Below are 58,425 nucleotides of genomic sequence, written 5' to 3' on the forward strand. Positions count from 1 at the left end.
GCCCATGGGGAGGGAAGGGAGGGGTGGCCGGCCATGCCAAGTGGGCCGGCCCACCCATGCCGGTCGGGGGTATGGGGTAGGGGGCTCGTGGCGCGTGGCCTGGCCAAGGGCCAGCCGACCGGATGCAGCCCCCCTCCCCCCACCTCCTCCTTTTTTGTCCCACCTTGGCCCCTCATGAAGTATCCCCCTTTTCCCCCTATATAAAGAGACCCATATGGGGCAAATTATATACAAAATTATATAGAGAAATATCTATACCTAGTTTTCTTCTCCGTGCGGTTCCCCGAAGAACTGCACAAAGAGGGACACAAACTCCACCCAGTACACGGGAGCACTGCTGGGATCCGGATCCAGAAGATCTACTTCTGTAACTTCACTGGATCGGAGCCGGGAGAGTCGTTGAGCACTGTACATGTGTGAAACTACGAGGTGCTACACCTGCGGCACTCGACATCGTGGGAGGGGACTTCTACATGACCTTGAGGTCGGCGATGATAGTAGGTCTACACCAACCACGTTCTAGTGGAATTCTAACCGTTACCGGTTTACGAGGGTACGTCACTGATATCATCTCCGTTTATGGATAGATCTTGGCCCTAATAGAGTGTGCGATAAGTTATATATTTTTTGTTTTCTGATGTGAACCCCTACAAGGTCACCCCACTAGAAGCACAGAGGTTTTTTTAGGTTAATAAGCAACCGGTCCATGAACTAATCGACTCTGCCTCCTTCCAGACGCCACACCTGTTTTATGTTAATCCAAGTAAGCTTGCTAAAGACAAGATTGTTTTTATTAATCCACATCCCCCACAAGACAGTAGAAGTAACTACGCTAAAATGCATAAATCTCTTGTTATAGAGCCATTTGGAAGCAACTAATTCGAAATTCAAACAAGAATATCAAAAACTTCAACCACATCATTTCAAAAGACTCTGGAAACTATGCATTCGAACATAAGATGTCTAACATATTCAAACTCTTTACACATCTCACATTCCATGGGTTTAGCCATACACCTAGCCATAAGATTATCTCTAGCCATAATGTTATTTTGAGAGAAAAGCCAGAGAAAGATTTGTACCCTAGGAGGATTTTTTTAAGTCCAAACAGAAGGTAAATAGACAGGCTTAATCCATCTGAAGTTAATAAGAACATAAAGTGAAGTAGAAGACTAAATTCCTTTTGAATTATATTGCCAGATAAGCTGATCCTCGTCTTGAAAGAAAGAAATGGTCTACCTATTTCCAAGATCTCTTGCCATTGGATCACCATTTTACTAGTAAAAGTTCTCCCAAAATTACCTCTAATCTCATTTCCATCCCAGAGATCAGCAATGGTGCGTGTTTCTTGATTAGAGACAAAATAGATCTCCCAGTATTGTGTAGCTATAAAGGAGAATTGTTAAATCGAATGTCCTCCCAAAACTTTACATAACTACCATTTCCCACTTGCCATTCACACCCTTCCAAAAATTGGATGGTTGAATAGCATGACATGACAAAATGTTTCGGTTTTTTTTTGTGTGTGTGTGTTATTATATTTAGAATCATTCACTTTTTTTCCAGAGAGCTCCCTCCCTATCAATATTTACAGAATCTTCTAGAATATTCTCAAGTATTTATTGCATATTCTCAACTACTTTTTCTGGACTCCACAAACTGCACGTCCTATTATGTGGAAGGCTGGAGGAAGAGAGAGAGATGGTCGCTGCAGAGTGGAAGTACTGAGCCCTTGCGTTAATGAAAACAAAGTGGAGTACTGTTTGTTGTACTACCGCAAGTTCACTTCACTACTACTCCCAGAAGAGGACGAGCACTTTACAACCATTCAGCATGTCGATCCAACGCCACACACTACCAGCACCCATTAGTACCCAGCAAAGGGTACTTGTGAGTGCTAGCATATGCATGTGCCTCGCGCGAGACACGGTGTGTATGTGGTACCTACATACATACAGACGCGCGTACGCGGCCACCGGGTCGATCAGCACCAACCGCGCAATATTATCGACGTACGTCGCCGGAGTGGCAACTTGTACCGATCCATTCGAATGCACGCGGTGCAGTGGGCAGGCGCACGGTATTAAGTTTGCATCCGAAAATTCGGCGCGCCAAACGCCTCTCGTTGTCACGCTTCAGTGCGCCGGCCAACCCTGCCTCTTGCATGCATAGCCAGGTCGATCGAGCTGTGTCGATCATTGCGGATTATGCCTATTTAAACGATGCGTCTCCTGCCTGTTCCATTCATCCATCCATCCAGCTCCTACTTCACTAGTCCACACAGGCAAGTGGAGAAGAGGTTCTTCAGGCATGGCAGCTCCGAGAGCACTTGTGCTCGGCTTTTGCGCCCTCCTGCTGGCGATCGCCGTCGCCAATGCCGAGGCGGGGTCCGTCGTCGTTGGTCTGGCCAAGTGCGCCGACTGCACTAGGAAGAACATGAAGGCCGAGGAAGCTTTCAAGGGTAAGCTACCTCGTTTTCAGATCGTAACGTACGTGTAATTAAAATGCACATCTACACCGGCATTACATATTGTGCTCACTATTGTCTCTCCTGCCATGAATCCACCACAGGCCTCCAGGTGGCGATCAAGTGCAAGAACATCCACGGCGAGTACGAGAGCAAGGCGGTGGGCGGCCTAGACGGTTCCGGCGCCTTCAGCGTGCCTCTCGCCGCCGACCTCCACGGCGCCGACTGCCTCGCGCAGCTCCACAATGCTGCCTCCAACGCTCCGTGCCCTGGCCAGGAGCCGTCCAAGGTCGTCCCTGTCTCCGAGGGCACCACCTACGGTGTCGTCGCCGGCGTCAAGACTACCACAGCGTCGCCAGAGTGTGCGTCCGTGACTTTGTGCGGGCCAATCAAGAAGCATTTCCTGGAGCACTTCCACCACAAGAAGCCCGTGCCGCCCAAGCCAGAGCCCAAGCCGCAGCCCCATCCAGACTATCACCCCATACCGCCCAAGCCAGAGCCCAAGCCACAGCCCCACCCAGACTATCACCCTGTCCCTCCCACTCCCACTTATGGCGGTGGAGGTGGACACCCCTCCGCTCCGATCTACCACGCGGAGTCTAAGACCATGTTGGGTCCGATCAAGAAGCACATCATTGATCACTTCCACCACAAGAAGCCCGTGCCGCCAAAGCCGGAGCCCAAGCCCCAGCCCCAGCCCCACCCCGACTACCACCCCGTTCCTCCCACCCCCACCTACGGCGGAGGAGGTGGACACCCTTCGGCTCCGATCTACCATGCGGAGCCATCGCAGACCATGTTGGGGCCGATCAAGAAGCACATCCTTGACCACTTCCACCACAAGAAGCCTGTGCCGCCAAAGCCAGAGCCCAAGCCACAACCTCACCCGGACTACCACCCCGTCCCTCCCACCCCAACCTACGGCGGAGGAGGTGGACACCCCTCCGCTCCGATCTACCACGCAGAGCCGTCAAACACCATGCTAGGACCGATCAAGAAGCACATCCTTGACCACTTCCACCACAAGAAGCCTGTGCCGCCAAAGCCGGAGCCCAAGCCACAGCCTCATCCGGACTACCACCCCGTCCCTCCCACCCCCACCTACGGAGGAGGAGGTGGACATCCCTCCACTCCGATCTACCACGCAGAATCAAAGACCATGTTGGGCCCAATCAAAAAGCACATCCTTGATCACTTCCACCACAAGAAGCCCGTGCCACCAAAGCCAGAGCCCAAGCCACAGCCTCATCCGGACTACCACCCCGTCCCTCCCACCCCCACCTACGGAGGAGGAGGTGGACATCCCTCCACTCCGATCTACCACGCAGAATCAAAGACCATGTTGGGCCCAATCAAAAAGCACATCCTTGACCACTTCCACCACAAGAAGCCCGTGCCACCAAAGCCAGAGCCCAAGCCACAGCCTCATCCGGACTACCACCCCGTGCCTCCCACCCCCACCTACGGAGGAGGAGGTGGACACCCTTCCACTCCGATCTACCACGCAGAATCAAAGACCATGTTAGGACCGATCAAGAAGCACATCCTAGAACACTTCCACCACAAAAAGCCCGTGCCGCCCAAGCCAGAGCCCAAGCCGCAACCCCACCCCGACTATCACCCCGTTCCTCCCACCCCGACCTATGGCAGCGGAGGTGGACACCCCTCGACCCCGATCTACCACCCTCCTTCCCAGCACTGAAATCTATATGGTTTCATGTTCAGATCAGTGAGTGATCGACGCCGTTGCTATTTATGATCTGTTGGATGCACGGTGGGTTTTGGTATTTCTACAGTTCTCTGCCCCCTTTTCTTAAGTATCCCCAGAACCCAGAGTTCAAAATAACAGTTATGAAGGATAGATGGGTTTCAAGCAATTGTACGGGTAATGTGTGTTTCTTTGCCAAGGCTTGTAATATCGGTGTGTTTTTTTTTGGAAATATGAATGAATTTATTTAATTGGGTCTAAGTTATACACGTTTTTATACACATGTCCTTTAGGAGCTGGTTCTGTTACGAAACAATTTTCAAATCTACTAATGTTTCAATTGAGTAGATGAGAATTGCCTAATAATCAAGTAATATCGACATTTTATATTCAACAATAAAGAAAAAGTTCCCGCAGGCCAGAATTGTTGAATGCAAATGAGATTGTATTAAAGTGTGATTCACTGATCAAATGATTAGGGGTATATATATCCATCAAATCTATGTCTTTATGGCAGTTCTTACATCGGGACGCTTCGGTCTGAGACATGTTGTCCATACAGATGCAGAGAAGCACTTTTGCGTGCGATCATGTCCGTACGAAGTTGGACACCTAATTAAATAACGAATGATGATGGTCCTAGTTACATTCCAAGACCCCCTTCTACAACACCACTTCTGTGTATCATCTTGACAATTTGTTCTGTAATCTTCAGAATCATATGTATGGTACAAGATTCTTGTTTCACCTTGAGAATCATCCCCCAAAAACCAAGAGGTAAAAATATTATTTTGTTCGATTTTTGAACTCCTTCAAACTTAGTGGAAAAATAAAAAATAAATGGTACTCCCTCCATCCCAAAATGTAAGGCGTCTAAGGTTGTCAAAAGTCAAACATTACTAACTTTGACCAAATATTTACGAATAACTATTTACATCTACACTATTGCATGGATATATTAAAAAAATATACTTTATGGTGAATCTATTGATGCTGATTCAGTATTGCAAATATTCATATTTTTGTGTATGGATCTGGTCAAACTTAAAAAAACATTGACTTTTAACTAATCCTTAGACGCCTTATATTTTGGGACAGAGGGAATATAACACACGATGGTTATTGTCTCATGCATAGTTGCTCATATGAGAAAAACTTCAGAGATTTTAGAGAACAATAAATGTGTTGAATCACCCCTTTATAAAATTCTGGTGGAGAAAATCGGAAGTATATACTGTATGACATAGGTTTTTCTGATAACTAGGTAATTCCCCGCGTGTTGCTGTGAAACATAAAGATATATTTCATTGAAGATAGCTTTGTGAATTCATGAAATTTTTATGTGAATCATAGAAGTGGAAATATATTATGACTTACCCGACGACAGAAAATCTTTTATTATTAGAGGAAACATCAAAAATATGATAATGTTTTTATAATTTTAATTTTGCATGTAAAAGGGCATCATATTATAGCATCTTATAAATAAACTTTGAATTTAGTAATAACCAAACAAAATGAACTTTCATGATAAAAACTTATGGTAGCTATATTGATATTGATCCCTGATTTTCTTAACTTGATAACACCATATTATATAGAAGTAAAAGTAACTAATGAAAGTCAAAAATATGATGAGAGGAAACATTATATCGAAGCACGGAATGGCCTGTAACGAACAAACAAAAAGAGCTGCATGCACATGTTCTTTATGTAAGTACCACGTCGCAAATCAATAATTTACCTGCAAAAGATGAACACACGCAACAATTAATCAATAGATTCAACCTACCGCATAATTTCTATTGACTTGTGTGTAGAGTAGACATGGAAATACTCTTACATGACCAATATCATGTGTGACCGAGAGAAGCCCCGGAGGTGACGATAACGAACACGCTCAGTGGCGATGGTGCATCGTTTGTCCTTTCGCGACCGCCTCACCCCTGCTGCGGTTGCGGAGATTTCCTTAATCCGCACTTTCACGGCTTCCGCTATCCGTGTGTGAGGACGAACGCTCACTCGAGTGGTGCTGGAGAGAGTGCTTCCGCCTTCCACGCCGGCTCGTCCAACAACATGCTCAAGAGCTCCCCTGCACGACCTAAACTGGGCATGCTTTTCTCCCCTCAACCACTCGACGTCAAGGTGATCGTTTGGGTGCTCCTCTCTCGTATCAGCTACCGCCTGGACAAAGCGGTTTACCCCTGCAGCCGAGAAACGCTCTGTTACATTCTCTTCACGCGCCCCTGCAGTCGGAAGGATTGCACAGCCGGAAAGCAGAAACACTATCAACGCCTGGGATGCCTTGGCTGCTAGCCATCCCTCCTGGTGCACCTTGCTTCAAAGCATTGTTCTCGACCACCGAAAATGCCGCCCGCTCCTCCGACCTGAACGTAAGCTTCCACCATTAAAATGTCAGGCACTCAATTTGCTCACCCCTCGTTTGCTTACAAAAACGTGTGAGAATCTGAGAGAGGGAGGACACAAGAGGCATTAGTGTGGAATGGAATGATCCCATCTGTGTTGCAGTAGGATAGTATGTAGTAGAGTGCCCCGTATTGGTATGTGGAGACGCCATCTTTATTAGTGCAGGATTGATTGGCATGGCGGTAAACTGGTAGTGGAAGGGCAATCGATCCCTTAATGAAGTGGACATGAAGGGATGAGTAACCGTTGTGACTATTGAGTTCTTGCATACATGTATCGATGTGGGCTGAGCTAGGAAGAAATTGAATGGCTTAGACACATGACTTGGAGGAGTTTGGATGATGGTTAGATGATGATCTGATGGCTACAAATAATATAGATGATGTGACTTATTGTGGAAAGAGCTTGAAAACATTAAATGAAGATAGTGGGGATCAACTTTATAGATATTATAGATATAGATGTGAATCACTACAAACCGTAATGAAAACCTTTAGATAAACTGATCAAGAAAAAAATGCAATATAATATTAAAATATTATATATAACTAGACCCCCTTCCCACCAACCCCTGGGTGGGGCGGTATGGTCGCGATCCATGGGGAACGTGGAATGAGCAAGGCCTATGAGTTAGTCTTACACGAAGGTGCTCTTTGCCTTTGCTCGACATAGGATCACGATAAAAAGGCGATGCGGGTTGTGAGATCTTTTTTGACGTCAATACCACATATAATTATAGTAACAAATAGTACATGATAGAGATACAAGAGTCATCTCCAATGATTACAAATAATAAAGTCTAAAAAACAAATAAATATTAGAAGTCTTCAAACTCTTTTTTTGATGACATAATCTTACTTTTTCGAAGGCTGCCAAAGATAGATATCAAGCCATAAACATGTAAGTAGCAACGAAGGTTCTCCCATAATTTTAATTTAAGCTGCAATGTCAAGGCCAAACACATGCGCACAACCATTAAAGTAGTCAATAAACATTGGCAAGAGCACCAACACCAGTATGACTGGAAAACACAACCGAACATCCTGTTCGATGTCGCTGGGCAGCCTAGAATACAAATCACCATTGTCTAGGACGTAGCAGACGAGACAAAAATCGCAACGATAATCCTTCTCGCGGAAACGATGATAAAATATCCAAAATCGATTTATTGAATCAAGATCTGAATATCCATACCTAGACATTTGTAATCTTCCAATGCCACTATTGACACCGGGAAGGAGATATCGTGATTGAACGATGTTTGGAGATCATTTATTTTAGACGGGGTCATCTCCACTGAGGCAGGGAGGCCAAAAAGTAGACTTATGGCCTATGGCAATGAGTGTACTCCCTCCTCGTCATAATGTAGTGCATATAAGATTTTGAAAAGTTAAATGATGTAAAGTTTGATTAAATTTATTGATAAAAATATTCATATCTAATTACATGACCAAATGTACACCTTATGAAATTATACATCATGATAAATCTAATGGTGTTAGTTTGATATTTTAGATGTTGATGTATTTTCTATGAGTTTGGTCAAAGCTTACATCGTTTGATTCTAAAAAAGTTATATACACTATATTTTTAGCAAGGAGTAGTATTTGTAGATGTTTTGAGATTTAATTCAGCTTTCCACTAGCAAAAGCAAGGCTCTATGAAAGCGTTATAGCATTATACACGCTGCTGGTTGTTACATAAATGCTTGGTAGGCGCACCGCACACGCAGGAACAAAAATAAAAATCAGGAGCGAACTAGTGTAGGCACCAGTGCGCGGAGGCGTGTCGCATCTCCTCCCTACTCGGAGCACCAAGGTATACCGGCTTATCCTGACATGCATATATGTCCATGTCCAGCGACCGATTAATGACGTGGATCAAATCAACGATCCATGCAGATGCCGCAGTGGACACAATAATAACTGATTCGCCATCTGAAATTTCGGCGCGCCAAACGCGAATTAGCCCCGTCTCTCGTTGTCACGCATCACTGCACCGACCACCCCTTTGCGCTGCCAAATCATCGAACGAGCTGGTGCAGATCGATGCGCTCTTGCGCCTTTATAAACCATGCATCGCCATGTTCCATTCATCCATCCATCGAGCTGCTCTGAGAGCAAGTAGTTTTATTCTGAGGTTCAGGCATGGCAGCTCCGGGAGCATTTCTGCTCGGCGTTTGCGCCCTTATGCTAGCGATCTCCGTCGCCAATGCAGAGGCGGCGTCCGTCGTGGTCGGCCTCGCCAAGTGCGCCGACTGCACCAGGAAGAACATGAAGGCCGAGGAAGCTTTCAAAGGTAAATAAGCTAATTAAGCTCTCGCTCCGTGTCAATGGGACGCGCTCGCGCTTTTAGGTGTGGAGCTCACCGTTATCTCTGCTGCCATCGACGCACCTCAGGTCTTAAAGTGGCTATCAAGTGCAAGAACATCCACGGCGACTACGAGAGCAAGGCGGTGGGCGGCCTCGACGGCACCGGTGCATTCAGCGTTCCCCTCGCGGCTAACCTCCATGGCGCCGACTGCGTTGCTCAGCTTCACAGCGCAGCCTCCAACACGCCGTGTACCGGGCAGGAGCCGTCCAAGGTCGTCCCCGTCTCCGGAGGAACCACCTACGGGGTCGTCGCTGGGGCCAAGACTACCACCGCATCACCAGAGTGCGCGTCGGTGACTATGTGCGGGCCCATCAAGAAACATATTCTGGAGCATTTCCATCACAAGAAGCCCGTGCCACCAAAGCCGGAGCCCAAGCCCCAACCTCACCCAGACTACCACCCCGTCCCTCCCACCCCCACATATGGTGGCGGAGGCGGACACCCGGCCACTCCGATCTATCATGCCGAGCCATCGGAGACCATGTTGGGTCCAATCAAGAAGCACATCCTAGAGCACTTCCACCACAAGAAGCCAGTACCACCGAAGCCAGAGCCCAAGCCACAGCCCCACCCAGACTATCACCCAGTCCCACCCACCCCTACCTATGGTGGCGGAGGTGGACACCCCTCAGCCCCGATCTACCACGCGACACCGTCAGTGCACGTGTTGGGCCCGATCAAGAAGCACATCCTAGATCACTTCCACCACAAGAAGCCCGTGCCACCCAAGCCAGAGCCCAAACCCCAGCCCCACCCAGACTACCACCCCGTCCCACCGACCCCCACCTACGGAAGTGGAGGTGGACATCCGTCCACCCCGATCTACCATGCGACACCATCCGCGATAATGTTGGGGCCGATCAAGAAGCACATCCTCGAGCACTTCCACCACAAGAAGCCCGTGCCACCCAAGCCAGAGCCCAAGCCACAACCCCACCCAGACTACCACCCCGTCCCACCATCCCCCAAATACGGTGGCGGAGGTGGACACCCCTCCACCCCGATATATCATGCGACGCCATCCGCGACAATGTTGGGCCCGATCAAGAAGCACATCCTTGAGCACTTCCACCACAAGAAGCCCGTGCCACCCAAGCCAGAGCCCAAGCCACAACCCCACCCAGACTACCACCCCGTCCCACCCACCCCCAAATACGGTGGCGGAGGTGGACACCCCTCCACCCCGATATACCATGCGACGCCATCCGCGACAATGTTGGGGCCAATCAAGAAGCACATCCTTGAGCACTTCCACCACAAGAAGCCCGTGCCACCCAAGCCAGAGCCCAAGCCACAACCCCACCCAGACTACCACCCCGTCCCACCCACCCCCAAATACGGCGGCGGAGGTGGACATCCCTCCACCCCGATATACCACGCGACGCCATCCGCGACAATGTTGGGCCCGATCAAAAAGCACATCTTGGAGCACTTCCACCACAAGAAGCCTGTGCCACCCAAGCCGGAGCCCAAGCCACAGCCTCACCCAGACTACCACCCAGTCCCTCCCACTCCTACCTACGGCGTAGGACACCCTTCGTCTTCAACTCCGATCTACCACTGAAATCGATAGGATTTGTTCATGCTAAGATCAGCGAGTGACTGATCGACGTTGTTGTTGTTTATGTTCGATGAGCTTGCATGTGTGGGTTGTGCCATTGGCTTCCTTTTACTATGTGAGACTTCAGAATAACAATTTGTGAGGGACGGTAGTAAGGGATTAGTGTGTGCGTGTTGTGTATGTCCCCGGCAAGTGGCAAATTTGTGGGAGGTTGGTGTGTTTATTTATTAAGGTATGTTGTATCGGTGTGTTTTTTTGTGCAGCAAGTGATTATGAATGAAATTATTCGAGTCAAGCCAAAAGTTCAAAACGAGAGCTGCCCTATGCACTAGTAGTTGAATACTAGCCGAGAATGAGGATGTGCCAATAATAGAGCAATGGCCTTGCGACTTGCGAGTGCATGGTTGTCTAAAATCGTCTTTACTTCTCTTGTCAAATTAATTTGTGGTGATTGGATCATGTATCATCGTGATGTGTTCTGGCAATCAGTCTTGAATTTGTGTATTGGTGGACGGTGGTCCGTACAAATGACTCGAACTTAGCAGGCAAGTGTGCATGCATGCAATGGACCGTCATGCACAGCTCATGACATTCACGTCAAAACTATGGCAGCTGCCAGGGAGGCAGGGATCATACATTCATGCTACCGAGTACCGATCATAGCTTGAGGTCGGAACAAACTGAAGCAGAGGTGGGCCCGTCTACGACCGTGGCCAGAAGGGATATTCCACTCCAGCTAGCTTACCTTCCATATTTGGTCCAAATTACTAAACCCCAAATAAGACAGTATGACTTTACTCCATCTCGGGACCTTCTTTTGTCTACCTTTGGGCCTACCTATGCTTTGGAGTATATACTATACTCCCTCGCTCGGTTCTGATTTAATATATATTTTAGGAAAAATGTGGCAAACTAGTACTACATTTATTATTATTATACTTCAACCAATCCAAGCTATATATACTAACAGTACTAATACCCAATGAAAAAATAGGACTGCTTCGTCGTGTTGTTGTTAATTACAAAGCTAGAATGTAGAGTATTCCAGCATAAAGTTTAGACCTAAAATATAGAGTATTTCATAACAGAGGGAGTATATTGTAAGCTTAAAGGAAATAACGCAAAAAAAATGGAAAAAATTCTTCGGCTCGTATCAGTGTATGTAGTCGTCGCTAGGTGGTTTAAAGGCTGGTGGACACACTGTTGTTGCTCTAGCTTATTGCAGTTACATGTGTGCTCTATTTTATTCTGAACAAGATCCATCTATTTGTCCATGCACAGGCTTAGTACGCATATTTTGTTTCTTTGACTGAGAGTATCATAATACACCTCGAAAAAATAAAGGAATACCACTGTAATATAAGTACAGTACCAAAAGCCTTTTGTAAAAAAATCGAAAATCTCTACTACTTAAAGAGAACAAATTTCCTCTTTTTCATCTGGTAAAAGGTTTTGTCCAACATATTTTTTTTGGACTGTTTTGCCCTCACATTGAATCTCTCCTACCTAAATCTCTACTAGGTCGTTTACTTCGTCCCACATCTTCGCTCACGTCCCGTCTCGCGTATACCGTAGTGATTTCAGGAAAATTACCAAAAAAAGTTTGAAATGAGGAAAATTACAATTATGCCACCGTGGTGAGTCGATGATCGTCCCGATCTCACAGACTCTCTCCCACTTTCCCGATCAACTTCTCCCGTGTCTCGTGTTTCCGAAAAAGTTGTGTGTACCAGTGCCCTTGATGATCCTAGCAAGTCAAGTTGTGTACGTGTACGAGAAATTTACATAATTCATCACTTATAATAGTTTGTTATTAGTGCTTTCCAATATTTAATATATACATAATGTATGAATTGTCAGATTATTATTAGACATGTTGTAACTTGTAATAGATATCTGACCATAAAAATGCGGTACACAATTAAGCATACAATCAAATTTATACTCTTAAAGTTTCTTACAAAAATCTAACGGAATGATACACTAGAAATCTACCTATTAAGATATTTGTTAGAACATATCTAAATGGATATATCTACCAAACTATCGAATATATTTAAACAGTAATGCAGCCGCAAAAAAAACGATGCGGACAATTTTTTCTATGTTTGTATAGTAGGAAATGACATAATTTTCTTAAAATACATTTGTTTAGCACCAGATAAGTCTAATAATTAATACACATTGGAACAAAAAGGATGATAATATTACTAATTCATTGTGTTTGTTTATTACTAAATTCAAAGTTTATTTATAAGATGCTATAATATGATGCCCTTTTACATGCAAAATTAAAATTATAAGAACATTATCATATTTTTGATGTTTCCTCTAATAATAAAAGATTTTCATATATGAGTATAAAAGTTTAGCATAAATTATATTTATTTAACTCGCACTGGGTCCAAACATTATTTGGACCAGCGGTGCGTGTCCCCTGCATGCGGCCTAGCAAGCTGAGGCCAATGGGCTCCTAGCGGACTTATTCTTGGTCTCGTGGCCGGAGCCGCCACGAAACTTGTGATGAACTAGTCACTGCTGCTATCGTCTTCGGTCTTGCCTGAGCTAGAATTGAGCAATGGCTGGTACATGTCCTATGGCTGGTTCCTCCACATATAGAGAAGTATAAGAAACCATGTAGAGCAAAAGGTCCCGGCGCCATTCTATAGTTGAAGGATTAAGACAGATCGAATACGAAGGATATTACTATTGTTGTCGGATCACAAAGCAAATCTAGGTAGTCTTACCGTCATTGATATGTTACATGTGTAGATCCCGCTTACAACCCATACCACACCATTGACGGTGGAGAGCAATTAACGAAAAACTAGATTTTAAAATTTTCATCTCCAGATTATGAAAAAATGTTCAGATTTTTAAAATATTCGGATTTGAGAAAAAATCTAATTTGAAAAAATGTTCAATTTTTTTTAAAATAGAAAAAAACCGAAGGAAATAAGAAAATAGAAAAGGAAAAAACTAGATAGATTTAGAATCACTATCTTTTTGTTCTTGTTGACAATCACATGAAATTCGTAGTTTAAGCCAAACTTATATGATGCAAGTTTGGAACCCATGTACTCAACAAATATACATGAGAATAGACTGACGGTGCCTGCGATTCTACAGCCCCAAAGTTTCACGACTTACATGTTACCAGATAGATCGATCATCTCCTCCTAAACCAATCTTTAATCCTAGCCTAGTGCTTCCTCCTCAATCACCAACAATCTTGACGCCTTCGCCGCTCGCGGAGAAATAACTCCAAGCTAGTGAGGCTGGCCTCAAGGTTCCTAAAAACTAGCTCGGCCACGAGAAACTCGAAGCTCATGAGGTTGACCTCAAGGCTCCTGAAGCCGAACTCACTCCTAAGGGCATCTCCAACGGGGTGGCGTAAAATGCGCTCAAGCAGCTAGACGCAAAACGTCCGCAACGTCTGTGTGGACGCGTCCACGCGTCCGTTTGGCCTGCATGGCCTCTTATCTCTCCTCATTTAATGCAGGGAAGACCCATGTGTTGGTCATTCCTAGCCACATAAATGGAATCTTTTCCTCCCTCTCCCCGTAATCATGCATGGCAGGCCCTTGCGGTCTGAAAAATGCGTCCTCACCGCTGGAGAAGGGGCAGACGCATGCGGACATGTGGATATTTTTCGTGTCCGTGCCCAACGCAAACGGACATAAATTGTGTCCAAAATGCGTCGCCCCGTTGGAGATACCCTAAAGCTACATCGAAGGCCAAATTATCCATGGAGCCCTCCTGTCGTGGTGTTTTCACGACGGTATCCATTAGTGTTGGCAAACGAAGATGAGAAAGAGGGTGCATGTGATGAATGTGTTGGGAACACGATTGGGTCTTATGTGGTGGAAGATCCCTACTCCTGTTATAAGTCACTATAGATGGGTATGTATACATGTTCCAAATAGGATGTGGCATACCCTAAGGCAGGGCGGAGCCTAGTGTGCTCACCATGATGCACAGGGTGCATCAAGGTCTTAAAAAAAATTCCTTGTATTTTATACTGAAAAAGGCCAGGTGGATTACCTTAGCCCACTAAATGTGCATCAGGAGGGCTCATTTTTCTTAGCACAAGGAAGGTTGCTTGAAGAGGCACGAGGACGAAAAATAGTCCAGCTCCATCCTACCCTAAGGGTATACCTGGCCATGGGCAGCCCGGCCCGACCGACCCGGCCCGAAATTTCCGGGCTTGGGCCAGCCAGAGCATACGTGTGGGCCGGGCCTGGGCTGAAAATTTAGGCCCGGTGACTATGATGGGCCGGGCCTGGGCTTGAGAAATGCATGAAATACGAAAGAGGCCCGACTCGAGGCCTGAGGCCCGATGGGCTTTTGCAGTGATGGGCCGGACTTGGGCCTAAAAGTTAGGCCCGATGGTCGGGCCGGGCCGGGCCGGGCCTGGGGTTTTTGCGTCAGGCTTTGTTATGCCTGGCCCGAAGCCCGGCCCGGCCCGAAGAATGACCAGGTATACCTAACGGCGACTTATATAAAGAGTTGGTTCTACGGTTTACGCAGAAAGCCGTTTGTAAAGAGTCCTAAACTAATCCAGCTAACATGGTGTGTCTTGTACTCTAGGGTGCATAGCACTTGCGCTTTCGGCGGACTTGTCTTCGGCCTTCCTTAAAGTTATATGGGCCTTAGTATTCCTTCCAGCAGGCTAGGCCGCCCGGCATGCCAGGCTGCCAGCCGGCACAACCAACATGTGGGCCACCCTAGCCTGCAGGAATATACTCATGCTTAGGACCTACCATTCGGTACACCATCCTTCTCAATTCTAGGATGCATATTACTTTTGATCAAAGTTAAACTTCATATAGTTTTATTAACTATATATACAAATTTATTAACTTTTATAATACCAAATGCATAAAATATTAAAATATATTTCATGATGGTTCTAAGAACATTGAGTTGATGTTGAAGATGTTGATAAAATTTTCTGTACATTTGATTGAGGTTTACAAAGTTTGATTTTAACCAAAACTAATATGCATCTTAAATTGGGAAGGAGAGAGTATATCCCCGACCCATCCTCAACCACCCGGCATCCTATGTTGCCTCCATTCAAACCAACTTACCAATCACCTTGGACCTCCAGGATTCCAACTACGCCAAGTAGTGCGAACTGTTCCTCGATGTAGTCTGCATTTGCAGCCTCACCGTCCAGGTCCTCGACAACAACAACAGCGCCACCCCTTCAGACACCTCGTCCAGATTGAGAAGGTACGGGACGACTTCATGGTCATGTCGTGGATTTGCGGCTCAATCTGTCTCGAGTTCTTCAACATCATCATGGCGCCCAGCTCCACCATCAAGCAAATTTTGGAGGCCATTGAGAACCTATTCGGCACGTGCGACAGCAAGAAGAGCAGGGTCATCGCTAAAGAAATACTACTACCTCTTGCCATAAATAGATGCCAAAAGTTTATTTAAATTTAAATGTATCTAGCCACGATTTAGCGTATAGATACATCCAAATTTAAATAAATTTTTGTATCTATTTATAGATGGAGGGAGTACTTTTTTGCCGAAAGAGAACGCAAATATACCAGCCCTCGAAAAAAAAAAGCTAACCGTAACAACCCCGGCCCGTAGTATCTGGCCATGCGCTTGCATGTTTGGTCACTTGATGAGACGAGAAGAAGGGGCCGGGGATATATGGCTTCAGCCGGCCGTCAATCCTAACAAACATCCAACACCTAGTAGTCGATCGGATCTCAAAGCGATCAAACCCTACCAAAAGTAGCCGACTCCTTAAGTCGACGATGGCCGACGACGGGCAGGAGCGGGACATCGTGGCGGTGGCGGCTGAGCCCGCGGAGTGCAGCAGGCGTTTCGTGGTGTATCTAGTGGGCTTCGTCAACATCAGTTCTTACGCCGTGCTCTGCGGTATGGTGTGCTACACTATAGAAGTGCTTGAGCATCGTCATCAACCACACCCCAGGTTGCCGATTCACGTCGCGCAACTCCTATTGATTTTGTCTGTTCCCATATTATTTGGTTCTGGCTGCCTTTTCTATTGGCTGCTTGATGAGCGGAATCTCGGCAATCCGGAGGGAGAAAGGCTCGTGGACACACTCTTGTTGCTCTAGCTAATTTTTTTTTCTACATGTGTTGCTGTAGCCAACTTTTTTCGATAAAGGTGTTAAGCCTTGTAATATCTACCGTACATTACTGGTATAGAGAGTCTCTACCCAGGTATTGTACCATCATGTATTGGCTACGTATGGGGCTTTTCCATACAGTATATAACACGTAACCCGAGCCCAGAACACGGCATCGGTTCCCGTCCAACAAACCTAGCGAATTCGACATGGTATCAGAGCTCCTCTTCCTCGACGACGTCTAGATCCTCCCACAACCAAAAACCTGCCGTCGGTGTTCACCGTGGCCCAGACAACAACCAAGGTCAGCCGGCTGTGCTCCTCGCCGCCATGATCTGATCCCAAAACCAATCAAACCCAAGACCCACGAATCAAAGCCCAAAGAAGCAAGATCAAAACTCGCCGCCGGTAATCACCGCGGTATCCGGAAACAACCAAGGACAGCCGGCTGTGCTCCTCACCGCCGTGATCTGATCTCCTCTCCCTCCACCCGATACAATCAAAATCCCTCCCAAAATCAATCCGATCTGATGGCTTCCTCCTCCTCCAACGCGATGGCAAGTTTGGCTGCAGCTCTCGGCTCTCCTCCGACGGAGAAGCTCTCCCGTGACAATCACCTGTTCTGGAAAACACAGGTCCTCCCGACCCTCCGAGGCGCTCAAGTAATGGGACTTCTCGATGGATCTGATCTTGCCCCGGCCAAGACGGTTGAAGTTGAGGACTCAGACCACAAGAAACAGACCATCGTGAATCCTCTCTACACCGTCTGGCTTGCTCGTGACCAGACTGTGATGGGTTGGCTCGTTCGGTCCATGAACCATGATCTTCTCGCTCAAGTTGCTGGCCTTGAAACCACTCATGCTGTTTGGAAGGTGATTGAAGACTTGTTTTCATCTCAGTCTCGGGCCAAGATCAACACACTTCGTGGCGCCCTGAGTAACACTAAGAAACTTGTTATGACGGCCACTCAATTCATTGCAAAGATGAAGGGCTTTGTTTTCGAGCTAGCTGCTGGGAAGACGGTGGATGACGATGAACTCAAGGACTACATCCTTGCTGGCCTTGACGGTGACTACAATCCGCTGGTGGCGTCCATCAACGCCGTGCCCTCTACTACTCTCAATGACATGTGTGCTCAGCTGGAAGCTTACGACTACCGTCAGTCTATGCTGTCAGAGACGGGTCAGAATGCTGGCCCTTTCCAATCATCAGCAAATGTAGCCGCTTGCCCGCAGCACTATGAGCGCCGTGAGTCACCTCCTCGCGCTCGCCCGCAACACTATGAGCGCCGTGATTCACCTCAGCGTCGTGACACTAGGCAGTACCAGCGTGATTCCTACCGTGATCAAGGCAGGGACTACTACCGTGACCAGGGCAACTACCGTGACCAGGGCAACTATCGCCGTGATAGCCGTGATGGTGGTCGTGACACTCAGCGTCGTGATGGACGTGATGGTGGTGGTGCATACCGCCGTGATGGCTGTGATGGCGGCCGAGATGGACGTGATGGTGGGCGCTATCGGCGTGATAATGACCGTGGTGCTCCAAAGGGTGGTCACGGTCGCGGTCGCACTCCTACTCGCTTCGTTGACACCACATGCCAAATCTGCACAAAATATGGCCACCCCGCAAATGAATGTTGGTGGCGTTACGCGGACCGCGACGATGATGAAGATGACTCCCGTGCTGAGAAGGGTGCCTACGGTGTTGACACCAACTGGTACATAGATACTGGTGCTACTGATCATATCACTGGCGAACTGAACAAATTGCACACTCGGGATACCTACAAGGGGCGTGATCAAGTCCACAATGCCAGTGGTACAGGTATGACAATTTCACACATTGGTCATTCCACATTACATACCCCTCATAGCTCTTTACATCTACATAACATCTTGCATGTTCCTAGTGCTTCTAAAAACCTCTTATCAGCTCATAAAATTGCTCTATACAATAATGCCTTTGTTGAATTTCACCCTTTCTTCTTTTTCATAAAGGATCAGGCCACCAAGCAAATCCTGTTTAGGGGTCCATGTCATGGCGGCCTATATCCTCTTGTGCCCCTCGCCGCCGGGTCTCACAAGCACGCGTTCATCACTATCAAGTCGTCTTCATCCACTTGGCATCGTCGTCTAGGGCATCCATCATCGTTTATTGTTCAACAAGTCATTAGGAAGAATAATCTCTCGCATTCGCCTGAAATAAGTCCATATGTGTGTGATCCATGTCAACAAGCAAAGAGTCATCAATTACCATATCCTACCTCTACTAGTGTATCTAGTGTTCCTTTGGAGCAAGTATTCTCTGATGTATGGGGTCCAGCTCCAGTTTCTGTTGGCAAACACCAGTATTATGTAAGCTTTATTGATGACTATAGCAAGTTTACTTGGATTTATTTGCTTAAAAAGAGATGTGATGTGTATCAAGTTTTTCTTAACTTCCAACAACTGGTTGAACGCAAATTTGGCCGCAAAATAATCACTATGCAAACTGATTGGGGTGGTGAATATGAAAAACTCCATGGTTTCTTTCAAAAGGTGGGAATTACTCATCATGTATCTTGCCCGCATGCTCACCAACAAAATGGTTCGGCTGAGCGCAAACATCGGCATATTGTAGAGGTTGGTCTTGCTCTCCTTGCGAATGCCTCCATGCCTCTCAAATTTTGGGATGAAGCTTTCCTCACTGCAACTTTTCTCATAAATTTGCTTCCCACACAAATTCTCAAACTTGATTCTCCAGTCGAAAAGCTTCTCAATTTAAAGCCAAACTATGATTCACTTCGCATTTTTGGTTGTGCGTGTTGGCCCAACCTTCGCCCATACAACAAACGCAAACTCGCTTTTCGGTCTAAACGGTGCGTCTTTTTGGGCTACAGTCCTCTTCATAAAGGTGTCAAGTGTCTTGATGTGGCCACTGGACGTATCTATATATCCCGTGATGTTGTTTTCGATGAAAATATTTTCCCGTTTCAGTATCTTCATCCTAATACTGGTGCCCAGCTCTGTGCTGAAATTCTTCTTTTACCTACTCCATTAGCACCTACATCATCAAGTAATGAGGGTATGCATGTTGATGATCATATGTATGTTGTCCCTGTGACTGACATTTTGCAGCCAGATGAGAATGGACACACTACTCCCAGCAATTGTACCGCAGAATCCAATGAAAATCCTAGCTCAAATGATGAAGCAGACAATGAAATACAGCAAAACATGCTTGACCCAGATGCCGAGGCAGATATGCGTGCAAATTCTGCTTCCGAACCTTCCTCCGCTGATGAATCTGCGTCGGACCCGTCAGGCCTTGTTTGGTACTAGTGTTTCAGTGGGGATTAGTGAGGATAATACTCTAGAGTATTGGGTGAATCACTGCTGTCACCCAATCCCCACAAAACCCCATCCCCAATCCACTAGGTAGGGGTAGAGTACTGGGGATTGAAAAAATTACACTAAAAATTTGGGGAAAAGTGGGGAAAAGTGGGGATAAGTGGGGATTAAACTCTCTCATACTCCAGCACCAAACATGCATTGGGGATTTAAAATTTGGAGCGGATTATCCCCGCTAATCCCCACTAAAACTCTAGTACCAAACAAGGCCTCATTGGGCGATGTGAGCGCGGCCGGCTACTCTCGGGCTGCCACGTCCCGTCTGGACCGCACCATGGCCGACAACTCCGGGGGCCGCCTGTCCTCTCCTGCATGCCGCGATGAACCGGAGCGCGGGAATCCGTCGTCCTCCACTGCTTCTGCACGCGAGCTAGTGCACGCCAACAACAGCAACGCGGATGTGCATCCAGGCCAAAACAGTGCCAGTCTTGATGAACCCCATGTGGAGCAGCCTCACGTTCAGGACAACAGCGATATTTCTTTTGGTACTGCTGATTCTAATGGTGACAGTGCTGCTTCTAATCATGCAACAGCTGGATCTCCTGCGGAGGATATTCCAGAATCCTCACCTGTGCCAGAACCACAAGAACCTCGCACACGTCTTCAGAAAGGTATCCGACGCCCGAAAAAATATACTGATGGCACTGTACGCTATGGTATGTTTACTTCTACAGGAGAACCCAGTGGATTAGCTGAGGCGCTCGGAGATGAACAATGGAGAAAGGCAATGGATGCAGAATATGATGCATTAATGCAAAATAAAACCTGGCACCTAGTACCTCCCAGTCCTCATAAAAATCTAATTGATTGCAAATGGGTGTATCGTATCAAGAAGCATGCAGATGGTACGATTGAAAGATATAAAGCTCGACTTGTTGCTAAGGGTTTCAAACAACGATATGGCATTGATTATGAAGACACATTTAGTCCTGTTGTTAAAGCAGCTACTGTGAGACTTGTCCTTGCTATATCTGTTTCTCGAGGGTGGAGTCTAAGACAGTTAGACGTCAAGAACGCGTTTCTACATGGTGTTCTAGAGGAAGAGGTATATATGAAGCAACCTCCTGGATTTGAAGATCCTCGCTTTCCGCATCATATTTGTAGACTCGACAAATCTCTCTATGGCTTGAAACAAGCACCTCGCGCATGGTATTCTAGATTGAGTTCAAAGTTACAGAAACTTGGTTTTGCACCTTCCAAGGCTGATACATCCTTGTTTCTCTTCAACAAGTCAGGTATCACTATGTTCATTCTGATCTATGTTGATGACATTATTGTGGCTAGCTCATCTGATGAAGCAACTTCGAGGTTACTCCAGAACTTAAGTACTGACTTTGCTTTAAAGGATCTTGGTGACTTGCACTTCTTTCTCGGCATTGAGGTAAAAAGGTGTCCTAGTGGACTGGTGTTGACACAAGAAAAATATGCTGCCGATCTGCTTGCCAAGGTTGGGATGATACATTGTACCTCGTGTCCCACTCCTTTGTCCACTACAGAAAAATTGTCATTGAATGATGGAGCTCCCCTTGGTCCTGAAGACAGTACACATTACAGGAGCATTGTTGGTGCATTGCAGTATTTGACACTAACACGACCCGACTTATCCTTCTCGGTGAACAAAGTCTGCCAGTATCTTCATGCACCCACCACTACTCATTGGACAGCAGTCAAGCGTATCCTACGGTATATCAAAGGCACACTCAAGGTTGGGCTCACTTTTCAGAAGTCAACTTCTACTCTCCTTAGTGCATTCTCTGATGCGGACTGGGCAGGATGTCTTGATGATAGACGCTCTACTGGTGGATTTGCTATATTCTTTGGTCCAAACTTGATATCATGGAGTGCTCGCAAACAAGCTGATGTATCTCGTTCTAGTACCGAAGCAGAATACAAGGCACTTGCAAATGCCACGACTGAATTGATTTGGGTTGAAGCATTGGTTCGAGAGTTAGGAATTTCTCTCCAACAACGTCCATGTCTTTGGTGTGACAATCTTGGTGCCACATATCTTTCTGCAAATCCAGTTTTCCATGCAAGGACGAAACACATAGAGATTGATTATCATTTTGTACGAGAACGGGTTGCTGATAAACGTCTTGATATCAGGTTCATCTCTACTAAAGATCAAGTGGCAGATGGATTCACCAAAACTTTAGCTGTTAAGAACTTAGATGAGTTTAAGCGTAATCTCAACCTCTCTCGAGTATCTACCGTACATTACTGGTATAGAGAGTCTCTACCCAGGTATTGTACCATCATGTATTGGCTACGTATGGGGCTTTTCCATACAGTATATAACACGTAACCCGAGCCCAGATCACGGCATCGGTTCCCGTCCAACAAACCTAGCGAATTCGACAAAAGGATGTTTTATTACTTTGTGAGAAGCAATTACATCCAGCCTCTGCATAACCAGGATGCACACAGCTGTTCAAGTGTCCAGAACGAACAATAAATGAAAAAATGCGAAATACATATCGAGACGATAAACTATATAACGCCTAAGGAGAGGGTGGAGCTTCAATCCGTAGACTATGCTGTAGCCAACTATACTTTGCATTTCATGTATACATATATTATTCTATTTATTTAGTTCTGAACAAGATCGATGGATCTGTCCATGCGCATAGCTCGCACACATCTTGTTTTTTTTTTCACTGAGAGAATCACTCCTCGACAAAATAAATACTAGATTAATAAGTGCGCTTAGCCGCGCCGCCTACACCCTTGTTCTTGCATAGTGTGGCCAGCATATTAGAATCAGACTTTATTTTTTGTGTTGTTGTCGCGCATAACACGTTTGTGTTTTCAACTAATATAATCATATCCTAGTACAGTAGAAAAAGAATGGGCCTCTTAATGTTAATATGCAAAATAAAACACTATATCCTAGTGCAAGGGAAAATGAAAAGGTAGTACTTCGGTAACCTAAAGAATTGGCAGAGGCCTAGCAGAGAGTCGAAGGGTCGAAGCCGACATAAACTGGAGGCCGCCAGAGCTGGAACGGATGAAGCTCAGCGTCGATGGCAGCTTCTAACAAGGTAACGGGCGAAGCCGGGACAAGCATGATCCTGCGAAACCAGGAAGGCGAGGTGTGGTTTACAGCCTGCATATCACTACTGAAGAATTGTTGATCTGCCCTAGATGCTGAATTAACAGCATTTGATTTGGGCCTACAGCTGGCTCTGAATTAGTCAGAGGAACTCAACGATGTAGGTAGCTATAGCTATGATTGGCTCAAAGGAAAGAGATGGCTCTGCCCTAGTGCCCTAGCAGCAGCAGCGATGAGGAAGGCGGAGGAGGGGAGGAGGAGTTGTCTGTGCGCAACCTCTAGTTGCAGTCGGTGGACTACGTCCTCAACGACGAGGAGGAGGCGACGGCGGTACACCAGGTGTCTGTCATCTCCGCCGCCGAGGCGCGCGTGCTTCCGCCTCGAGGGAGCGGAAGGCGTCCATGCCGTGCGCGAGTACGAGGCGGCGCAGAAGGAGGCGGCCGCCCGCCGCGTGAAGAAGGAGGTCGTCGACCTCGACTCGGAGTAGGCCACCGACGGCGTAGTCCTCCGCGGCGCGCACAGTAGATCGCCGCCGGCAAAATTAGTTACTTTTGGAGGTGGTCGCCGACGACCACCTCAAATGCAATGTATGTAGCGATCAAAACTATCGAATTGTGCCTGTAATATGTTTGAATTTTAGTTTTAGAATTGTTTTCGATGACCGGTTTACCGGCAAAATTTGAATTCAACGTATTTCGGTTCCGAATACGGGTGATGTTCTACGTCATCTCCAAAACCGCTCGCATTTTATTTTTCGGGAGATTGAACTAAAAAAATTCAGTTTCAAAGAATAAGGCCTCTGCTAGACTCTTAAGGCCATCCCGTGGCACGATGAAACGATTCGTTCATCGTGCGGCTCTTGTAGGTGAGGATCCTGACACCCACCGGCGTTCTGAGAATTTTCGTGGAGCACGCTTGAAAGAATAATCATTCACACTAAATAGGGTATGTGAGTTAGACATGCACAAGTAATAGGTAAAAAGTGGAATTTCATTAAGGTGTGAGGTGCTATCGAGCCGAACTCCTTGAAAATATTTCTAAGAATTTTCTTCTTCTTTTCAGAACATCCATCTAGCGGTGATTCAGTATCTGCTTAGGGGAACGTTCGTCCTCTAACTTTTTTGTTTTTTTTCGAAGTCCCTTCTAGGTAGTTCTAGGGAAACGGTGTCTCGTGTTCCTAGTCTGTAATCCAATATGTCAGAAACTCCTAACACAGCTGAATCTGGATAAACTAGAAGGGAGACTTCATGCTCACATGCAAATTAAGGGTACGATACTTCTTGGTCGACGAAGAAGTACAAATTAACGCCTAGCTAGTCTGCCGTACATGAATACAGACGAAGTTCCGCGCAGTATAACACGAATTCAGAAGAAGTGCAACATAGTTTGGATGACAAATGAATTCAGACGATGGCAGGACAGAATTCAGATGATGGCAGGCGACACCCGTGCGCCTACTCCTCCACGATCTCGCCCTCCTCGACGTTCTCGGCCTCCTTGACGTCGATCTTGGCCTCGGCCTCCTCGACGATCTCGGCCTCCTTGACGTCGATCTTGGCCTCGGCCTCCTTGACGTCGATCTTGGCCTCGGCCTCCTTGACGTCGATCTTGGCCTCGGCCTCCTTGACGTCGATCTTGGCCTCGGCCTCCTCGACGATCTCGGCCTCAGCTGCCGCTGGAGCAGACACCGGTGCTGCGGGCGCTGGCGCCGGCGACGTTGTGATGGGAGCGGCGCCATTGTCACCGAGCTCCTTCTTGACGTCCATGGGGGTCTTCTGAGAATCTGCCGTAGACCTCTCGTCGTCGTCGTCACGGATGTTGCTGCAGCCATCCTTGTAAGCTGAGGCCGACGGGCTCCCAATGGACTTCTTTTTGGTGTCGTTGTCGGAGTCACCCCCGTTGCCGTCAGGGGACTTGTTCTTGGTGTCGTTGTCGGAGTCGCTGGTCTCGTTGTCGCTGGTCTCGTTGTCGCTGGACTTGGAAGTACCTCTGCGATCGATCAGTGGTGGGTACTTGTTCTCTGGCTGCTTCCTCCACTTATAAAGAAGTGCAAGAAGCCAGAAAGAGCAGAATGCCCCAACACCATTCTGGAACTGCAATAAGATGGATTAGAACATGAGTCAATTGTTTTTGGATCACAATTCAAAGGTAGTCTGGGTAGGTAGTCTTCTTACCGCCATTGGTACGTTCCATATGTACTTGAACCCCCTTACAGCCCAGGCCACACCATTGACGATGGAGAAGGCTGAGACGGCCCAGTGTGGAAGGATGTCAATTGTCTTTGGCTCAGTCTACAAATGAAATGACACATAAACGATGGTATTCACATCATATAACAGAGCGGAGCAGAGTACGTTCCAGCAGAAAACAAACAGAAGAGAGAGGCATTATGTTTGAAATTAAGCAAGCAAGGCAGCAAATGTTACTATTACTTGTAAACAGAGCAGAGCAGAGCAGAGGCGTTATGTATTCATACAACAGAGCAGAGCAGAGTACGTTTCAGCAGGAAACAAACAGAAGAGAGAGGCATTATGTATGAAACTAAGCAAGCAAGGCAGCAAATGTTACTACAACTTGTAAACAGAGCAGAGGCATTATGTATATTCATTCTAAGCAGAGCAGAGAGTAGGTTTGAACAAGAAGAAAGGGAGTATTTACCACGTAAACCGTGATGAACCATGGCACGCCCGCCGCAGCAATACCAGCCAGCGTGCAATATACCTTGAAGAGCTCCACGTTACCGGGCATGTTGCCGACCCAAACAATGAAGGCCAGGTAAGCTGCGGCGTAACCCAGCCGCTTGAGAAGGCCGACGCGCTCCCCGTGGTTGCAGAGGACGGCGTAGGTCACGAGATTCAGCAACTGGGCCAAGACGCCGGGAACGTTGATCCATATTGCCTCCTTGCTCTTTTCGATCTTCCCGAAAGCGCACCAGGCGGCGTTGGCCAAGAGGGCCGCGACGATGGGATCCGGCAGGCGTCCGCCCGGTCCGAGCGCCCGCCGCTTGCATGATGCATAGGTTGGCAACCTGCATGCATAAACCAGCAAGAACCATATACAGTATAGTCAGTTTCATGACGATCCGCAGAGTGTACTCGATCGCATATATATATCCCGTATGAAACATAACTTACAGTGATAGCGCCGAATTGAACATTGCCGTGGCGTAGCAAAACAAAGTGAAGATGGCTTCCACGGTTACTGCGTCGAAACCTGCCATCCTACATACAAGGAAAACGATCGAGTTAACACCTCCTGGGATCTGCCGCTGCGCAACATCAGGCAATGCAAGATAGAAGGAAGTAAAACCAGCGACGAATTTCGCATGCTCGCGCCTCCCAATTATTCTCAACTAGCTACTCGAATCGGACCCGGGACCGAGATCTATCAGCAACAAACAAACGATCCAAAAGCGTAACTAGAGTTGGTGATAGAAGAACATGAGGTGATTAGCTATATATATAGTCGCGCGCATCCGAGATATGGATCCAGCATCGAGTCTCCAACATGCATACTCGCGCGCGCGCGCGGGCGAATGTTGAAGCAAGTAATAAAACGAAACGGAGCAAGAAGAATCGGCCGGAAAAACTCAAAAACGAAGGCCACAGATTCATCCTCCCGCTCAAGCACACCATCAGTTTGAAACGGAGCAAGAAGAATCGGCCGGAAAAACTCAAAAACGAAGGCCACAGATTCATCCTCCCGCTCAAGCACACCACCGGCCGGTAACATCAACCAACCAAAACGGAAAACAAAGCATCAATCACTCGATCGGAGCCAGATCGATTAGTTGCAGCAGCAAGCAGCATACGCCGGCCATACAGCAGCTTGAAAATCACCGGCCTCACGGTTGTTTCAACTGATGCGACCAAATGGAATGGAAATCCATGGATCGAAACCAGCTAGCGCTAGAACATGTGAGAGGCGCGCGATTAGCTAGTCGCGTGCGTTCCACAGATCTATCCTCCCATATCGAAAAAATCCTGCAGGATAAGTCTCAAACTCACGCGCGCGGGCGGATGTGTTCAAAGCAAATAAAACGAAACGGAGCAAGCTAGTTAGCAGAAATCGACCGGAAACACCTCAACATCCTGCAAACAAAACACAATGAACCAAGGCCGCGCGCAGTTGCATCGATCCACGTACTCGCTCTGATTTCATCTATCCAGGCCAGGACGCTCAAACACAGCGGTAAAATCAACCAACCAAAATGGAGAAAAAATCAACCAGCCAGATTGCAACTGGATCTATCTAGGACGCTCACGCTGGTAAGAGAGAACCAATAACGCTAGTCGCTTCCTGCAGGATCTATATATCCACGACGTATACGCGAGACGCCCGAATACACTACACTACACACGCGCGCGTGTCCAACTGATGCGACCAAATGGAACTGAACTCCATGGATCGGAACCAGCTGGGGCCGGTGGTAGCGCTAGGACGCAACGCACACGGCGGCCACCCGGCCTCCTCCCGCAGCGAACGAGATTGCAAGTTCAAAAACCACCTCAACAACGCTAGCGCACGGCCGGTTTCACCCCCAGATGCAAGGCAAGGCGCGCGCGCGCGCGCGTCGCAAAATCGAGTAGCCGGCGCGCGGCCGGCCATGGACGGAGGGAGGAGGCTTACTTGCAAAGGAAGAAGATGAGAGCTCCAAGGCCAAGCGAATCCATCCTGCGCGCGTGGCAGTGGCACCGGCACCGTGTGCCGTGCCGCTGCGGCGCGCCCTGCCGCGGAGAGAGAGAGAGAGAGAGAGGGAGGGAGGGTGGGTTTGGGAGGCCACCCTGCGTGCGCGCGCTTGCTTTTAAAGACGCGACGAGCTCGAGACAGAGCTGACCGGTTCGAACGGCTGCACTCTGCGCAAGAGCTAGCTACCTCCCTGACATGCGGTCCCACGTAGCGCAGCGGCCCACCAGTCGGTGTCATTAACCTTTGTCTCTCGCGTGCGGAAAATCTTTGGCAACTGTAGCAGTCGCCGTGGCATTTCGCCAGCTCAAAGCAATCGCATACGTCATGTACTGTCGACGACCGAATCGGACGGCGCGGCTGCTCCTTCTCCCTCATCCGACGGCTCTGACTGCTCCCAGCTGTGGCGTGGGTTGCATGCACCCCCACTCCACCCTTCCATTGCCTTCCGTTAAAGTGCTGCAGCTTTTTCTGATTCACTAGACGATAGATAAGCTTCGATTATAATTCAATTTTGAACCGTAGTAATAATCCAATTTACCTCTCAACTGCAACATTGGTGATTTTCACCGTAAAATGTTTCTGGTGCAGCATGCCGTGCGTATACTGGACTATATATACTACGTATTTAATTAAGAAGCTGGAGATCGAGTAGTTAATCTAGTGGGCAAGTTAAATTACTAAGCAGACTAGCAGTAACTTTCCATTTACAAGTAAATTTTATTTTCTATAACCTTTTGGAATTCCACCATCAACTCTCGCTATATTCGAAAGGCACATTATAATTTTGAAAATCTCGAAAAACTTTCAAACTTCCGGAACCAAACTTCCAAGTTTTTATACCTTGTAGTTTTAACTTTCGGGGCATTTAGCTCACCACATTGCTCCTATATATCCACCTTCGTCCTCAACAAGATGCATGTGTGAGATCATCAAGACAAGGGCGAGGATGTGAAGAGGTTCAAGGAGGTGCACGTAAACAATGTTGACAAGAAGGTCTTTGAGTTCTATGTATGGTGCATAGGTGTCCTCACGGTTAGTGTACCTGTGTACGCACAACCATCTGAGGTAGTGGAGAACTAGGAGGCCGGATCCATGTGTCCAAGCTTAGAGACCTTCATTGCTGGCTTGGAGGTTGAGCAGGAGTATACAAGTCATGGAAGGAGGGCAGTGCAGAAGTGACTGGTTACGAGAACAATCCCCATAAAAGTTTTAGGACTAGCTAGAGATGAGGTAAAAAAAAAAGAGTACTCTCGATTCTTAGCGTAATAGAGGAGCAGCCATGTCGTTCTGAAGGGTGCAACTTGGGGCGGGGATAGTAGGCTAAAGGACTTGACATTGTGATTGTTTATTTTATGCTGCTCTAAGCTTATGTCATCGCATGTGACACCCTAAAACCATTAACTGCTAGTTCGTAAACTCGCACATATGGCATCAGGCTACCAAACGAGCGCTTTGAGCCCAAAAATCCTAAAGTGGGCAACAAAACGATGGAGGTATAAACGATGCCCTCATGCAACCTATATTATTGTGGGCAAACAAACTAACTCGACAAATAGGCCAGGTTGCATTTTACCTCATGCGGTCTCTATCAAGACAATACCGAAAAAGGGGAAAACACAAGTAAGCAAACCTAATATGCACATAAAAACATATAAAAATATTGTGGTTAGAAATCTACTGTTGTGATAAATTTTGTCTTGCAACTTGGTTTTGGTTTTAGACCAACAAAATGTTTGATCAAACACCTTTTTTTGTTTTTGTTGACTTAAATGTTAATGTTTCCATTGGCTGAATTAGCACGAATGCATACGAATACACATGTTAGTTTTATTGTAATGTTGTGCGCATGCATGTCCGTGCAACCGCGGACGGGCGCTTGGATAGGCAAGGTTGGACCAGCGGTGATGGGTATCCACACACCTAGACATGGGCGAGGTCAGCCTAGGGGATCCTCAATAAGGACAATCATGCACCCTATATGTAGTGATAGGCCTTTGTGCTGGAAAAAAAATGGTTGTCGCAAAACTAATATGGAAGCAAAAAAAATTACACAGCACGGAACTTAGAAGAGTGACAACTCAAATGAAAGGAGGCTCGCCATGACGCCATGAAGCGCTCCAGTTTGAGGAATGACACATGGATTATCATGGCCAAGCCGACCGCATGCAGTTAACCCCTCGAGTCGCAAACACAAGCAATCGCAGCAGGAGACGGATTTACGTATATTTACCATTAAGTCAGCAGATTTTATTATGTATGCATCTTAAAATCGGTGTAGTTTGAAGTTTTTTTTTTTTTTTTTTGAACTAGTGTACCCTTATTTTTACTTTGAAACGATCTGTACCTTATTAAGTTCTAGCCGGAGATGGCTTCCCCTAGAACGTACATAAAAGTTTTAACCATAGCTATCCCTAAAAATACAGAAAAGTTTTAATTAACCTGGAGGGTAAACGAAACGATCAGTCCAGCCAGGCAAAAGCGGGGGACAGAAACCAACAGAAATAGGTGGGCCCACTCCTCCTGCTGCTGATTCGCGCTGATCACGCACGTAACCCCACCCGCTTCTTGCGTATCCCACGTTAATTTCCTCTCCTTTCTTTTATCGAGTTCGAGACGTGCGAAAATCTGCTGGCCTGTTCGATCCGCTACACTCTGACCGGTACGTCGCCAGCACGTGGGCCATTGTGTCACAGCGGCCCACCAGTCAGCTTGGTGCGGATTCGTGTCTCGCGTGAGGAAATTTTTCAGCCACTGTAGCAGTCGTCCTGGCATTTGGCCAGCGAAAAGCAGTCGCCTACGTCTCCACCCTTCCAGTGGCCGTTAAAGCGCTGCAGCGTTTTCTGAATAACGCATGAACCATAGTAACAATCCAATTTACCTCTCAACTGCATTATTGGTGATATTCACCGTAAAATGTTTGCGCTTTACAATGTGCAGCATGTGGTACGTACTGGCGTACACTACTGTGTGTTCAACAAGTAGGAGAATAATCTAGTGACGAACTTAAATAAATTACTAATTAGACTAGTATATCCATTTCTTTAGCAGGATCCCTTTTTGGTAAATTTCCATTTATATGTAACCATACTCCTCTTTTCTACAACCTTTTGGAATTCCGCCATCACTTTCGGTAAATTTGAACCGCACACATTTATAATTATGAAAATCCTGAAAAAATTACATTCAACTTAAAGTTATAAACGCGACAAGCAAATAACGAAGAACGATAAAATAAAACGCTGCGGAGACACGAGATTTAACGTGGAAAACCCCTTCCAACACAGAAGGGGAAAAACCACGGGCGCCAGCCAGCAAAACTTCACTATATCGGGAAGTGTTTACAAACGTCGTGGGTTATCTTATAATCTGACGAACCCTAGGTGGCGGCTTACAAGATGTATATATAGGCGGTGCCACGATCTGTACCGTAGGGGCTTCCCCCCCCCCCCCCCCCGGCACCCCCCTTCGCAGGCGTCCCTGCAGGGCACGACGTATGGGTATTGATGAACCTACGCTTTGGCCAAGCCTACCGGCGACGGGTCTCGCTCCGCTCGTGAGATGTTAGCCTCCCTTTAGTATATGAATTTGGATCACAATATAACAGTCCTCAAATAGATTGTAAGTTTGTTCTTTAGCTCATTACATTGCCCTCATGCCGCCAAGAGCACTCTGAGGAACCAAACTAACTGGACAAACGGGTCAGATACCCAGGTCGCGTTTTATCTCATGCGGTGTCTATCAGACCTAAACTGAAAAAGGGGAAAACCCATGCACCCAACCTAACACACGCATAAAAACATACAAAAATAATGTGGTTAGAAAGCTACTATTGTGAGAAATGTTTTCTTGCAACTTGGTTTTGGTTCTAGACCAGCAAAACGTTTGATCTAAAACCCTTTTTTTGTTGATTTAAATGTTATTATTTTCCATTAGATGAATTACCATGAATGCATACGAACACACATGTTAGTTTTGTTGTAATATTTTGTGCTATATAACTATTTACAAAACAATGTCAAAAAGTTGTCGTTTTTTTCCTAAGAGGGAAATAAGATATCAACCAAAGAGCATTATGGTTTGTTCCCACATTGTTACCTCCGATGTAAATTTTTCATATATCCGTAAGGAGCAAAGAACAAACTCATGGCGCTCATCTGGGCAACAATGCAACCTATACGACCTAGTAGATGAGGGGGAGAAGGGCAACCATGGTGAATTGCATGTTTGTGCATCCATGGTGGTTTGCGCGTCCGTCAGTCCGTGCGACTGCGGATGAGCTCCTGGATAGGCGAAGGGCGTCCTCCTGGACGTGAACGAGGTCAGTCAAGACGAAGCGGAGGCGTACGAGATCCGCACGACGCGAAGAAAAAATTATGCGCCATGGACCTTAGAAGAGTGAAGCGGTGTAAAGAAGGCTTTCCATGAAGCGCTCCAATTTGAGAAAATGGAAAATGGATTATGATGGCCAAGCCGACAACAAATCGCCCCTCGAGTCGCAAACACAAGCAGCCGCGGCAAGAGACTGACTTACATGAAGTCAGTAGTTTTTATTATGTACTCCGAGTCCGCCCGTTTTTATCGTGTCTAGATAGATCTAAGTTTAGAAACGGTTGAGATATCTTTTGTAGGATGGAGAATTGGAGAGTGTACGAAATGTGGAACCGGTGTAGTGTTAAGCTTTTTATTTTTTGAACTGGTGTACCCTTATTTTTCTCGAAACGATTTGTACCCTTCATTATTAAATTCTTGGCCGGAGATGGCTTTCCCTAAAACATACTTACAAAAAGGTTTTAACCATGGCTAAAAAAAGTACAGAACGGATTTAACCGGGAGGGGCAAAATGATGCGGGCAATACCCAGTCCACCTTCCCACTTCCCAGAGAAAACCAGGGGACAGAACCCGACAGAAATAGGTGGGCCCCCACTCCTCCTGCATGTTGCTGTTTCGCGCTGATCACGCACGCGTCTCCCACGCCAAATTCCCACATTAATGTCCTCTCTTCTGTTTGCATTAATCTCCATCTATTGCTAATGGTCGATCCATGTCACGTAACTACAGTTGTAATCATATGCCTTTTTTTCAGAAGAAATAAGAATGCCACAATGTTGGACTCACCGGGCATCTGTGTGCATTATATTTCTTATTTTTCAAGGAAATATTTATACTATATGGCTTGGTAAAAAAACCATATGCTAGCACGTTATTCTTATTCTTTTAAGACAAATGTGATTTCCTCCGTTCTTAGAAGAAATAATAATTGTATATAATTTTTTTGATAAAGAGCATATATTAATATCGCGGAGATACCAATTACACCCAGCCTCTCCAACGACATCATAACCTAACGGCATAAATGATGCACATAGCCAAAAAAGAGAAAAGAATTACAAAAAAAGAAAGATTCAGCTACAGAGATCCATAACTTGAAACAGCAACAATGACACCACCAAGACAACATCAGAAGATCAGCTTCTCCATAAGCGATGCCTTCAAGAAGGAAACAATGCACAAACCATGTCGTCGCCCGATCATAGATCTTAGATTTTCACCTTGAAGAAAGTCATCTCTCTCAAAACAATGTCTTCAACGAGAACATTGTCAGGCGCCCAGGCACGACCAATTAAGGCCAGACCTTGGATTTTCACCCTGAAAGATAAGCCTCTGAACTTCTCCTGTGCACCTGCCCCCACATACCAGTCACTGTTTCAATTCACGAAGCACCAAGCCAATTCCACCTTAGTAACAAGATCCGGCCATCATAGCTATTCCATCGATCCCGGCTTGATGACCTTCTTCGCTAGCACCATGAAAAAAAAAACGAATTCCATGATATTAAACAGCCAACGGGGCTTCAAAGCGCCCCCTCTAAAATCAAACCGGCCAGATAAAACATGCGTGCACACGGCCGAAACCACCCAATATATATAATTAAGAAAAGAAAAACGAGTTTACTAAAAGAAGGCAAAACAAGTTGGTTGTGATGGGCTCACACCGTTGCAGTTGTACACGCATGCATAGCGCAGCCAGAATGTCAGATGTAGAGGTGTAGGTGAGTCAGCTTTGTCGGTTCCATCGGCGTTGAGGTTTTTCTTGCATTGTCGGGCAACAACAACCATTGGTGACTCTCCGGCTGATCAAGGGGATTGAGTCTTTGCACTCCTTCCCGGCCTTGGTATCGCGGGTTGGTTGTTTTTGCGTGCTAGGGTTTCGCTGATCTCAAAGTTTTGAAAAATCGATTTGGTTGTGCAACCGCCTGTGATGGCGAAGTAAACTGAGGCTTCTGGGTCTGGCTTGGGTTGGAAACGGGGCTGGGGAGTGACATCCTCAAACGCGGCACAAATAAAACACAAACAAACGCGGTCGGGGACACTTTGGAGGATGCGGCTGGAGATGCTCTAATTTGTGGTGATTGGATCATGTATCATGGTGATGTGTTCTAGCAATCAGTCTTGAATTTGTGTATTGGTGGACGGTGGTCCGTACTCCCTCCGTCCACAAATAACTCTATATGTGGGGTTTTCAAGATAAATTATGGGACGGGGTAAAAATACATTGAGAAGATACAAATCAATATCTCTCTCCTGTTTAATTCTTTCACCTCCAATGAGCTAAGTGCACGTAGAAATCAAGGAAAAAACATGTGATGTATATTATTGGGTTTAATTTCCGTGCGATGAGAGAGAAATATTTTTTGCTACTTTAGTGTGTACTAGATGACCCGTTGCGCCCCGGCGCAAAGGCAAAAGAGAGACAGTGTAATGCCATGTTTACAACCTCGGGAAAAATGGATGAAAATAATCGCAGAATACACATTTTTATGGTTGCATCAATACTCTGGTTCAATCAAATTTAATGGGTACATTGTAGCCTGTTAGAGTGGTGACATGACTTTTCAGTAAGTTAGGGACCTACTTCTAAGTATCCATGCCATCCAAGGAACCTGTGCTTGGAGCAGAAAGCAATGCCATTCTGGTTGGCCCTCCACGAGAAGCTCACCATCGACAGCACGACCACTTGGGTACTGCCGGATGGCCTAATATTTATTTGCTTTACCTGAAAAGAATGGTTGCAGAACCGATTGTCAGTGGTGGCAGCGGTAGTGAACCCAACAGTTTACAGACCAAACGGAGTCATAACTCATGAGAATGGTGTATCGGAAGCAGGAAATTATCAAGATATGATTCCCTAGCGTTAGCGGACACTAACACCCATCACTTATTCTTCAAGTGGAAACAAAAAAGCTCTAAATTACATGCATAATAAATAACAACAGCTTATATATAGAGTCTACCATTGTAATCATAATTCCGCTCCCGGGAGAGAAAAAAATGTGCATGCACAAGCTGGAAGTAGATGCATGTGTCCTGGACTTTTGATATGCACATAACTCAGGGTGAAATTTGTAAGGAAGCAATGACAAAACCGTGCATCTTCCATAGCTCAGGTCTGACATCATATAATTGAATTTTATCGTACTGAATACCCCAACATCTGATACTGAAACGGCCTTAAAACCTACTTTGGAATCATGCAATGTAATAATTTGGAAATATTGGTTCATAAAACAAAATAGGAAAATGGCTGCAACTACTTCAGCAGAAATTTACGAATAATCCGAGATTCTTAAACCTGGGTGCAGACACACTAAACAAAACATGGCATGCTGCAAGTACTTTATATCTTGAGCATCAACTTTGTCGCTACTAACTAACGTGTGCAGAGCTGAAACTCAAAGCATAGGAAAAAGGCTGCTAACTTACCTTGTCGAAAATCATAAAAGTCTAATTTGTTTTTTTTTATTTTTGCATACCACGCTTGAAAAACATAAAAGTGGTAGTGCAGATTTTCAAAACCAGTGGTGATTAACAAATAGTTTTATAAGAGAAACCACATATAATTTTTAAGACAAAAAATCATACCTCCAAGCGGGAGAAGGAAGATCGTACCTCCAACAAACAGATTAGGGGAGACCATACCATTTTGCCAAAGCGAACACACCACAGTAAATGGACTTCTGCTTATCACATTAACAAAGCCAAACAGTAGGAATCTGAAGAGTAACCTATTAACGAATTACTTTCTGTATAAGCATGAGAAGCCAACCTGATCTATTGCATTTACTTGAAAGTGCACCAGCAACCACCAGCATATCTGACATATTTCTATCTCTCTATCCCGGCTATACAAAAGAAGATTTGCACTAACAGACACAGGCCAAGGAACACCAAAAGATGGTCAAGAAGTCTGGAAAAGAAAATTTGAGCACCACAAACATTTCCAAGCCAGTACTTAAGAAAATCACAATCACGTCAACTAACAAAAAAAAACAATAGTATGTACTAAAACAGAAATTTCCAAGCCAGTCCTTTTGATTGAGCCACTTAAGTAGCTGGGTATGGTTAGTTTTGATGTGGTGCATTAGCTGTCATAACCTTGCACACGTTTCATCAGGGTTTCTGGGTCAAAGCAGAGATATTTTAACACAAAAGACTGAATCAATGCACACGTTTAACAGATTATGGAACTGGTTAGCAACTTCAAATCCCAAACCCATACCTAGAAAGCAGAGGTTATGGAATATGTAGACCTCCCTCAGTTTTCAAACACCTGTTGTGCATCCTGCAGATCATCAGAGTCGGAGGAGATGATATATGTGTCCAATGTCTGAATCTTTGACCAGCAGAAGCTTCCCTTCATCTTTCCAGGCTGACAAAACAGGATGAATATTAGTAATTAAAATAATACAAAAATGCATTTTGATATCTATTTTAAGCATTTTAAAAGAAAGTGTGTGTGACAGTACAAGATTGCATTACAATTTTAATTAGCAATCTGTAAAGCACGCACTGAGATTGTCAATCAAGGGAACAGTAATCACACAATACAAAGTCAAAATTTACTAAACACAACTTACGGGTGTGCTAAAATTTGCTTGCAAGATACCATATCTTCTATCTTTTCAATAGACTATCTACAACCAAGCTCACTGTTTCTTTGGAAAGCTTTGAATAGTATGACCTGTAAGGTTTAAATTAGAGTTCTTTGCATTGCACTGCTAAATAATGAAAATGAAGCTTACTCGGAACAAAGAAATTGTATGTTCTGGCCATAACACAAATGTGGCTATAAGATACAAATTCGTAGAACCTAAAACAATATTATGTGTGTTTTCATAAGGATTATTATTGCCTTGTTCCCATTCTGAAACGGCAAGCATCAAGAATCACAAATCTCAAGGAGGGAGATGCAAACACGAGGTTTTTCCACCTTCGCGTCAATGCTCGAAGAAGAAAGAACCACATTCATCGCCTTAAACACAATAATGGTTGGGTCACGGAGCATGACCATAAGAAAGCTATCATCCATAGCCACTTCAAGACGATAATCAAGAGAGGCCCGCCTCGCACCAAAAACTTCAATTGGGCAACAATCCCTACGCCACAATGTGATCTTGCGGGTCTTAGTGAGCCTTTTTCGGAGGAGGAGGTTAAAACCGCGGTCAACAACACCGCAAGTGACAAGGCTCCGGGGCCGGATGGTTTCTCGGGAGCTTTCTTCAAGACTTGTTGGGACACCATCAAGGTTGACATCATGGCGGTCATCAACCAATTCTCCAATCTCCACACAAGTAACCTTCATTGGCTCAACTCCGCCAACATTGCTCTCATTCCCAAGAAAGAGGGGGCCGAGGAAGTGACCGATTTTCGCCCAATTAGCCTCATTCATGCAATTGCAAAATTAATCTCCAAAATGATGGCCACTAGACTCGCGCCTCACATGAACAAGCTTGTCTCCAACGCCCAAAGTGCCTTCATAAAGAAAAGAAGTATCCATGACAATTTCTTGTATGTGAGGAACTTAGCAAGAAAGCTTCACAAGTCAAAAACGCCAACCCTTCTCTTCAAGCTCGACATAAAGAAAGCTTTTGACTCCGTTAGATGGGATTACTTGATGGATATGCTTCAACATTTGGGCTTCCCAAGCAAGTTCCGAGAATGGATTATGGCTCTCCTTTGCACCTCCTCCTCTAGAGTGCTTCTCAATGGTGTTGCCGGTGACCCAATAAAGCATGGACGGGGTCTAAGGCAAGGGGACCCTCTCTCACCTCTTCTCTTTGTTTTGGCCATTGATCCTCTACATCATATTCTCCGCAAAGCAACCGATCAAGGTCACATTCAAAGGATCCGTGGAAGAGTCCCTACAATCCACACATCCTTATATGTCGATGACGCCGCTATCTTCATGGCCCCAATTAAGGACGATATCAACTTCCTTGCATCCACTTTGCACCAATTTGGGGATGTTACCGGGCTTGTTACCAATTGCTCAAAAAGCCAAGTGGCTCCCATTAGATGTATGGGACTTGATCTTGATCACATTCTCCATGCTTTTCCGGCCAACCACACAAATTTCCCAATGAAATATTTAGGGCTCCCACTCTCGATCACAAGGCTTAAGAGAATTCACTTTCAACCCTTGGAAGATAAGGTTGCCGCCAAGCTTGTCCCCTGGCTTGGGAAGCATGCTACTATGGCCGGTCGTGCAACTCTTGTGAAGTCGGTTCTTACTAGCATTGTCATCTACTACATCACCGTCCTCAATGTCCCAATTGAGGTTCTCATGAAGATTGATAGCATTAGAAGGGCCTTTCTATGGGCGGCTTGCGATAAGGTCACCGGGGGGAAATGCAAAGTTAACTGGGAAATGGTGTGCAAGCCTAAGGATTGTGGAGGGCTTGGGATCCTCAACCTCACAAAATTTGCTTCGGCCCTTCGTATGAGATGGTTATGGCATGAGTGGAAAGATGAGGCAAAACCTTGGGCCGGCCTTGGCACCCCTTGCACCATGCTTGACAAGGATCTTTTTGCGGCGGCTACAAAGGTCACCATTGGTGATGGGAAGAAGGCTAGCTTTTGGGAGGACCCTTGGCTAAATGGAAGGCGGCCGAAAGACATAGCCCCACTCATTTATAAAGGATCGAAAAGAAGAAAATGCACCGTCAACAAAGCTCTAGACAATGACTCTTGGACCACTAATATCAACACTCAAGATGGCCTCTCACTAGACCACATTATACAATTTACCAATCTTTGGGAGATGACTCATGGCATACACTTGGACCCTAGCATAACGGATTCAATTCTATGGAAGCTAACCAAGGATGGTTGCTACTCCTCCTCCAAGTCGGCTTACACCATGCAATTCTTTGGACACCCGAAATCCTGTATGCCTTCCTTGGTTTGGAAGCCATGGGCTCCACCGAAGTGCAAAATCTTTGCTTGATTGATCATCCAAAATAGAGTTTGGACGGCGGATAGGCTCCAAAAGAGAGGATGGCCAAATTGTGGAACATGCAAGCTTTGTAATCAAGCACAAGAATCCTCCTCTCATCTTCTTTTCAAATGCCGGTTCACCATTTGTGTGTGGTCAAGGGTGAAGAATTTGCTAGGACTACAAGACGTTAATCCCGCAACTTGGCGTACTATGAGGAATGTAAAGGAGTGGTGGAATGAGGCGATCCACAAGCAAGGGCAATCAAAGAAGGCCATGGCGTCCCTTGCAATGTTGGTCTCATGGGAAATTTGGAAGGAAAGAAATGCTCGTGTTTTTCGGAACAATGCCTCCACTCTAAGTATGTTGGTGACCAAGATAAAAGATGAAGCCGCCATTTGGAGCCTAGCCGGGGCTAAGGCCTTGAGTGGTGTAATGCCGCGAGAGTAGGCTTATGTTTTGGACTTGACCTTGTGTCAAGTCTTGGTTTGTAACAACTCTAAAACTTCTTCTTAATCAATGAAAATGGCAAATCTTTTGCCTTGTTTCAAAAAAAAAAAAATTCTGAAACGGTCTGGTCTAAGGAGACCTGGTACCATGAACACTTCCTAAATAACAGCCTCCCATCCTGAGCCTCCCATCCTGACTGGAAGCAATAGCAGTGGGAAACCTCTTCGTGCTAGAGATGAGTTAATGGGAAGAGGAAGGGCAATAAATAAATAAAAACATTTACACATAGGGTGGAGGTCCTAAATTGAAAAGAGGAACTCAGACATTAACCCTGAAAGAAGCAGCCTAATAACAAAGAGCAAGTTGAACGCATGCAAATCCGTCTAGTCACTGAAGTAGCTAGCTAATAATTTTATAGAAGGCTTTGAAAACTTCAAGATCAGCGTACAAACCCTATCCAAATATATTTGACTAACAAGCACCGGAAGGTTGAATATTTATAGCATATATATGTACTAATCCACCCTGAAATTGGTTCATACAAGCATCAATATCAAGAATTTCAGTGAGACAACAAGTTGCAATACCGCATTACTTTAATCCAGGAATGACTGTGGGAGCTTGATCCATCAAAGGCCTCACATGATTAAGAATTCACTTGCGTATCTGTAAAGAGCACTAAGCTCCCAGGGTTGCGGGCATCCCTGGTCGAGCCGCACGTCGTTGTCGCGGGTCCCACCTCGCGCTTGCCTGGCGTCGCGTTCGAGTGTCTGCAGGCGGATGTGCGCGACGTGTAAAGCGAGAAGAGGCTTCGCGGGGTCGGTTTCAGATTTCTTTAACTGAGGCTTCGGTCTTTCTCTTCTTCCTTGCCTGTTCCTTTGGTTGCGGCGGCAGGAATCGATGAGAGCTGCGCCGCCACGCACGAGTCCACCACAACGCCCACCGCCCTACTTAGATCCACTTCTCTCTCCCCGGCGATGCTGCAGCTACTGGCGGGGGACGGCGACGAGCTAGAGCTTGGGGAGCCGACAGCAGCGGAACGGCGTGCGTCGGCGCTAGACAGGGATATTCATCACCTCCCATGCTCGATCCTGTCAATCTCTACTAGGTCCGCATCCTCTCCCTCTCTCTTCTCAAGTCGCCGCCGCTGCCGCCACCGGCCACCGCCTCTGATTTCAGTCGTCAGTCGGCCCTGCCTATCGCTCCGACTTGGATCTTGTCGCGCTAGGCCCGCTCCTACGCTCGCGCCGCTGCCGACGCGTGCGCTGGGGATAGCGCCGCCGACGCGCGGGTGTCTGGTGCTCGGACATGGAGCTTGTCGCACGTGAGGCCTCTTCCTACGCCCGCGCTGCCACCCCGGACGCGTCAGTGTTCAACGTCGACGAGAGGCTGCTCCCCAAACTCCCCTGCTACGCCCAACATTGATAGGGGTACAGGTGAGCCAGACCCTCGATTCCTTCCACATCAAAAAATTTGATTCGTGACCTGATAATGCTCATGCGTGTTTGTTGTTCCGTTTGGAAATGACAGGTTCGCATTGTTCGACCAGCGCGAGTTCATGGAGATGGGAGAGGCGCCAGCGACCCCTTCCACAATGTGATGTTGTACGGGGTGAGCGAGAGCGGCTTCAAGACCTTGAGTTCCTTCCCCAGCGGCACAGTGGACAATCTTAAAAAACAAGTGCTCCATGAATGGGACAAGCTCATACTGAGGTACAACTTGACTACCAGGACCATCTCACACTGCATTCACCCAGCTTGGTGGGGAAATTCAGGCAGTGGTGATTATCTTCATAAGCTGACTAAGACCATGACCATTTCCAACAAAACTAGACAATTGCTCCTCAATGTTTCATACTGTGACATTGCATTGACCTATGCTTTGGTATAAGTGTATAACAGTTAGTGACTTTTAGTACCCACTAATTAGGCATGGCTAATCCGAATGTCTTTTATAGAGTACTGGCCTCTTTGCACTGAATCAATGTGTTGGTGTGTGTTCCTATCTACAAACCTCTTGCCTCTGTTTTGGCTGCATAAAGAACCAAATTTACTACTGGGACTTCGAATCTTGACCTAACTGTAGCGCTGTAAGCCATAGTAAAGTTTTGCAGATAGTGCAGCTGCTCTCAGGTATGACCCAGTTTGCTGTTCCAATGGTCAATGATCTTATTTGGGAAAAATAGAAACATATATGAATCTTGGAATTTACATACTGTTGTTATGGGCTAGATAAAAGAATACAGGTACATCACTATTTTTCTTTTGAGGATAAAGCGGTCAAGAGTGACCCAGTTTATGGGAACCGGGTCCAGAAACCATAGGTACATCACTATCAATAAATTCAGGGAGAAAACCCTTCTATGAGAAAAAAGACTACAGAAATGGAACTAGATAAATGGCAAGGGATGGAGAGGCTACTGATTTGCACATAGCGGGATATTATTTCGCATAATTATGATAACAGAAATTAGATTAGTTTATCGCGTTATTGCTCTTAGTACTGCTTCTATCTGTCTCACCGCGATGCAAGAAGATTCAAGTGCCTGGAGCATATATGTATATAACAAATATGATTGCCTTAGCGCGATTTTCCTTTTATTCTTCCTCCATTTTGTTTGCAAAATCATCACTGCTTGCTGCCGCTGCTTGGGAGAGACATGGTGCTTCTACTTGCTGCTAATTTCTAGAAGCAAGTGAGAGGAATTGATGAGAGGTGGCTGCTAAGGGAGAAATAAGTGTTGGGGAGAGCAGAAGGCAACTTTGTTGCTTGCCTCAGCTGCTTGGGAGAAGCGTGGTGCTTCTGCTTGCTACTAATTGCTGAGAGGGAGTGAGAGGTAGTGATACGAGACGGCTGCCATTTACATGTTGCTGATAGGAAGTGAGTGAGATTGAGAACGTTTTCCTTGTTTCGATGTGGTGCCGTGGAAGAGATGATGGAGATTGCTCTAGCGAGATTGAGAAAAGTTTTGTGCTGCTTGTTTTGCTGGGTATTGCATTCAGTGGTGATGTTATATGTTTATTACAGCAGAGAGAAGGAGCTTGGTCTGTGGGTGAGACAAATATAGAAAAAAGGAAATTTCAGTGTGATATTACTCAAAATATTTCATTTATTGTTTTTTTCTAATCATGGTAATAGCTTATTTTATGTAGAGAAGATGTACATCCGACTTTTTGTTTGTGGGCCAAATATTATGATTCTGTTCCGCGACGGCTACTTTGTCTCCGGTGCCGAGGGGCAGGCGGTGATGTGCCATAGTTTCAATGGCTCCACTTAGCAGCTCGACAACTTTTATCTTTCCGTTTCAAGTTCAAGTATGCGATTATAATTTGAAAATACCTTAGCGATTTGTGTTGATGCCTTAGGAGTGGAAATAATATAAGTCCCCACTTATATAAGCATTTAATTTGTGATTTGGTGAACATAATTTTTCTTGGTGTTGAACCATAGGGCTAACCAACATGCTTGAAGAATCTATAGTCATCAAATATATTAGACTGGCCTATCACGTTTTCCAGTTTTGTTTTGTCGGGACATTGTTCGTTCTATAGTTTATTGTTTTTATTTTCGTGATATAGTGTTCAGTTAATTTTGTATGGGATGAGTGCAAATGCTGAAGAGGCCCAAATGGTCTAGGTTTATTGACGTCTCTTGAGCTGATGGCTTGCCATTTTTTGAACAAACTATTAGCTCCAGTTTTCCTTTTTGTTACAGCCACGACGTGCTGAAAACCCTTTTGGATATTTTGTTTAGACCGCTACAGCTAGCAGTGTCGGCATTATGCAACCAAAGTTATTGGAGTCTCAAAACACATGTGCTGACGTGGGGTGTTAAATCTTTGTTCAAACTCGGGCATTTGAAAACAAGTCTCAAGATGTAGTACTTCCGTTCCAAATTATAATATGTTTTGCATATTTGCAAAAATGGGACCGACTAGAACTAGCCATGTGCTGGCATTGTTTTATATGAGAAAGAACTGTGAGCACACGTCAATTCTAAGATTTGGACCCGGGTGGGCAGCGCTCACACACTGCATACCAAAAGGTCGATGCGGTGTTCTCATGTTTTGAATATTTCAATATGGACTACATACATACTCCCTCCTATCCATTTTATTTGATGCTAAAATGGGTGTATCCACAACTAAAATATGTCTAGATACATCTGTATTAGCATCAAGTAATACGAATCGGAGAAAGTACTAAAATGAGTGAGCGGACAGAGGAAAACATGTCTATATACATGTGATTCACAAAATGCCAGAACTTCTTATAATTTGGAACATACGTTCTTATAATTTGGAACAGAGCGTGTAGATGACAATTAGTGCCCAGGCTGAATATTCTGTACTAATTTTTTTATATCTGTTATCTCTTAAGTCGGTAAATCTATTTTTCTCTTGCTCAGTGCCATGCTGGATCAAGGCACCGGAATGACAACCGAGATGGATGTCTGCACGTTTATGGGAGAATAGGTCAATTGACAATGATGCCAGAGAGAGCATGCTAATGCTAATGTGTGATGATAATATTCTGATGACCTGAGGAACATGAAGAAAGGCGCAATCAACAAAAGTAATATTTTAATGTCAATTTTATTCTATTTGGGCGATCATTAAGTGCACTTCCTTCCACCTCTTTGGGACCGTCTAAACAAAATTGGTTGATGAGAGTCTCATGGAAGTCAGCTCGCAGCCAATAGGTAAATCTTCCTGTTTGTGCTCAATCAGAGAGAAAGACGTGTGCAGCTGAATACATCATCCAAGAAGCGGCGAATGGTAAAACACAATGGTCACAAACCATCCAGTTTTTACCCTTTTTAGATATGCTTGAATCCTAGAATAATTTCTGTTTTGGCAATCGGAATCATTCACTAGTGGAAAACAGGGCTTCCGTGGGAGCCTTTTGTCGCGGGCGCGCCTGCACCCGCGACAAATGGCCTGGCCACGTCGCCCCGAAACCATGTGGAGCGCGCAGAGGCTTTTGTCGCGGGCCGTATTACGACCCGCGACAAAAGGGGTAGGAGCGACGTGGCCACCCCTTTTGTCGCGGGTCGTAATACGGCCCGCGACAAAATGTCCCCCCTATATATATAGAAGCAGCCAGCCACCTCCCACCTCATTTTTTCCTTGGTGGTGAAGGTGGAGGTGTATGCTAGCTCATTTTTTCTACATGTGCACAAGAGGTGTTTGATGGAATGCTTGTGAGAGGGATGCCACTTGGTTTTATTTGATAAGATTTCTCCTCTTTTTGATCCTAAAAGGTTAGCAACTATTTTCTCGACTATATATATATGCATAGTTCATACAATACTAATTTTAGCAAGGTGATTGCATCTGATACATATATAATTGTACTTATGATGCAGATGAGTCATTCATGGATGTACGGTAACCGATGTGCTCCCGCTTTCAGAGAGGGCGTGAATTCTTTCCTGCTTGTGGCCGAGGCCAACAAGTCGAAGCAAGGTTTTATGTCTGTCCATGTCTAAAATGTAAGAACGAGAAGGATTACTCTTGCTCAAGAGATATTAAGAGCCACCGCTTCGGTTTGGGTTCATGTCCAGCTATAATGTTTGGACCAAGCACGGAGAAGAAGGGGTTATGATGGAAGACGGCGATGAGGAAGAAGATAATGATGAGAAGTACCGATCTATGTTCTCTGAATGCTTTGATACCGCAATGGACGACAATGAAGAAGAAGGAGGTGAAGAACAGCATCGATGATCCTCGTTGATGATGATCTTCGTCGGGGCATTTCTGATGCAAGAAGAGACTGTGACACGGATAAGGAGAGGTTGCAGTTCGACAAGATGTTAGAGGACCACCACAAATTGTTGTACCCAGGTTGTGAAGATGGGCATAGAAAGCTGGGTAGCATATTGGAATTGCTGAAATGGAAGGCAGAGGTCGGTGTGACTGACTCGGGATTTGAGAAATTGATGATAATATTAAAGAAGTCTGTTTCAAGAAATAATGAATTGCCCGTCAAGACATATGAAGCAAAGAAGCTTGTCTCCCTCTAGGATTAGATGTGCGTAAGATACATGCATGCATTAATGATCGTATCCTCTACCGCGGTGAGAAGTACGAGAATTTGAATAAATGCCCGATATGTGGTGCATTGCGGTATAAGATCGAAAAGATGACCCTGGTGATGTTGAGGCGAGCCACCCAGGAAGAGGGTTCTGCGAAGGTGATGTGGTATGCTCCAATAATACCACGGTTGAAACGTTTGTTCGAAAACAAAGAGCATGCCAAGTTGTTGCGATGGCACATGGAAGAACGTAAGAAAGACGCGATGTTGAGGCACCCCGCTGATGGTCGGCAAGTGGAGAAACATCGGGAGAGAGTTTCCGGATTTTGCAGTGTGAGGCAAGGAACTTATACTTTGGTCTAAGTACGATGGCATGAATCCTTTTGGGAGCAGAGCTGCAGCCACAAAGACCTGGCCCGTGACTCTATGTATCTACAACCTTCCTCCTTGGTTGTGCATGAAGCGGAAGTTCATTATGATGCCAGTGCTTATCCAAGGCCCAAAGCAACCGGGCAACGACATTGATGTGTACCTAAGGCCATTAGTCGATGAAATTTTGGAGTTGTGGGCCAAACCATGTGTACGTGTGTGGGATGAGCACACGAAGCAAGAATTTGACCTACGAGCGTTGCTATTCGTAACCATCAATGATTGGCCTGCTCTCAAGAACATTTCAGGACCATTTAACAAAGGATACAATGCATGCACACACTGTTTAGATGAGACTGAAAGTAAATATTTGGGAAAAAGCAGAAAAGTTGTGTACCCGTTCAATCGTCGTTTCCTTCCGCGCAAGCATCCCTTAAGGAAAAAAGGCAAGCATTTCGATGGCGAGGCAGACCGCCGTCCAAGCCTGTCCCCGTAGTGGTGCTGATATATTTGACATGGTCAAGGATTTAAATGTTATCTTTGGAAAGGGTCCAGGCAATGACCTGCTCCGAAAGATGATGACGGACACGCGCCCATGTGGAAAAAGAAATCTATTTTCCGGGAGCTAGAATATTGGAAAGTCCTCGAAGTCCGCTTCTGCAATCGACGTGATGCACCTGACCAAGAATCTTTGTGTGAATATTCTAGGTTTTACGGGCGTGTATGGAAAGATAAAAGATACAACGAAGCACGGGAGGACCAGGAACTTCATAAAGGACGAAACGGCAATCATCCAGGGCAGTTTGTAGGGCCTCGCCGCCTATGCTCTTACCAAACAAGAGAAGGAGATCTTTTTGAAGCCCTATTCAAGATCAAGGTCCCGTCTGGTTTCTCGTCGAATATAAAGGGGATAGTAAATATGAAGGAGAAAAATTCGTAACCTGAAGTCCCATGACTGTCACGTGCTTATGACACAATTGCTTCCGATTGCATTGAGGGACTTCTACCGTAAAATGTTCGACTAGCCATTGTGAAGATATGTGCATTCCTCAACGCAATTTCTCGTAAGGTAATGGATCCGAAACTTTGTCAGATTACAGGAAGATGTGGTCCAATGTCTTGTCGCCTTCAAGTTGTTGTTCCCACCATCCTTCTTCAATATTATGACGCACCTCCTCGTTCACCTAGTTGAAGAGATTAGAATTCTCGGTCCTGTATTTCTACACAATATGTTCCCCTTCGAGAGGTTCATGGGAGTCTTAAAGAAATATGTTCATAACCGAGCTAGGCCGGAAGGAAGTATCTCAAAGGGCTACGGAACCGAGGAGGTCATTGAGTTTTGTGTTGACTTTCTTCCCGACCTTAAGCCGATTGGTGTTCTGAATCTCGGTATGAGGGGAGGCCGATCGGAAAAGGCACACTAGGAAGGAAAGCAACGGTGTGGAGGGACAAGATTTCTTTCAATCAAGCACACTACACGCTTCTATACAATTCCAACTTGGTGGCTCCGTACATCGAGAAACATAAGAATGTTTTACGAGAAATAAACCCGGGCCAGCCCGAGTCCTTGATTACACGTCAACACATGAATACCTTCGGCAGTTGGTTGCAAAGACATCTCATTAATGACCCATCTGCGGTGGAGCAGCTGGACTTGTTGGCCAGGTTACCATCTTCAAACATATGTACATTCCAAGGGTACGAGATAAATGGGAATACATTTTACACGATCGACCAAGATAAAAAGAGCACCAACCAAAACAACGGTGTCCGCTTCGATGCAACAGACGAGAATGTAAGGCATCACCACATATTATGGATACATAGAGGAGATATGGGAACTTGACTATGGTCCCACTTTTAAGGTCCCTTTGTTTCGGTGCAAATGGGTGAAGCTCAGCGCTATACATATTGACGATAAGTACGGTATGATAACGGTGGATCCCAACAATCTTGCGACTCGGGACGAGCCTTTTGTCCTAGCCAGCGAGGTGGCTCAAGTTTTCTACGTGAAGGACATGTCTAGCAAATCAAGAAAAAGAAATCAACAAAAGAATACATCAACCGAGGAGCCAAAGCGCCACATAGTTCTTTCGGGGAAAAGAAACATCGTGGGAGTGGATGACAAGACAGACATGTCAGAAGATTATAATAAGTTTAAAGAAATTCCGCCCTTCACGGTGAAAATTGACCCAAGCATCTTGCTAAATGATGAAGATTCTCCATGGCTACGGCGTAGAAGATCACAACACTAGATGGCGATGTAATAATGTATTCTTCATATATAGTTCCCAAGACAATCTCTACATTTATGTAATAATGAGAACCCTTTCCCAACACCGTTAGAGGAGACGAAGTCTTTCACGGGCTTGCATGGAAATTTTTCGAGGAGTAGCTTCCGAAGATGCCGTAGGGCGTGTGCACCAACGACATCTTCGAGAAGCTGCGCGCCACGGAGATTTCCCAACCCTTTCCTTCATCCATGGGAATGAAACCGTGCTTGGCTTGTTGATCCGCTTGGCAAGGCGTATCGATGCTCCTTTTATAGGCACGGCACCGCTTCTACTTTGTCTTATTCCTTCGACAGCCGTCGTGCGCTACATGCTTTATCTCATCGAGCAAGCGTCCCACCCACGCGTCCTTATCCTCGCCGACACCTTTAGTCGCGGTTGCAGCCACCAACCGTGACAAAAGGTTACCGACACATCCTTATCCTGCCGACAGCTTTAGTCGCGGTTGCAGCCACCAACCGTTACAAAAGGTTACCGACACATCCTTATTATCCTCGCCGACAGCTTTAGTCGCGGTTGCAGCCACCAACCGTGACAAAAGGCCCTCCTAGATAAGCCTCCCCGCCTTTTGTCGCGGTTTGAGCCTCCACCCGGGATGAAAGTTTCGCGCGCCACTTCGTTCCCGCCTATTTTCTTCCCGCATTCCCGCCATTTTTCCACTATATATATGTAGGCTTGGACTCATATCTCGCAAACCTCATCACTCTCTCCCATGGCTTCCATCGTATGTCTAACACCCCGGGAGGCGGAGGCGCTTTGCGCCTCGAACTACCCTGCCCGCCCGGCTACCGCGTCCCGACCGGGCTGGTTGCCGAGCGTCGGAGGCGCACCGGTCCCTCCTATCCCTCTTGGTGTGCCACGCGAGATGGCCATCACGAACCACTACTATTTCGAGCTCACGCCCGAGCAGCGGAGGAATCCCTGTGGCATCCCGACTACAGCCCGACTTGGGACAGCTTCTTCATCAATCGGCGTGAGAGGGCGGTTGCTGTGTACGAGGAGGACGGCCCGCCTCCTTCGAACTTCAACGAGGCCGGCCGTCGGATGTGGTGGCGCGGTCGGACTCTCCGAGCGTCCCCGGCCTATCGTGGCCCCCGCCTGCGCTACCCTCAATCCCAGCCCACGCGTGCTCACCCGCCGAGGTTGGACAACCGCGACCCCGATGCTAGCGACGGTGACGTCGGCGACTATGATGACTACAGTGGCGAGTATTATAGGGCTAGGCACGACTATGATTGAATGGCTCCAACATTCGAATCTGGCCATGTATCTTAATTTTCGCTGAGCTCTGTACTTTAATTTCAGTTCAGTCGTAATAAATTTCGTGTCAACCACTTTATTGAACAAACAACCGTCAACGACTTTATAAACTAAATTTAAACTAATAGAACCGACAACGACTTTATTGAAATTACAATAAAATAGATAAATTACTAGTCTAGTCTCAGTCGTCGTCGGAGGTTGTCTCCGTCCAAATGTCATCCCACCGAGGGTCGTCTTCGGTCCAAGTTGTGTTCGGGTTCTCGAGCTCGACGGTGGCGACGGCCCGACGGTGGCGCTGTTGGACCTGCGTTGTGCCCTAAGGATAGAGAAGAACGCGTCGGTGTTCTCGACGTCGTTGGGGAACTGCGCCCTCCACCGGCGCATCAACCGCTCGTCGTGCTCGGCGATGGCGATCCTGCGCCGCACTGGCGGTGCCGTCGACGGTCCTCGTCGCCGACGAGGCACGGCGGTGGCGCGAGGAACTCTGCCTCCTCTAGCGATTCAACATCCGGGAAGTTCATGTCGCGCCGTGGCCGCCGAAACGCCACGCCGCCGCTGTCGTAAGCGCGCGCCGCCAGCTCCGGCGTGTTGTACGTGCCGAGGGTGAGGCGGAAGCCACCGGCGCGTATCTCGGCGTAGAACCTACCGCTCGGACGCACTCGAACGCCACGAAACCGGACGCCCTCGACGACGTGGAGGCATCCCGGAGATGAATGAGCGGAGGAGGCGGTGGCGACGTGTGGTTGCACCCGCACTCGTCGCTATATATAGCGCACGCGGGGCATGGCACGTGTAAGCCACGGCTACACACGTCGCACGCCGGCGTCGACGGGTGAGGCACGTGGAAGCGGTGGCCACACGGCGCATGCCGGCGTCGGCGGGTGAGGCTCGTGGACGCGGTGGCCCAACGTCGCCCTACGGCGACGACGGGTCGCGACACGTGGCACGGGGACGCTCCACGGGTGGCACGGCGGCGGTGCACAGTGGGTGAAACATACCCGACTATCAACGTTTCATATGACGCGAGATGCAAATAGGTATATGGATGTAATATTCATGTTCATTACCTTTTTCTGATCAATATTCATATATAAAACATTTGTATTTGAGTTACCATTCAAAAGTTATTGAAATAATAGTTTTATTAATTTAAAATACAAAAAATAAAGGGTGAAGAGGCCTCTAGATGGGCTGATCCGTGGCACAGCCCATCCAACGGCTCTAGGCCGTTGGATTCAAACGGCCGAGCCGTTGGATGGGCCGTGCCGCGGATCAGCCCCAAAGGCCTTTTTGTCGCGGTGGGGGCTTGACCCGCGACAAAGACCCCTTTTGTCGCGGGTGGGGGCTTGACCCGCGACAAAAGGGGTCTTTTGTCGCGGGTCAAGCCCCCACCCGCGACAAAAGGGGGGTAGGTATAAGAGGGGCCGTCGCGGGCGGAGCCGCCACCCGCGACTCCCCGGAGGCCAACACTTAGACGAATTTGCGCCGCCAAAGCTGCCCAAATCGCGCCGCCGCCGTTCGCCGGCGTTCCCTCGTTCTCCGACGCGCCGCCTCGACCTCCTCCTTCGCGCGCCGCCGCCTCCTCCTCTCGCTGTGCGCCGCCTCGACCTCCTCCGACGCCGCCGCGCCGCTCGACCTCCTCTCTGCGCGCCGCGCCGCGTCGACCTCCTCCGACGCCGCCGCGCCGCTCGACCTCCTCCTCTCTGCCGCGCCCCCGCTCCGCGTCGACCTCTCAGGTAGTCCTCCGATGCCACGCGCACGCGCACGCCGGCGCTTTCGCCATTTTTTTAATTTTTTAGTTTTTAGTTAATTTGTTTTATGTAATTTTAGTTAATTTTAGTAGTTAGTAGTTAGTTTGTAGTTAGTTAGTTAGTTAGTTAGTATAGTTTTAGTTTTAGGTTTAATTAGTTAGTATAGTTTTTGTTAGTTACTATATATAGTTTTAGTTTTAGATTTAGTTATTATAGTTTTAGGTTTAGTTAGTATAGTTTTAATTAGTTTTAGGTTTAGTTAGTATGTATTAAGTTAATTAGTATATGTATTAAGTTAGTTAGTTTAGTTAATTCTTATATTTATGTATTTAGTTAGTTAGTATATGTATGGATTTAGTTTGTAATTTAGTATATGTATGTACTTAATTAGTTAGTATATGTATTTTGTATAGTTAGTTTATAATTAGTATATGGATTTAGTTTGTGCTTTAGTATATGTATTTGGTATACGGACGACTCCTCCACCGACACCCTCTCTCGCAAACTAGCTAGCGTCGCCGACACCCTCTCTCTCGCAAACACGCGTCCACCGACACCCTCTCTCTCTCTCTCTCGCAAACACGCGTCGCCGACACCCTCTCTCTCTCTCGCAAACACGCGTCGCCGACACCCTCTCTCCCTCTCTCGCAAACACGCGTCGCCGACACCCTCTCCCTCTCGCAAACACGCGTCGCCGACACCATCTCCCTCTCGCAAACACGCGTCGCCGACACACTCTCCCTCTCGCAAACACGCGTCGCCGACTTTCCCTCTCCCTCTCGCAAACACGCGTTGCCGACACTGCTCTCCCTCTCGCAAACACGCGTTGGCTGACACTCCTCTCCCTCTCGCAAACACGTGTCGCCGATTAGGGTTAGGGTTTGGTTTGTGTTTGATTAGGGTTAGGGTTTGGTTTGTGTTTGATTAGGGTTAGGGTTAGAACATGTACTTATCGATTTAATTCTTTTGCAGAAACAATGGATCCATTCGAACGGGACTTGGAACAGGAAGACATGTTCGCGGACATAATCCGCGATGGTACAGAAGCCGACCGAGAAGACCGCGGCTCCGGTGATGGAGAAGCCCGCGGCTCCGGTCATGGAGAAGCCGATGGCTCCGGTCATGGAGAAGCCGACGGCTCCGGTGACGGAGAAGCCGACGACGGCTCCGGTGACGGAGAAGCCGACGACGGCTCCGGTGACGGAGAAGCCGACGGCTCCGGTCATGACGAGGTATTAATGGAATTCTATATGTACATATGTATTGAGGCATTAGTATAGAGGCATTAATGCAATTCTATATGTATTCTCTTAGGCCTCCGAAGATAAGATAGAGAAACGAGGCCCGGCAAAGAAGTTGACCAAAAAAGACCACTTCACAATTGAAGCTATATCACCGGAAGGCCAACCGGTGGTACCCGAGAATGTCGGAGTGAAGTTCAAAAATCAGTGCGGAGTTGTGGTTAGAGATCGTATCCCGATCACTGTCAGAGAATGGAACAAGACCAAGAATGTGTCCGAAAATCAGGTTGCCGATAGGTACAAAGACACACTTTTCAGAGACCTCATGGCACATTTCACTTTGCCAGATTTGGGATCGGAGTCTGAGAATGCTAAGCAGCGAGCGCTAGTGAAGAAATGGGCTCTTAAGAAGATGGGGGAACTTTTCCGGGCGTATAAGAACCGGTTATGGAAAAATTATAAGAAAGACAAGAAGCCTCCATTATTCGAGAACTACCTAGCGAAGCAGGAGCATAACTGGGAAGAATTTGTGAGGTACAAAGAATCAGAGGAGGCTGTGAACCTGTCAACGAAAAACAAGAAGAATGCAAGCGAGAAGAAATATCACCATCATACGGGGCGAGGGGGCTACGGAAGAGCCATGCCTAAGTGGGATGCACAAGAGGCTGAGATGGAGCTGAACGGGATCACTCCAGAACCCACGCGAGAAGGATGGGACACTAGGGCTCGAAATTGGTTCCTCGCGCATGGCTGTGAGTATGACATGAAGACAGGGAACATTGTTGAAAGTGACACCAGGGTTAGGGTACCCAGGCAAAAATGGATTGAAGTGACGACAGATATAAAGGCGGGAAAACTAAAGTTTGCTCCCGATAGAGAGAAAGACCTGTCGACGCTTGTCCTCGGTAATCCTGAGAAGGGAGGATGAACAAGAGGCTTCGGCCCTAGTGTTCCGTGGTCGCTTGGGTTTCCGGCCGACGCGGAGACTTATAGAAGCCGAGCGAGAGCTAAACAACGCCAGCTGGAGGTGCAGAATGACCGGATGGCCGAGTTCCAACGCCGACTTGACCAGCAGCAGCGGGAGCTTCAGAGCGGGAGATAAATGAACTAAAAGGACAGCGCCCGCCAGATAATACCGCTGACATATCTCAGCGACGAGACAGCGTGGCCGACTCGGAGGCCCCTCCTACACGGATGATGATAGATGCCGGTCCTGGCGACCCCTTTGATGGAATCAAGGAGCAAACACCTTGTGATCTCCATGAGGTGTTCAGGAAGGTTTCTGTTAAGGTGGCGGTCGGCTATGTCTTACCGGCATTTGGACCTGAAGGTGAGCCGGCAACATGGCATGGCAATCCGATTCCAGCTGGCTATGCTCGTGTTGGGGTGGATTCAGTTGTCCCGTCGTGGGAGACATTGGAGCTCGATATCCCTGGAGGTGATGGGGGGCTTACACTCAGAGAGGTGCTGGGAGAAATCATTCTCTGGGAAAAGAAGAACATCAGGCTGCCAGGCTGGGTAGCACCTAGTACCAGTCGTCCCAGCAGGTCACCATCACCTCCTCCAGGTGATCGCAGACCACCATCACCTCCTCCTACTGATCACATGTCGCCACCATCACCCCGTGGGTACGACGTCGACCACGACATCGGTAGTCCATCTCCATCTCCAGCGCCGCCGCCTCCGCCCACTAAGACTCGGAATGCACCCAGCCGGAAGCGTTTCAAGAGTCCTGTCCGCAAGAAGTCGCCCCTCCCAAAAGTACCAAAGGTTCCTCCCCCCCGTCCTTACGATCGTACCCCGGAGGAAAATGATGCCATTGTTAAGAAATACAATTATGATTTTTTTCATAAGCCAAAACCTCCAGCGCCAGAGCCATACACAGAGAAGCAAATAGAATATGCTACTAGTTTTCTGAACACACCATCGCAGTATGAGTTACACGAGAAGAAGGATGACTATACACGCACTCTTGCGAAGGTAATTGACCAAAAGAAGGATGAAAAGGCTAAGGAGAAGGACATTGCTGGCACGAGCAAATCATCAGCTAGAAGTGCAGCTGAGAAAAAGTCAAGTTCAATAAGTGCACCCCTCAAGGCCAAGCAAACGACAAAAGGCAAAAAGAGAAAGGAAGTTCCCCTCCTCGGTGCTCAGCCCAAACAATCGATCCCAGCACTCAAAGTGCTTAATGTTCCCAAGCTGTACCAGGAACATCATGGTGGTATCGATATGGAAGAAGCTGCAAGGCTAGCGGCTGCTTGTTCAGTTACCGTGGAGGAATTGCTGTCTGCAGCAGATGCTGCAATACCCACTGCTGATATAGCTCCTAAATTTGTCTACGGGGCCGACTTGGTCAGCAGAGAGCAGCTGCATAAACTGCCAACACATATGCGGAATTTGCATCAGTGGTACCTTGATGCATGCAAGGAGAACATAATGTACATCGTGGCGAGTATACCATGGGAATATTACTACCGAAAGGAGGAGATCCATATTGAGATGAATGAACTCTGGCAGTTATTCAATCTAGAAGCCCTCGACAAATCTCTCATGAGTTGCTATTGCTTGTAAGTTGTTAACTACATTATACACTATATAAAAGTTATATAACTTAGCGATCCCAGAGTATGTTGGGCACTGTAGATGGGCAAATTATCCTATCTTTCCACCATCCGTTGTGTGACACGTTGATTCTCCTTTTTTTTTCCTCCTTGATTCACTCGGTAGTATTTTCTGTTTCCTTTTTTTTTTTTGCACGGTGGGCAACCGGTTACCGGTTCCAACACTTTTTCTCCTTTATTTGCTCTGCTTGCTTCCGGTGATTGAGTTTCTCCTACTACCTTGGTCAAAGCGGTGCTGCTGCTGGCCCCACCTCCACCGCCTGAGCCCTCACGATGTGTGGAAAACCCGAGGAATAAACGACCCAAACCAATCACGCCTCTTTTTTTCCTCTTCCTCCCATCGCGGTCGGCCGCTCCCAGCCTTCTTCCTCACATGTTGCTGCGGCGGATCTGTGGTGAGCCGGACCATGGCGTCCGCGAGCGTGGGCTGCAGGTTGCGGCAACAGTTGGCGGCGAAGGAAGAGGAATACGCCGCAAACTGGGTGAGGACGTGGGATCCGAACGGTGGTGGCGATTCCCGCCCCCATGGCTATGGCCAGCTCGGATTGCTGCAGCAGCCAGGGCATGTCTCGCCATCGGACTTGTGCCCTAGCTGTGTCCATGCCTCCGTGGAAAGAAAATGAATTGGCAGGTGCGGACTCCAAAGGCTGTCTAAGCCATCAACGTCCTGGGACTGGGATGCGAGATCCTGCTCCAGTTCGCTTTCCGCCTCCGCGACATCGTCGAAGCCAGCATACGGATAGCGGGGGCATGGCGCCCATCTCCCCTTTCCAACCTGGCTGGCGGCACAAAGGAGGACCTCGGTGCCGTCTTCTTCATCCCGAGGAGGCGCAATATGGGAGGAGCTGACGCCGTCTGTTTCCCTCTTCCGGATGCACCCTCACGTGATGCATCGCCGCTCCTATGGTGAGCCTTCTCAGTCTCTTGGTGAGCCTGTTCTCTGTACATCTCAATCTCTCCTGATCAAACGACACAAGAGAGGGTCCATGGTTGCAGGGGAGTTCTCATTTGGATTTTGTTTTGTTTCCGATTAGCTGATCTGGCCACAAGAGCTCAGGAAGAACCACAAGAGTAAAAATATAGAGGTATTCATCTTCTCTAACTTAGTTTCTTGCAAACAATATAATTTCATTGCTACACTGATTTTTCATTTGCGTAACACCGTTTTTATACAATAAAATGTAGATTCTCTCAAGAAAGAGGATGAACGCACCGTATCGAGTTATGTCCACTGTTTGCTGCTTCTGGAGTAGCAGCATATCATGTTCCTTTGGATATGTTTTTTGAGTTTGTTATTACCAAATAAAATATGAACTGGACGGATGCTTCAGTTTCTGTTATATTCTTTTGAACCAGTAAAGAAAGAGGATGCTAAGACTGTTCTACTAGGTCTGCTTTTCGTTTTGAGATGATTGCTTACTTGATTTTTTTTATACATATATGTAGCTAAGTTAGATACTTCCAAATTTGGCTTTATACTTCGTATCACACCTCCATGTAAATGGTACATAAATACTCTTGAACTAAATAGAACTTGCTATGCAGGTATGGTCATTTTAATAGACCTTTATGTTTGCTATGATTGGTAATGGATAATTAATGAAATTAGAATGCCCAGATATAGTCACATGCAGATCAAGTTTATAACTAGATGCTCCTATGTAATAGGCAAGCAAGTACATGCATTTTACATATCTCTTGATTACCAGAAGTAGCTTACCTTTCAAAAGGCGTCATGATGCAGGCCAAGTTTACAAATTGACAAGGGATTCTCAAACAGCCGTGAAAATTTCATGGAGCATGCATGGAGCCAATAATAAATTAGAACTTGGGGATACTATGAATTTCTACCCTCATTTTAGGTAATAGAACATGCTATTTGATTTGGTTTTATTTCTGTATTTGTGGATGGGGCTACATTTTCCTCCTCTTTTAGTCGGTACATTTCCTGATGAGACCACTCATTTAGACAAACTTCTGGTTCCTTTGTTCAGTCGTGATGGCTCTGACATGCTCCTATGATTTTGATTCTTGAATACTTTATGTGTTTCTTCACCCACTTATCTAGCAGAACAAAGTAGCAAAGGTTCTCACTACTACCATGCAGTTTAATTGTATCTTCATCTACTGGTTTGGTGGAAACATGAAAGCAAGGGTTGGTAAGTAATTCTCAAATTTTATTGGAAGATCATGCCTATATATAAAATCGTTGTACCCACTTATCTAGCAGAACAAAGTAGCAAAGGTTCTCACTACTACCATGCAGTTCAATTGTATCTTCATCTACTGGTTTGGTGAAAACATGAAAGCAAGGGTTGGTAAGTAATTCTCAAATTTTAGGGGAAGATCATGCCTACATATAAAATCGTTGTACTACTCCCTCCGTCTCGAAAAGGATGTCATAGATTTTTCTAAATTCGGATGTATTTACACACTAAATATTTCTCTAAATTCAATGTGTGAGCAAAATTATACTCTTTTGGTGCCACTTTGAATTGCTCTTAGGAAACTATTAGATGACATTTAGAATTGTTTTCTCATATTTCACTAACCACCTCCTCAATTGTTTTACTTGATATTCATTTGATTATGCTCTTAAGACAGTATTAGATGGCAGCCTATATGAGTATATGTACCAGGCTTTCAGAGATATTTATTTGATTATGTTGTTATATTAACTAATGTTCCCTCTCATTGTTCTTTTTTTCTAGGGTTCACTCTCTACTGAAAGCATCAAGTTACATGTCCATTTGTTTAGATCTACATGTCCCTTTTTTCATTGGAGTTCTTGCTGCCTACAGAGTTTAGATGACTGACATTGAGGTGCAGGTATTGTCAGTACTGGATTTGTGCGTGTCAGTACTGGATAACGGGTGTTTTGCTTCTGCACTAATGCGTTCACCCTTCTATGCATTATTTAACTTCTTGATATCCTCCGGTTCAGAAAAAGCAAGAGCTGATTGGTCAAGATCAATTGCAGGACCAGGATGATGCTCAAGCAGCTATATTCAGATATCTGCATGTGACAGCTACATATGTTCCATGCTCAGGCTACCTACAAGAGTTGATGCACTTTCAGAAAACACTGTAGATAGTACTTTTGATGAGTGGTTAGTTTCATGTTATCCTATGGTCAGTGGTTCCTTTTGAAAACACTACCTAGATAGTACTGCAGCTATACTGCATAATTTTTTTATCGGTAGTTGGCTCCATGTTATGCTATGGTCAGTTCTCTTGTGTATTTCGTGTTTTTCTGTATAATTGTAATGTAATCAGTATTTGCTGAGGACTGCCGATCGCCTCTTTCGTTTGTTGTGTTGCTTTTCACTATGATACCTGGATAA

The 58,425-nt window shown here is 46.3% G+C and overlaps 2 protein-coding genes and 1 pseudogene across 2 annotated transcripts; all 3 read left to right on the forward strand.

Annotated features, from left to right (window-relative positions):
* Positions 1–2,229: 2,229 nt before the first annotated feature.
* On the forward strand, positions 2,230–4,436 carry LOC127331238 (uncharacterized). Its single transcript, XM_051357315.1, has 2 exons — positions 2,230–2,461; positions 2,572–4,436. The coding sequence occupies exons 1-2, from the start codon at positions 2,311–2,313 to the stop codon at positions 4,167–4,169; spliced, it is 1,749 nt and encodes a 582-aa protein (XP_051213275.1). The 5' UTR covers positions 2,230–2,310; the 3' UTR covers positions 4,170–4,436.
* Positions 4,437–8,689: 4,253 nt separating this feature from the next.
* On the forward strand, positions 8,690–10,831 carry LOC127331239 (uncharacterized). The gene is made up of 2 exons (XM_051357318.2): positions 8,690–8,900; positions 9,002–10,831. The coding sequence occupies exons 1-2, from the start codon at positions 8,750–8,752 to the stop codon at positions 10,537–10,539; spliced, it is 1,689 nt and encodes a 562-aa protein (XP_051213278.1). The 5' UTR covers positions 8,690–8,749; the 3' UTR covers positions 10,540–10,831.
* Positions 10,832–17,674: 6,843 nt separating this feature from the next.
* Positions 17,675–17,770, forward strand: LOC127337301 (small nucleolar RNA Z247; annotated as a pseudogene).
* The last annotated feature ends 40,655 nt before the right edge of the window (positions 17,771–58,425 follow it).

Source organism: Lolium perenne, chromosome 2 (assembly GCF_019359855.2).
Source record: "Lolium perenne isolate Kyuss_39 chromosome 2, Kyuss_2.0, whole genome shotgun sequence".
NCBI classification, from domain to species: domain Eukaryota; kingdom Viridiplantae; phylum Streptophyta; class Magnoliopsida; order Poales; family Poaceae; genus Lolium; species Lolium perenne.

What these genes read in the sequence shown, in the direction of transcription:
- LOC127331238 (XM_051357315.1), top strand. Translation starts at nt 2,311, where the DNA reads ATGGCAGCTCCGAGAGCACTTGTGCTCGGCTTTTGCGCCCTCCTGCTG. An exon ending in GGCCGAGGAAGCTTTCAAGG is followed by an intron (nt 2,462 to 2,571) that starts GTAAGCTACCTC and finishes AATCCACCACAG; the next exon opens with GCCTCCAGGTGGCGATCAAG.
- LOC127331239 (XM_051357318.2), top strand. Translation starts at nt 8,750, where the DNA reads ATGGCAGCTCCGGGAGCATTTCTGCTCGGCGTTTGCGCCCTTATGCTA. An exon ending in GGCCGAGGAAGCTTTCAAAG is followed by an intron (nt 8,901 to 9,001) that starts GTAAATAAGCTA and finishes GACGCACCTCAG; the next exon opens with GTCTTAAAGTGGCTATCAAG.